Source organism: Manis pentadactyla, chromosome 15 (assembly GCF_030020395.1).
Source record: "Manis pentadactyla isolate mManPen7 chromosome 15, mManPen7.hap1, whole genome shotgun sequence".
In the NCBI taxonomy this organism is placed as follows: Eukaryota; Metazoa; Chordata; class Mammalia; order Pholidota; family Manidae; genus Manis; species Manis pentadactyla.
This window is the reverse complement of record NC_080033.1, coordinates 14,010,690-14,065,165: the sequence shown is the minus strand read 5'-3', so window position 1 is coordinate 14,065,165 and position 54,476 is coordinate 14,010,690. Positions and strand designations below refer to the sequence as shown.

General features: G+C 38.5%; 2 protein-coding genes across 2 annotated transcripts; one reads left to right on the top strand and one right to left on the bottom strand.

The window, feature by feature from the left end:
* The first annotated feature begins 682 nt into the window (after positions 1 to 682).
* On the top strand, positions 683 to 36,102 carry LOC118907896 (zinc finger protein 607-like). The gene is given in 5 exon segments (XM_057493475.1): positions 683 to 1,486; positions 2,543 to 2,641; positions 10,149 to 12,117; positions 14,000 to 14,068; positions 35,696 to 36,102. Coding segments are annotated over 3 exon segments (1,653 nt in total). The 5' UTR covers positions 683 to 1,341; the 3' UTR covers positions 11,558 to 12,117; positions 14,000 to 14,068; positions 35,696 to 36,102.
* Positions 36,103 to 45,457: 9,355 nt separating this feature from the next.
* Positions 45,458 to 53,268, bottom strand: WDR87 (WD repeat domain 87). The gene is made up of 5 exons (XM_036877017.2): positions 53,194 to 53,268; positions 52,141 to 52,311; positions 48,871 to 51,749; positions 48,146 to 48,417; positions 45,458 to 47,778 (listed from the first exon to the last, which is right to left on the bottom strand). Exons 1-5 carry the CDS (start codon positions 53,266 to 53,268, stop codon positions 45,458 to 45,460), a joined length of 5,718 nt encoding a protein of 1,905 aa, XP_036732912.2.
* Between the last annotated feature and the right edge of the window lie 1,208 nt (positions 53,269 to 54,476).

The window sequence follows — 54,476 nt, the reverse complement described above, 5'->3', positions numbered from 1 at the left end:
GTATATGACTCAGGTTTGCAAACTTGGAGTTTGTGGATCTTGGCAAAATATCAAGACTTCTATTGTTGAATGGGGCCTATTCAATTTGGGTGACATCTACATAATTCATCATTCTTCCTCAGGATTCTTTAACTCATTGTATTAGTTATCTACTGCTGTGTAACAGATTACCCCTACACTTAATAGCTTAAAAGAAGTAAACATTTATCTCACAGTTTCAGCGTCCCAGAAATCTGGACATGGCTGAGCTTGGCTCTCTTGCCCTCTTACAAAGCAGGGAGGGGTCTTTTACAAGGTTATCAAAATGGTGGTCAAGGTTGCTGTCATCTTAAGGCCAACATTGGGTATATCTTCTTCCAATCTCCCTCAGATGATTTTTTGACTGAATCCAGTTACCTATGGGCTGTGGACTGGAGGCCATTCATGGTTGAGCAAGTGAGACATCAAAAGAGGGCAAGAAGTGTGGAAATCATGGTCTTTTGATGTCTGCTATCAGAAGTAACATTTCATCATGTTGGCAATAATCTATATTCAAAACAAGTTACTCAGTTCAGCCCACATACATGTGAAGGAGAATGTGCAAGGGCATAAATACCAGAAGATGATCATTGGCAATCTAAGTAGAAGCTGCCTCCCACATTCAGCATGAGTCAAGTGCTCAGTGACAGATGGTAAATGGCAACAAAAAAACTACGTCATCATGAATAGGTGAACACAGATTCACAGAATTGAGGAAGTTACAAATGTGCATTCTTCTTATATAAATGATTAAGTCTAATATGTACATAAAATATAATGCCATGTGCTAAAAAGAACATGGATTTGTCAAAACTAGAAAAAATACTTATTGTTAACATCTGGTATAATGAACTATTTAATGCTGAGGGAATTCTTAATTTTATATAACCCTATTGTCCAAAACTGAGACTTTGTACTATACTATATTATATGTATATAATATATATATAACATGTATGTTACACACTACTAAAGTCCAAAAATACTTGATTAAATTTTCTGTTTAAAAAGCAAAATTTTTCCTCAACAGTTCATCTTTTCTGAAAAATACCAATCAGGCATTATGCTTGAATTCACTGTTTAATTTAGTAGTTAAATGTTATTTAATCTATTCTCAAACAGTTCAGATATTTAAGTGATGCCAGAAAATTTTGACTGTTCTAGAAGGCTTCTTCAAAAATATGTATATGTTCTGCTGCAGTCCCCTCCCATATTACAGATTTTTAGCCTACGTACTTGCTTTGTTGCATTCTTCCTGCAGTGCAGTTCTTTTCTCCTCTCCTTCCATCTTCAAAATATTCCTTCAATTTTTCCCAGTAATCCATGGGTTTGCCGTTTCAGAGATCCATAACATTCGGGGATGTGGCCATAGACTTCTCTCAGCAGGAGTGGGAGTATCTCGACCCTGTTCAGAAGACTTTGTACTAGGATGTGATGATGGAGAACTATGGTAACTTGGTTTCATTGGGTATGTTTATCAGCCTCAAATGATTTAGAATAATTTAGAATTTGCTCTTTAAAAAATATTTTTTTCCCACCATGATTTTCAAGGCTGCTTTTAGGAAACTAGTGTTCTGTGTTCTTATCCCAAATAAATGGTTTGAGCTTTGTCAGGTTGGAAACCGTAACTTCATTAAACATCTTCATCTTCCCTGTCCTCAGTGACATTCATAACTCTAAGGTCTTACATTATGGTTACCTTTCTTCCTTTATGAAATAGGGTGTAGTTTAGAATTCTCTGATATTTATTATATAATCATTGTCAAGGATCTAGGCTTTCTTTCTATTTATGCTCAGAATTTCTATAAATATTTCATTTTATTATCCACTTGCAGGCTGATCAGCTTGACATAGGGTCCTGAATTGTTCTAATTGCTCTAAAAGAGCTTCTACAATTTATTGGTGGATTAGATAAATGGAATTCATTGAAAACTGAGGCATACACATTCTATTTTGTAAGAAATTTTTTCTATTTTTGTGGTTGAAGGTTGTAATCTGTGAACATCACATTTAAAATGGAATGACTATCCTATAGAAAGCTCTTCTTGTATGCACTTTTCATGAAACAGTAGTATCAGTAATATTGTTAATAGCTGACATTGTGTTTAGTATGTATTAGGCAGTGCTCTAAGCACTTTACATATATATATATATATATATTAACATCCCTATTCCCATTTTACAAGTGAGAATACTGAGGCACTGCAAGTTTAAGTGAATTTTCCAAGTTCAAATGCAACTGCAAGGTGGCAAAGGCAGGAATTGAACCAAGGTTTCAGATTTGTATTTGCAACTATGGTATTACACTTACTGTCAAGAAAAAAAAGGATATATGAGTGGTATATTAAAAACAAAACAAAACAAAACACCTTACCCTACTTGATTTCTTCTTCTTTAGTTCCCTTACCCTCTCTTCTAAGAAATCTTATTCAATTTCATTTTGACTTTTAGTTTATTATTATTATTACAATTTTAACTAAGCAGTAGTTTGTTCTACAGCAGGTGCCATTTTTTTCTTTGTAAGCAGACCAGTCCATTTCTAAGCCAGATGTAATTACATTATTGGAGCAAGGAAAAGACCCCTGCATGGTTGTGAGGGAAGAAACAAGAAGATGGTATACAGGTAAGTATGAACAAGTCCAGCTAGGAAAGCACATCTGTGTAGATTAAAGCTCAGTGGTTAAGGAGGGGACACACACTTGAAATGTTGTTTGGAAGGCTCCATTCACATTGAAGAAAATACTTATGATCTAGAGGGGGAGTCAGTACTCTCTGTATGTGCTACCCAGTGAGTTTCATCTTCACTTCATTAACCACCTTCTCTCTTCTCATATTTCCCTCCCTCTTCAGTGATGGGCAATGTCCTTCTTTCTTGTGCACCATTTTATTTGTATTTTAGATTTAAATGCTTGCCAGCCCTCTTGTGCACTTAGATCTATATATATGGCTTCATTGACTGAAAATATATTCATTCCTATATCTGGCTAATAAAATGGAGTTTATAGAATATTAGGGAAGACATAAAATAAACATAATAAACAGATAAGTAGATCAATAACATCACATAGTGAAATGGAGTATGAAGGAAACTAACCAAGCTCAGGGCAAATTTAGGTAAATTAAGATGGTTAGGAACTCTTTTCCGAGGAGATATTGGAACTGAGGGTAAGGGCCCAGGCCATTTGAGTATGTGAGGGAGAGAATTCCAAAAAGAGTAAACAACAGATCTAAAGGCCTGAAAGGGAATGAGTGCTATGTGTTTGGGAGCAGCAAGTAGGTAAGAGTTATTGAGGGGTTACTAACAAAACATGAAGTCAGTATGTTATGGGAGATCCAATTATACAAGGTGCTGTGTGATTCATTAAGAATTATAGTTGTTTTCTAGGAACATGATCTGATTAAATTTTTTGTGTCTTTAATTTTTAAAAATTAAACCTTTTTCTTAATTAAGAGACTTATACAAAAGTCTAGATAAAATAAGTATTTTACCTAGATTGATTGATTATTGGTTATTCACATTCTCTCATGTACTTTACATGTATTTCTTAATCTTTGTTAAAAAAAATTTGTCCTAGTATTAATCTATTGGATTTTTTTAGGTCTTTCTAGGTTAATCTTATGAAATTATTTTTTCTTTTATCTCTACTATATTCCTGAGCTCTACCACTTTGTCTCTGAGTTTTTCTAATTCTGATTTATGTTTCTCATTTCTTATAGCATTTTCTTTCTTTTTTTTTAAATTATAAAATGTATGTAACAGTGGTTCAACAGCCCTCTCCCCCTCCCCCCTGCCCCTGCCTACTCCCCTCCCCCTTGGTAACCACCAGTCAATTCCCAGTGTCTGAGTCTAATGCTGTTTTGTTCCTTCTATTTGCTTTGTTTTTATATTCCAAAAATAAGTGAAATCATATGGTATTTGTCTTTCTCTGCCTCCTTACAGCATTTTCTTAAAATCACTTATAAGAAAGAATACCTAGTGTAGGTAAAAAAAAAAAAAATACTTACTATTTTAAGATGGCAATACTACCCCAGATTCCATCAGTTTATTTGCAGAAATTGACATCCTGATCATGAAATTCATGTGGAGATGCAAGGGATCCAGGCTATACAAAAATCCTGAAAAAGGAGAAAGTGAGGTTCACACTTTCCAATTTCACTGTTACATACCAAAACTTATGGGGTTCATTGAAATCAGTGCTAAGAAGGAATTTTATAGCTGTAAATGCTTACATTAGAAAGAAATTTCAAATCAACAATCTAACTTAATACCTCAAAGAACTAGAAGACTGAACTAAACCCAAAGATAGCAAGAGGAAGAAAGTAATTTAAAGAATAGAGCAGAAAGAAACAAAATAGTGAATAGAAAAACAATAGAGAAAACCAATGAAACCAAGAGTTGGTTCTTCAGAAAGATCAACCATAGTGAGAAAAGTTTAGCTAGATTGACTAAGAAAAAAGAAGACTCAACTAAAATCAGAAATGAAAGGGGGTACTATGAATACATATATTCAAACAAACTGGGTAATCTAGATGAAATTTTGAAAACACAACCTACCAATTCTGAATCATGAAGAAATAGAAAATCTAAACAGACTTAAAACTAGTAAAGAGATTTAATCAATAATCAAAACTTGGCAAAAAAATAGCCTTGGATCTAGTGGTTTCACTGGTGAATTCTACTTAAACATTTAAGGAATAACACCAATAATTCCCCTCAAACTCTTCCAGAAAACCGAAGAGGAAGGAACACTCCCAAACTTACTCTGTTAGGCCAGCATTACCGAAGGCAGACATAGTACAAGACAGAACTATAGATCAGTATTCCTGATGCAAATTGAGGCAAAAATCCTCAAGAAAATACTAGCAAATTCAACAGCGCATGAAAGGTATTATACAACATGACCAACTGGAATTTGTTTCTGGAATGAAAGGATGGTGTAATGTATAAAAACTAAGCAATGTAATATGCGACATTAACAGAACAAAGGGAAAAATAAACATAGCAATCTCAACTGATGCAGGAAAGCATTTGACAAAATTCAATATCTTTTCATAATAAAAGCACTGAAGAAACTAGGAATAGAAGGAAACTATCTCACCGTAACAAGATCATACATGAAAGTCCACAGCCAGCATACTTAGAGGTGAAAGACTGAAAGCACTGGTTTTGCCATATCCCATAAGTTTTGGCATGTTGTGTTTTTGTCTTCATTTGTCATAAGATTTATTATCTAATTTCCATTGTAATTTCTTTTTGACCCACTGGTTATTTAAGTGTGTTGTTTAATTTCCACTTATTTGTGTATTTTCTAGTTTTCCTTCTGTTGATTTCTAATTTCATTCTTGTGTGATTGGAGGGGATGCTCTGCATGATTTCAGTCTTTTAAAATTTATTAATTCTTGTTTTGTGGTCTAGTCTATGTGGAGAATGTTCCATGTGCTTTTGAGAAAAATGTATATTGTGTGAAGTGTTCCCTGTATGGCTCTTAGGCCTGGTTTGTCTAGCGTAGTGTTCAAGTCCCTTTGTTTCCTTATTTATCTTGCCAGGTTGGTCTATCCACTATAGAAAGTAGTTTAGTGAAGTCTCCCATTTTTATTGTATTGCTCTCTATTTCTCCCTGTAAATCTGTCAGTGTTTCCATTGATTTTTTTCATATCATGCTTTGATTCCCTTCTCATCTCTTCTTGTGTATATCCTATAATTATTTTCTTGTAGTTACCATTGTTATTACATAAAACATCTTAAAATTATAACAGTATTTTAAATTGATAGAAACTTAACTTTAATAACATACACTCTATTAATTTACAACTCTACCATCCCCCTTTATATTATTGATCACATAAATTACATTTTCATATATTGTGTAACCATTAACATTGATAGTGGTGTTTCCTTTTAGGATTTTGTCTTTTAGATTCTATATTAGAATTTAAAATGGATTTAAACACCAGAATTACAAAAATAGAGGATTCTGTATTTGGTCATGTATTTACCTTTATTGGAGAGCTTTATACTTTTGTAGGGTTTATGTGGCTTCTAATGTCCTTTCATTTTTAACTCAAAGGACTCCCTTTAGTATTTCCTGTTGGATAGGTCTGATGGTAATGAATTCCTTCATTTTGTTTACCTAGGAAGGTATTGATTTCTCCTTCATTTTTGAAGGATACTTTTTTCTGGATACAGTATTCTTGGTTGACAGGAATTTTTATTTTCTTTCAGCACTTTGACTATATTATCCCACTCCCTGCTGGTCTGCAAAGATTTTTGCTGAGAAATACACTGATATTATGGATGTCCACTTGTATGTGACAAGTTTGTTTTCTCTTTCTACTTTCAAGATTTTCTATGAGTTTTGACAGTTTCATTATAATGTGTCTTGATGTGGGTCTCTTGAATTTTCCTAGTCAGAGTTCGCTGAGCTTCTTGAATTTGTATATCCATTTCTTTCCTCAGATTTGGGAAATTTTCAGCCATTATTTCTTTAAATAAACTCTCTGCCTCACTCTCTCTTCTTCTGGAATTCCCACAATGTGTATATTTGTCATCTTGATATTCTCACAGGGTCCCCTTAGGCCTTCTTTACTTCATTCTTTTCTCTTTTTTTGCTCCTCTGACTTCATAATTTCAAATGACTTTCTTCAAGTTCGCTTATTTTTTGTTCTGCCTGATCACGTCTGCTATTGAACACCTTTATCTTGAAACGTCTGTCAAGTTTAGTAACTTTCCTCTGTCATTTCCATTGTACTATAAACTCATCGAGCAATAGTGCATTTTTCAAGTCTGTTATTGTATTTTTCAGCTCTACAATCTGTTTGGATGTTTCTTATCATTTCTCTCTCTGTTGATATTCTCATTTTCTTCATGCATTGTCTTCCTGATTTCACTTAGTTGTCTGTCTGTGATCTCGTTTAGCTCACTTAGCATCTTTAAGACAGTTGTTTTAAATTCTTTTTCAGGAACTTCATAGATCTGCTTTTCTTTAGAGTCAGTTTCTGGAGCTTCATTTTAATACTTTACTGGGCTTTGTCTCCCTGGAGAATATTGTTATATTTACATATTGTTATTTTTATTTTTAACAAGTAATCAAATCAGTAAAATTTAGACTATATGTTCTGTCCTGCTGTTTGTGGGCAGTGGTTTAGTTTTCAGTTGGTACACTGGTTTGTGTCCTCACGTGTGATTCATGTTTAGGCTGCGATTTGTACTGTTTTGTACCCTGTATTATGGATATCTCCTTTTCCAAATATTTTCCCTCTAGGGTTCCTCCCTCACTTTCAAGTTTGGTAGTGTTCATTGCCACAATTCTTATAGCAAGAAATATATTGGGACTTTTGCAGCCCATTTTTGCCCCGGTATAACTGGGGCCCACCCATGTGGCAAGGCTGTGAATAATAGAGAAAATAGCAAGAAACTTTACATAGTATAGGTCATTTTTTAAAGTTTTCACTCTCCTCCATAATATTCCTCTTTGTTAAATTTACTCACCTTAGATGTTTTATTTTTTATTTTGTATTAGCCATGTTTAATTGCTATCAGAGAAGGAGATGGACTATAAGGGTTGCCATATTTCTAACACGAAATGGAATGGTATATTTTTTCCCTACATATATGTATAACAGAAACAGTATTATGCACAGCAGTAATAGTAGTGTATCTTTATTGGAGAACTCAGACCCGATTCCAGTGTGTGTAAATATGTGGGAGAGGGTCTTCGCACACATACTTACACCAAGCAATTCTCAAACACTAACCAGGTGTCCAAGAACTTACCTCAGTTCTGAAGCTATTTGCTCAGAGATGGCACCAGATTCCCCATGTTAGGATTTCTGTCCTGCATGACTGCCCTCCATCCCCAACTCCAGATTCCGGTCCCAAGCTCCAGGCAGGTAACCTGTGCTTCTGACCTACTGACTGCAGATTGGAGGTTCTCACAACCTCCTCCTTAGGTTCAATTAATTTGTGAGAGCGGCTCACAGAACTCAAGAAAGCACTTACCAGTTTAATAAAGGATACAAGTTAGCAGCCAGATGAAGAGAGACATAGGGCAAGGTCTCAAATAAGGGAGCTTCTATCCTCGTGGAGCTTGGGGCCTGGTTCAGTGGTATGTGGAGGCATTCTGGTTCCCCAAGTGTAGAAACTCTCTCCAAGAAGCAGGAACCAACCGACCAGAGCAGGCAGAGCAGAGAGAGAATGAGCTCTTCTCACATGTTTTGTGAGAGCTTCATTGCATAATCATGATTGACTAAATTATTGGCCATTGGCTGATCTAACCTCCAACCCCTGCCCTTGGGTAGGAGTCTAAAAGTCTCTCATTAACATGACAAAACACCTGTTTTACCTTTAAGGTCATATGAATGACCAAGTATGTATTTCTTATAACTTGTTATATCACAAGGGGTTTACACCACTGTGATGGAATTAGAACTTCCATTAAGGAGTTCATTAGTGGTGAAAATGGTTTTTCATTTCGTTTCTCATATCATTCTGGACTCATTGCTTGTTTTTTTGTTTCCTTTTATTGTTTGCATCTATCATTTTTATGCTACTATTTGTACAGATTTGGCCAGTCACACCTCTAAGTCTTTGATGTCTTCATTTCTTTTTGGGATAAGATTTCTATTCTTACCTTTCTTTCCCCTTCTGAGTTGTTTCTTTATTCAACTATCCTGCATCCATATAGTGGACATGATATTTAGAAAATATAATTTAGGAGTTAAAGAGTGCTCATAGCTTCTCTGACATCTTTTTCTATTTTTTCTATGGCAATCAGTTTGTTTAAGCTTCCTTGTTATCTTTTTCGATGAATTTTTCTAGAAAATTATTCCATTTAAATTGTAAAAAAATAATGATGTATTCAAAATTATATCAATTCAACCCATTTTTCTTTTGCATTTCCCCTTAATCATTTATTTTTGTTTTTATTCCTTTTCTATTGGGTTAGCTAATGTTTTACTCTTGATTTTTAAAGCACCAGCTCTTTAACACCACTCTTTTCTAACTTATTACATTTTGCTGTTACCTTCAGTTGTTTTTTGCTTTTATTTTCTAAGTTTTGGAATTGGTTCCTTGATTTGTTTACTTCTTCCATTTTTATTGAAATAATTACTTAAGTCTTTGAGTTCTCTGAATGCTGAAACTGAACTCCCAGGGTTTGGATATATACTTATTTTCTCTATTGTGATTTACTAGAGATCTTCACTTTTAGTTTTTAATTTTCATTTTTACCCAGCATTTATTCTGGAGAGAGCATTTCCATTTTCTGATATTTTTTTGGTTTTCTGATACTGATACTAATTTCTGTTGTTACTTATTTTGGGAGAAAGAGTATTTGTATTATCTCAGAGTTTGACATATAGCACACTCTACTCACAAGATATTTCTTCTCCCCCAGTCTCACTCCACTCGTTAAACACTTTCAAATTTCATTAAGATATTCCTTCATATTGGCTGGTTATGCTACAGGTCACATCCATCAATACTTTTTCACATACTTCCTTCAGACTCTTCCTCAAACTCTTTTACTGTATAGTTCAGTTTCCCTTGTGTTTCTCAGAGTCCCCAAATGCTCAGAATTTTATAAGACTTTCAGTAGGGTGTATACCTAGTACCTGTTTGAAAATTCATTGACAGACTTAAAGGAATTAACCAAAGTAGTTGACCTTCATTAAAAGGGAAAGAGGACCTAAGAAAAGATATGGAGGAAAAAAACAGATGAAATATCTGTAGAATGGGTAATTAATAGAAAAGCTCAGTGAAGTTAAGTAAATAAGAACACATTTTATTTGATCTGGGAGCAAATAAATATACATGTAGCTGTGCATTGGAGGGAATAAACCACAGTATCTGTATTTTTAAGGGGAAATGTAAATGGAGAATGATCAAATATAAATAGGTGCATTTAATATATTTATATTTTATAAGGAACCTGATACAGAAATGAGTACATTGAATCATAGTGAAGTGTGATAAATGAGTTATGGAGACAGTGTCAGTAACTTGTAAACTGTGTGCTGATTTTAGAGTTCTCTATTAATCTCTAATGGGTGATATTTTTAATTTAAAAAAATCTATAAAGCATTCACATTTTTTGTCCAGTAAAATAAAATGTTTTTCTCATTTCTTTTAGATTTGAAGTCAAGATATGAAATAATCAGCTATGAAAAAGTACATACTTATAAAAAACATTCATCTCTTACTCTTGATCAGAAAATTCCTAACAGAGAGAAGCCCTATGAATGTGATGAATGTGAAAAGGCCTTTAGTCGACATACAGACCTTACAGTACATCAGAGAATTCATACTGGTGAGAAACCTTATGAATGTAAACAATGTGGAAAGGCCTTTAATCGTGCATCCAACCTTTTGCAACATCAGAGAATTCATACTGGTGAAAAACCCTATAAATGTGAGGAATGTGGAAAGACCTATAGTCGTAGGATAGACTTAATTGTTCATCAGAGGAATCATACAGGTGAGAAACCCTATGAATGTGAAGAATGTGGGAAGGCTTTTAGTCGTGCCTCACTTCTTACTCAACATGGAAGAGTTCATTCTGGTGAGAAATCCTATGTATGTAATGAATGCGGGAAGGCCTTTAGTCAAAGCGGAAAACTTAGAATACATCGTAGAATTCACACTGGTGAGAAACCATATAAATGTAAGGAGTGTGGGAAGGCCTTTAGTCAAGCCTCTCACCTTACGCAACATGACAGAATTCATACTGGTGAAAAACCCTATGAATGCCATGAATGTGGAATGGCCTTTGTTCGTGGTATAGATCTTAGAGTACATCATAGAATTCATACTGGGGAAAAACCCTACAAATGTAAGGAATGTGGGAAGGCCTTTACTTGTGCCTCAAATCTTGTTCAACATGAGAGAGTTCATACTGGGGAGAAGCCATATGAATGTAAGGAATGTGGGGTGACATTTAGTCATGGCCATCAACTCATTTCACATCAGAATATGCATATTGGTGTGAAACCTTATGAATGTAACAAATGTGGGAAGGCCTTTAGTCATACTTCAGCACTTATTCAACATGAGAGAATTCATACTGGTGAGAAACCCTATAAATGTAAAGAATGTGGAAAAGCCTTCAGTCGCACCTCAAACCTTGTTAGGCATGAGAGAATTCATACTGGTGAGAAACCATATGAGTGTAAGGAATGTTGGAAGGCCTTTAGTCATGTTGAAAGCCTTAGATTGCATTATAGAATTCACACTGGTGAGAAACCCCATGAATGTAAAGAGTGTGGGAAGGCTTTTGGTAGTGGCCGTCAACTAATTGTACATCATAGATTTCATACTGGTGAGAAACCTTACGAATGTAAGGAATGTGGGAAGGCCTTTAGTGTGTGTGGACGACTTACTCGACATCAGAGTATTCACAGTGGTGAGAAACCTTTTAAATGTAACAAATGCAGGAAATCCTTTAGGCTCCATTCAAGTCTTAAAGTACATAAGAGAATTCATACTCGAGAGAAGCCTTATGAATGTAAGGACTATGAAAAGCCATATATATGCAGTGGGTAACGTACAGTACATCAGTGGATTTATAACACTGAGAAACAATTTGAATGAAAGGAATATAGGAATGCTTTTACATATCGTTCAGCGCTTATAAAGTATTAAATAATTTATACTGGTGAGAACCCCTGAGAATGTAAATAATGTCCCAGATTTTTTAGTTATGATCCAAATGTTCAGATTCAGAAATTTGTAATGTATTTTAATAAAAAAAGGAAAGCCTTTACTAGTATTTACTAATGGATTATCAGAATATTCATAATGGAGAAAAATTCAGAGAATGTGGAAATGCCACCCCCCGCTTTTTTTTTGCTTTGTTTATAAAAGCTCTCCAGCCCTAGTAAATTATCGTTAAATTTGAGAAGACTTATACCACAGAAAAACCCTGTTGACCTAACATGTACAAAAACCATCATGGTGGCCATTCAATTCTTTATAGCCAGTATGACATTGAGCAAGATATCCTGTGGAAGTCATTTGTGTATGGGGACAATAGTACCTATATTATAGTGCTGTTATTGGAATGTAGAATATTTGGAAGCTATCTTAAACATAGTCTCTGTTCAGTAAGTATTAGGTAATACTTTACTATTGTTATTTGTACTACTATTAGTAAATTATTAAGAGATCAAGTCCATATGCATGTAATGAAGTTAGAAAAGCTTCATGTAGTTACTGGTGACTTTGAGTTTTAAAATTTTTTTTCTGGATAAAATCCAGTAGAATGTAAAAATCACAAGAGGATTTAAAAATGGTTGCAACAGAGGCTCTGTGGCTCACAAAACCTAAAAATATTTACTTGCTGGTTCTTTATGTAAAAACAGCAATTCTAGTTTTAAGAACTATATCCCCATAATTTTTTCATTACTTTGGATTTTTGAAGAGTACAGGAAAATTGTCTCACCAACTGTCCCACATTCTGGATTTTTGAAATTGTTTCCTTGTGGGTCATTTATCCTGTTCTTCTACCCCTCGTAGTTCCAGTAGATAAGAAGTTACATGAAGAGGTTTCATCAAGTTGATGTTGTGTAAGTTAAAAAGCATATAATGTTGAGTTTTTTACTATTAGTGATGCTAAATGTTATCACTGGTTTACAGTGTTGACTGCTAAATCTCTCCATCATAGAGATCCATTTTACAGTTAATAATCTGCATGGTAATACCTTGTCATCTCCTTTTTCCAATTGGTAATCTCATGGATAAGTCCAGAATTAAACAGAAAATTAAAATTGGAATTAGGACCTATTGAGAAAGGAATCATAATGAAATACAGCACATTCCAGAGCCTTTGGTGGTTGCCATTCTTCTACTCGTTGGAAAATTTAATACTCTTGGAGTGCATGTAGGAAACTAAAAATGAGAACCAAAACTTTATTTCTGCTCACTCCTTTATCCCCAGAATCTGTTCAATGCTTGTCACTTAGTGAGTATTGACAAAATTGATAAAATAATAAGAATTTGACATACAAAGCTAGAAATATATAACAGTGTAAGGCCTAGCCAATGTAAGGAAACAATACAACTAAAATTATTAGAGCTTATTGGTTATTAATCAAAATATTACTCTAAAAGTTTCAGGTTGTTTCTGTGAAAAGCAATGAATACTTCTAGAAGTAGAGTTTAGTGATTAAGAAATAAAACAGTAATCCTGAAGCAATGCTTTTTTAACTTAAAATTTTTTCTTTTAAAAGTATATTAACATCAAATAGATTGCAAATCTGGTCAAGAAAAAAAAATAATTACACTGCAGCATCATTAATATCATATCAACCAAAGGAATAGATACGTTATGCTAAAGAACATTTTAGAATGTTATCATGGAACCCCATTCTTACTGCCTATTAACATCTCAGAAATGTTGCCAAATCCAAAAGTGACTCTAAGGTTGGAATTACCAGTCATTATTTCATTTTGTTAATGAAGATTGGGTGGCAGACGGCTCATATCATCATCTGCAATTAGCTTCCTTTTTGTGAGTGTAAGCCTGCTATTTTTCTACAAAATGAAGTATCTTTTAGCCCAGTCTTTATGTAAATACACCTCAATGAATTTAAATCTTGACTTTGACCATTGTATAATTATTGGCAGTTTATCATGGTTACAAAAACAGTGAATACCTTAGCTCCTGTATGTGAGCCACAAACCCTATAATCACTCAGGTATAGGTTGTATACATTTTCAGCTTTGGTACATATTGCTAACTTGTATATTTTTGTAACATCTAACAACTCAGAGGTGAAGTAAGTGTCCTATATTTCTCCTTCAAGTATGTGGTTTAGTTTTTAATTTTCTAATTACTAGTGAGTTGAATATTTTTCACATTTTTATTGGCCAGCCATGTTACTTTAGATTTTCCTAGCTCTGTTATTTGCCCATTTATTCATTTTTTTCCTTGTTATTTATAGGTGCTTTAAAAAAATACTCCGTATCGAAATCGTTTTTTTACAGATTGATGCCGATTTATGCTGTTTTACTGTTTCACTACCTCCCCATGTATAAACATAAAATTCCAATACAGTAACTTTTCAGTCTTACCAAATATTCTTATTTCTATTCACAATTTTATTAGACTATTTAGTTTTTTAAATAATCTGTCAAATTATCTGCACGTCAATGAAAATTCTTTTTTAAATATTTATATAGATTATTTCTTTACTTTTATTGAAATAGTTTTGGTTATGTTATATATTGGTAGTTATGATATCATTATGATTGTCCTTAATAAGCTATACTTCTATGTCCATTTGTTGTAGATGGGGAACCCAGTATCATTCAGTCATTTATCATCTGATAGTTAGCACCATTGTCCCATACAAGCTTAAATTTTAGAATTAAATATAACACAAGGCAGAATAACTTGAGTCTCTGTCTTTCAGGCTTTCAGGCTTTTTCTTTAACCTAATGGAAGTTATATGAACTTTTCATGGTTAAGCTATTGTTTGCCTTTGGTTATGGGTAAATATTCTGTGTTGTATTTAAGTAGTTTCCTACATTAGAGATGCTTCATCTTTTCCAAATGCCATTCCATTATATTTTGCTTTTGTATAGTGCATTTGAGAATATACTATTCCCCTTAATTTATTGATATATCTATTAATACAGATAGATTTATTAGTTTTTAACCATCCCTGGAATAAATCCTGGTTAGCCACATGGTATATTACTCATCATGTCTGCTTAATTCTGCTTAGTATTTGATTTAGAATGTTTGCATCTATATATGTGACATTTTGTTATAATTTCCTTTTGTATTATATTTTTCATGTTTGATATTGCACTTACCAGTTTTTTAAAAGTTCAAAAGCTCAAAAAGTTCAAAAAGGAAGATAGAACTTGCCTTTGGAAATTTATGAAACTTTTTACATCTGTTGATTTGATTTGTTTGAAATACTACATCTTTCATCACCTTAAAAGAAGCATCTTTTTACATGAGACCTTCAGTAAAAGTGAAGTTATCATTTGTCTTTGGCAATACTAGTTGGGACCCCAGAGCTCCTCTGGAAACGCAGTTTGGCTCCTTACAAAGGTTTGGGTACTTCTCAGCGACCACACTGGCCCTAATAGATTTTTACATATCTGAGATTTTATAGAGTTAATATATAGAAATATTCACTGATTAAAAATTTAGAAATGCTGCTTTATAGTCACTAATTAGAAAATCTCACTTATTTAGAGATATGTAGTATTTAGAAATACTATTTGCCTTTGTTTAAAGCCAATTTCTAATCTTTTAATCTATCAGTTAGCATTCCATTAGCATTAATAAGCATTTGTCTAAATACTTCCTCTATTTAGATAATAAACCAAATCTTAAAGATATAATAAATGAAATGTCTCCAATTATTTATTGATCTATAGCAAGTATAAGCTTTTTGAACATCTGCTTATAATCAGAAATTTAATCTTTTGAAATCACCTGAAGTCTGTAAATGTAGAGACAGTCACAGAAGATTGAGGTGTCCATAAAATGTATCATTGAACTTATCATAATTTGTTTTTCAAACCTATTACTATAGACTTAATTCTTTTTTTCTTTATCCTTATACTCTTTTACATCTATATTTTAATTCTTTTCCAATTTTTCTTCCTTGGTCTTTTTTCCCCTTGAGACAAGTTTTATTGTTTATAGTTTCAGTATTCTTACCTGATAGGGCGGCAGAATCTGAGTGATCAGTTGTTCCTTGGCCAGTTAGTTATGGGGCTGGTCAGAGTCAGTGTGATCCTGAATTGCTTAGGTCTTTCTTTTTTAAATAACATATTTTAAAAGTGTGATAAAATACACATCATAGTCAATTTACTGTCTTAATTATTTTTAAGTGCACAGTTCAGTGGTGTCAAGTCCATTCATATTGTTGTGTAACCATCTCCATCTTCATTTCTAGAACCCTTCATCTTGCAAAACTTAAGCTATAGCCATTAAACAGTAGTTCCCATTCCCCCTTCCCCCAGCCCCTAGCTACCACCATTCTACTTTTTCTAGGATTTTTAACTATTCTAGGTACCTCATATAAACAAGAATCATAGACTGTCTCCTTGTAACAAGCTTATTTCTAGCACCCCTGCTTTTCTTTTGGCTACTATTTATATGAAATATTTTTTTTCCCTCCCTTTACTTTCAACTTATTTGTGTCTTTCTTATTTCCTTTTCTTTATATTCTATGGCTGTTTTCTTTATGGTTACCAAGGGGATTACATTTAAAATTCTAACATAACACTCCAATTTGATTTTTTTTTTAATTTTATTGAGGTATTGATATACAATCTTATTTTGGTTTCAGATTTATAACACAGTGGTTCAACAGTTACCCATATAATTAAATCCTCACCCCATCTAGTGTCAACACAGAGGTTACAGAATTGACTATATTCTCCATGTTGTACGATCATCCCCATGACCAAATTATATTACAACTGAGAATTTTTGTGCCCCTTTTGCCCCCCTCAACCCACCCATCCAGCCCATCCCCCATGGTAACCACTAGTCACTTCTCAGTTTCTATGAGTCTACTTCTGTTTTGTTTTAATTTTGTATTCCACAAATAAGTACAATCATATGGTATTTGTCTTTCCCCACCTGGATAATATCACTGAGCATAATACCCTCTAGATCCATCCATGTTACAAGTGACAGGACTTCTTTTTTTTAATTGCTGAATAATATTCCATTGTGTATAGGTATCACATCTTTATCCATTCATCTACTGATAGATACTTAGGTTGCTTCTGTATCTTGGCTATTGTGAATAATGTGGCAATAAACATAGGAGTGTATGTATCTTTTTTTTATTAAGGTATAATTGATATACATTCCTATGAAGGTTTCACAAGAAAAACAGTGTGGTTGCAACATTCACCCATATAATCGAGCTTCCCCATACTCCATTGCAGTCATTGTCCATCAGTGTAGTAAGATGCCACAGTCACTACTTGTCTTCTCTGTGCTACACTATATTCCCCATGACCCCACACACACTCCATGTGAACTAATCATAATACTCCTCAATCCCTTTCTCCCTCCCTCCCCACCCACCCTCTCCCACCCCTCCCCTTTGGTAACCGCTAGACCCTTCTTGGAGTCTGTGAGTCTGCTGCTATTTTGTTCCTTCAGTTTGACTTCGTTGTTATACTCCACAAATGAGATAAATCATTTGGTATTTGTCTTTCTCCACCTGGCTAATTTCAATGAACATAATACCCTCTAGATCCATCCATGTCACAAATGGCAGGACTTCTTCTTTCTTAATTGGTGAAATTGTGTATATGCACTACATCTTCTTTATCCATTCATCTACTGACAGACACTTAGGTTGCTTCCATATCTTGGCTATTGTAAGTAGTGCTGCAATAAACACAGGGGTGCGTATGTCTCTTTGAATCTGAGAACTTCTTTTCTTTGGGTAAATTCCTAGAAGTGGAATAAACTGGGTCAAATGGTATTTCTATTTTTTATTTTTTTTGAGGTACCTCCATACTGCTTTTCCATGGTGGCTGCACCAATTTACATTTCCACCAAAAGTGTAAGAGCATTCCCATTTCTCCACATCCTCGTCAACACTTGCTATTTGTTGTCTTTTGGATAGTGGCCATTCCAACTGGTGTAAGGTGATATGTCATTGTGGTTGTGATTTGCATTTCCCTGATGATTAGTGATGTACAGCATCTTTTCATGTGCCTGTTGGCCATCTATATTTCCTCTTTGGAGAAAGTCTGTTCAGGTCTTCCACCTATTTTCTATTTTTTAGTATTGAGGTGTATGAGTTCTTTATATATTTGGATGTTAATACCTGATTGGGTAAATCATTTACAAATACATTCTCCCATGCTGTAGGTTGCCTTTTTGTTCTGCTGATGGTATCCTTTGTGGTGCAGAAGCTTTTTAGTTTGATGTAGTCCCACTTGTTCATTTTTTATTTTGTTTCCCTTGCCTGAGGAGATGTGTTCAGGAGAAAGTTGCTCGTGTTATATTCAAGCAATTTTTCCTATGTTTTCTTCTAAGAGTTTTATGGTTTCATGACTTACATTCAGGTCTTTGATCCATCTTGAGTTTACTTTTGTGTGTGGAGTTAGACAATAATCCAGTTTCATTCTCTTGCATGTAGCTGCCCAGTTTTGCCAACACCAGTTGTTGAGGAGGCTGTCTTTCCCCATTGTATATTCATGACTCCTTTATCATATATATATATATATATATATATTTTAAGTTTTAACTCTTTGTTTTTTTAATACATAACTTAAATTCATAAATGCATATACTTAGATTAATTTTAATTTTTAAGTTAGAAAAGTAATGCATATTTATTTAAGAAAACCTAGGAAATGAAGAAGAGTAACAAGAAAAATCCCCACCCTGGCTCCCACACATAGATTTTTTTTTTTTTTTTTTTTTTAGATAATTATTTTTTTTATTGAAGGGTAGTTGACACACAGTATTACATTACATTAGTTTCAGGTGTACAACACAGTGATTCAACATTTATATACATGATAATTCTAGGTACCAGCTATCACCATACCAAGTTGTTACAATATTTTGACTATATTCCTTATGCTATACATTACATCCCGGTTACTTATTTATTTTACAATTGGAAGTGTGTACTTTTTTTTGGTTGTTGTTGTTAGGGCATCTCTCATATTTATTGATCAAATGGTTGTTAACAACAATAAAATTCTGTATAGGGGAGTCAATGCTCAATGCACAATCATTAATCCACCCCAAGCCTAATTTTCGTCAGTCTCCAATCTTCTGAAGCATAACGAACAAGTTCTTACATGGAGAACAAATTCTTACATAGTGAATAAGTTACATGGTGAACAGTACAAGGGCAGTCATCACAGAAACTTTTGGTTTTGCTCATGCATTATGAACTATAAACAGTCAGTTCAAATATGAATACACATTTGATTTTTATACTTGATTTATATGTGGATACCACATTTCTCTCTTTATTATTTTTAATAAAATGCTGAAGTGGTAGGTAGATACAACATAAAGGTAGAAAACATAGTTTAGTGTTGTAAGAGAGCAAATGTAGATGATCAGGTGTGTGCCTGTAGACTATGTGTTAATCCAAGCTAGACAAGGGCAATAAAACATCCACATATGCAGAAGATTTCTCTCAGAACAGGGAGGGTGAGGTTCTAAGCCTCACCTCTGTTGATCCCCAATTTCTCACCTGATGACCCCCCTGCGACTGTGCCTGTCTTAGGTTGTTCCTCCCTTGAGGAATCTTACCCGTCTCTGGCTAACCAGTCATCTTCCGGGGCCATACAGGGAAATGTTAAGTTGGTAAGTGAGAGAGAAGCCTTATTGTTTGAAATGGTTAGCTTTTTATTTCTTTGCATATTTATTCCCTGTGGCTTCTATGCCCAGCATTTGTCTTGAGGTATCTTTACCACTTGGAGGAGTTATGATACTCGGTAAATTTGATATGAGGCACGAATTCTATTTAAGAATTCGTTGTAATTAGGAAGGAAGAAGAAAAGCTATAGAAGTAGCAGGCGGGAGAAAACATGGGAAGATTGATTATTTCTTTGACATATCTTCTTGTAGAGTAACTTCAGCATGTATAGATTTTAAGCTACTACTTAAATTGCGCACACACATTAACATAATAGGAGTATAGTTACATAACCAAAGCATACCTGTAATTACCAGCCATCTCCAGTGAAACCAAGAAAACCAGTTAGGCACCCTAGGCATTTGTGAAAACTTATCAATGATATGATGGTTATTATCTAACTGAATTTGAATAGTTTGAGAAAAATCAGACAAATTAAAACAACCCATTCCTGGGCACTGTTCACATCCCATATGTTCTTTTAACAGTAAATAGTCTGTAGTTGTAAGATTTTGGAGCGCTACAATTTGCACTTCTCCTAATTCTTGGTTGAGTTCCAACAGTATAGATCCAGTCAAATTTGTTGTTTTACTGTATGCACAGGCCAGCTTAGATATCTCCTTCCTCATTCCCATGGCAAGTCCAGGAGCTGGTGGGATGAGTGCATCTACAGCTGTAGCAGTGCGTGGATCTTTGTTGGGGTTTTTTGATGATCATCTTCTGGCATGAGTCTTCCAGAGAGTGCTGATGTTGGAAGTTCTCTTTCATATCGTATCTTAGTTCATTTTCGGGGTAGCCCAATTAGGCTTTGATCTTCTGTATAAACGCAAACAGACCCTTTGCCTACACTTTTATATGCCCTTTATACCCTTGTGTAGAACTCATTGGAGGTTACCACACAGGAACTGCCCTTTTTTGTTTTGTTTTGTTTTGTTTTGTTTTTGGTATCACTAATCTACACTTACATGATGAATATTATATTTACTAGGCTCTCCCCTATACCAGGTCTCCCCTATAAACCCCTTTACAGTCACTGTCCATCAGCATAGCAAAATGTTGTAGAATCACTACTTGCCTTCTCTGTGTTGTACAGCCCTCCCTTTTCTCCTACCCCCCCATGCATGTTAATCTTAATACCCCCCTACTTCACCCGCCCCCTTATCCCTCCCTACCCACCCATCCTCCCCAGTCCCTTTCCCTTTGGTACCTGTTAGTCCATTGTTGAGTTCTGTGATTCTGGTGCTGTTTTGTTCCTTCAGTTTTTCCTTTGTTCTTATATTCCACAGATAAGTGAAATCATTTGGTATTTCTCTTTCTCCGCTTGGCTTGTTTCACTGAGCATAATACCCTCCAGCTCCATCCATGTTGCTGCAAATGATTGCATTTGCCCTTTTCTTATGGCTGAGTAATATTCCATTGTGTATATGTACCACATCTTCTTTATCCATTCATCTATCGATGGACATTTAGGTTGCTTCCAATTCTTGGCTATTGTAAATAGTGCTGCGATAAACATAGGGGTGCACTGATCTTTCTCATACTTGATTGCTGCATTCTTAGGGTAAATTCCTAGGAGTGCAATTCCTGGGTCAAATGGTAAGTCTGTTTTGAGCATTTTGATGTACCTCCATACTGCTTTCCACAATGGTTGAACTAACTTACATTCCCACCAGCAGTGTAGGAGGGTTCCCCTTTCTCCACAGCCTCGCCAACATTTGTTGTTGTTTGTCTTTTGGATGGCAGCCATCCTTACTGGTGTGAGGTGATACCTCATTGTAGTTTTAATTTGCATTTCTCTGATAATTAGCGATGTGGAGCATCTTTTCATGTGTCTGTTGGCCATCTGTATTTCTTTTTTGGAGAACCGTCTGTTCAGTTCCTCTGCCCATTTTTTAATTGGGTTATTTGTTTTTTGTTTGTTGAGGCGTGTGAGCTCTTTATGTATTCTGGACGTCAAGCCTTTATCGGATGTGTCATTTTCAAATATATTCTCCCATACTGTAGGGATCCTTCTTGTTCTATTGATGGTGTCTTTTGCTGTACAGAAGCTTTTCAGCTTAATATAGTCCCACTTACTCATTTTTGCTGTTGTTTTCCTTGCCCGGGGAGATATTTCAAGAAGAGGTCACTCATGTTTATGTCTAAGAGGTTTTTGCCTATGTTTTCTTCCAAGAGTTTAATGGTTTCATGACTTACATTCAGGTCTTTGATCCATTTTGAGTTTACTTTTGTATATGGGGTTAGACAATGGTCCAGTTTCATTCTCCTACATGTAGCTGTCCAGTTTTGCCAGCACCACCTGTTGAAGAGACTGTCATTTCGCCATTGTATGTCCATGGCTCCTTTATCAAATATTAATTGACCATATATGTCTGGGTTAATGTCTGGATTCTCTAGTCTGTTCCATTGGTCTGTAGCTCTGCTCTTGTGCCAGTACCAAATTGTCTTGATTACTATGGCTTTATAGTAGAGTTTGAAGTTGGGGAGTGAGATCCCCCCTACTTTATTCTTCTTTCTCAGGATTGCTTTGGCTATTCGGGGTCTTTGGTGTTTCCATATGAATTTTTGAATAATTTGTTCCAGTTCATTGAAGAATGTTGCTGGTAGTTTCATAGGGATTGCATCAAATCTGTAGATTGCTTTGGGCAGGATGGCCATTTTGACGATATTAATTCTTCCTATCCATGAGCATGGGATGAGTTTCCATCTGTTAGTGTCCCCTTTAATTTCTCTTAAGAGTGACTTGTAGTTTTCAGAGTATAAGTCTTTCACTTCTTTGGTTAGGTTTATTCCTAGGTATTTTATTTTTTTTGATGCAATTGTGAATGGAGTTGTTTTCCTGATTTCTCTTTCTGTTGGTTCATTGTTAGTATATAGGAAAGCCACAGATTTCTGTGTGTTGATTTTGTATCCTGCAACTTTGCTGTATTCTGATATCAGTTCTAGTAGTTTTGGGGTGGAGTCTTTAGGGTTTTTTATGTACAGTATCATGTCATCTGCAAATAGTGACAGTTTAACTTCTTCTTTACCAATCTGGATTCCTTGTATTTCTTTGTTTTGTCCGATTGCCGTGGCTAGGACCTCCAGTACTATGTTAAATAACAGTGGAGAGAGTGGGCATCCCTGTCTAGTTCCCGATCTCAGAGGAAATGCTTTCAGCTTCTCGCTGTTCAATATAATGTTGGCTGTGGGTTTATCATAGATGGCCTTTATTATGTTGAGGTACTTGCCCTCTATTCCCATTTTGCTGAGAGTTTTTATGATGAATGGATGTTGAACTTTGTCAAATGCTTTTTCAGCATCTATGGAGATGATCATGTGGTTTTTGTCTTTCTTTTTGTTGATGTGGTGGATGATGTTGATGGACTTTCGAAAGTTGTACCATCCTTGCATCCCTGGGATGAATCCCACTTGGTCATGGTGTATGATCCTTTTGATGTATTTTTGAATTCGGTTTGCTAATATTTTGTTGAGTATTTTTGCATCTACGTTCATCAGGGATATTGGTCTGCAGTTTTCTTTTTTGGTGGGGTCTTTGCCTGGTTTTGGTATTAGGGTGATGTTAGCTTCATAGAATGAGTTTGGGAGTATCCCCTCCTCCTCTATTTTTTGGAAAACTTTAAGGAGAATGGGTATTATGTCTTCCCTGTATGTCTGATAAAATTCCGAGGTAAATCCATCTGGCCCGGGGGTTTTGTTCTTTGGTAGTTTTTTGATTACCGCTTCAATTTCGTTGCTGGTAATTGGTCTGTTTAGATTTTCTGTTTCTTTCTGGGTCAATCTTGGAAGGTTGTATTTTTCTAGGAAGTTGTCCATTTCTCCTAGGTTTCCCAGCTTGTTAGCATATAGGTTTTCATAGTATTCTCTAATAATTCTTTGTATTTCTGTGGGGTCCGTCATGATTTTTCCTTTCTCGTTTCTGATACTGTTGATTTGTGTTGACTCTCTTTTCTTCTTAATAAGTCTGGCTAGAGGCTTATCTATTTTGTTTATTTTCTCAAAGAACCAGCTCTTGGTTTCATTGATTTTTGCTATTGTTTTATTCTTCTCAATTTTATTTATTTCTTCTCTGATCTTTATTATGTCCCTCCTTCTGCTGACCTTAGGCCTCATCTGTTGTTCTTTTTCCAATTTCGATAATTGTGACATTAGACCATTCATTTGCGATTGCTCTTCCTTTTTTAAATATGCTTGGATTGCTATATACTTTCCTCTTAAAACTGCTTTTGCTGTGTCCCACAGAAGTTGGGGCTTAGTGTTGTTGTTGTCATTTGTTTCCATATATTGCTGGATCTCCATTTTGATTTGGTCATTATCCATTGATTATTTAGGAGCGTGTTGTTAAGCCTCCATGTGTTTGTGAGCCTCTTTGCTTTCTTTGTACAGTTTATTTCTAGTTTTATGCCTTTGTGGTCTGAAAAGTTGATTGGTAGGATTTCAATCTTTTGGAATTTTCTGAGGCTCTTTTTGTGGCCTAGTATGTGGTCTATTCTGGAGAATGTTCCATGTGCACTTGAGAAGAATGTATATCCTGTTGCTTTTGGATGTAGAGTTCTATAGATGTCTATTAGGTCCATCTGTTCTACTGTGTTGTTCAGTGCTTCCGTGTCCTCACTTATTTTCTGCCCAGTGGATCTATCCTTTGGGGTGAGTGGTGTGTTGAAGTCTCCTAGAATGAATGCATTGCAGTCTATATCCCCCTTTAGTTCTGTTAGTATTTGTTTCACATATGCTGGGGCTCCTGTGTTGGGTGCATATATATTTAGAATGGTTATATCCTCTTGTTTGACTGAGTCCTTTATCATTATGTAGTGTCCTTCTTTATCTCTTGTTACTTTCTTTGTTTTGAAGTCTATTTTGTCTGATATTAGTACTGCAACCCCTGCTTTCTTCTCACTGTGGTTTGCTTGAAATATGTTTTTCCATCCCTTGACTTTTAGTCTGTACATGTCTTTGGGTTTGAGGTGAGTTTCTTGTAAGCAACATATAGATGGGTCTTGCTTTTTTATCCATTCTGTTACTCTGTGTCTTTTGATTGGTGCATTCAACCCATTAACATTTAGGGTGACTATTGAAAGATATGTACTTATTGCCATCGCATGCTTTAAATTCGTGGTTACCAAAGGTTCAAGGTTAGCCTCTTTAGTACCTTACTGCCTAACTTAGCTCGCTTATTGAGCTGTTATATACAGTGTCTGGAGATTCTTTTCTTCTCTCCCTTCTTGTTCCTCCTCCTCGATTCTTCATATGTTGGGTGTTTTGTGCTGTGCTCTTTCTAGGAGTGCTCCCATCTAGAGCAGTCCCTGTAAGATGTTCTGTAGAGGTGGTTTGTGGAAAGCAAATTCCCTCAGCTTTTGTTTGTCTGGGAATTGTTTAATCCCACCGTCATATTTGAATGATAGTCGTGCTGGATACAGTATCCTTGGTTCAAGGCCCTTCTGTTTCATTGTATTAAATATATCATGCCATTCTCTTCTGGCCTGTAGGGTTTCTGTTGAGAAATCTGATGTTAGCCTGATGGGTTTCCCTTTATAGGTGACCTTTTTCTCTCTAGCTGCCTTTAACACTCTTTCCTTGTCCTTGATCTTTGCCATTTTAATTATTATGTGTCTTGGTGTTGTCCTTCTTGGATCCTTTCTGTTGGGGGTTCTATGTATTTCTGTGGTCTGTTCGATTGTTTCCTCCCCCAGTTTGGGGAAGTTTTCAGCAATTATTTCTTCTAAGATACTTTCCATCTCTTTTCCTCTCTCTTCTTCTGGGACCCCTATAATATGGATATTGTTCCTTTTGGATTGGTCACACAGTTCTCTTAATATTGTTTCATTCCTGGAGATCCTTTTGTCTCTCTCTATGTCAGCTTCTATGCATTCCTGTTCTCTGGTTTCAATTCCATCAATGGCCTCTTGCATTCTATCCATTCTGCTTATAAACCCTTCTAGAGTTTGTTTCATTTCTGCGATCTCCTTTCTGGCATCTGTGATCTCCCTCTGGACTTCATCCCATTTCTCTTGCATATTTCTCTGCATCTCTGTCAGCATGTTTATGATTCTTATTTTGAATTCTTTGTCAGGAAGACTGGTTAGGTCTGTCTCCTTCTCTGGTGTTGTCTCTGTGATCTTTGTCTGCCTGTAGCTTTGCCTTTTCATGGTGATAGGAATAGTTTGCAGAGCTGGGACGAGTGACGGCTGGAAGGACTTCCTTTCTTGTTGGTTTGTGGCCCTCCTCTCCTGGGAGAACAGCGCCCTCTAGTGGCTTGTGCTGTGCAGCTGCGCGCCGACAGGGCTTCTGCTTCCTGCCCGGCTGCTATGGAGTTAATCTCCGCTGTTGCTGTGGGCGTGGCCTGGCTCGGGCAGCTACTCCAAAATGGTGGAGTCGCGTTGGAGCAGGAACGGCTGGGAGGCTATTTATCTCCATAAGGGGCCTCCCTGCTCCCTGCAGCCCAGGGGTTAGGGTGCCCAGAGATCCCCGAATTCCCTACCTCTGGATTAAGTGTCCCGCCCTGCCCCTTTAAGACTTCCAAAAAGCACCTGCCGAAACAAAACAACGACCACCAAAAAAAAGAAAAAATTTTTAAATTAAAAAAAAAAAAAATTTTTTTTTTAATTAAAAAAAAAAGGTGGTCGCTCGTTTTTCTTTATTCTCCAGTGCCAGCCTCAGGCCTCTGCTCACCGGTCGTGCTGCCCTGTTTCCCTAGTATTAGGGTCCCTATCCCTTTAAGACTTCCAAAAAGCGCTCGCCAAAACAAAACAGCAAAAAAGCAAAAAAAAAAAAATGGTCGCGCGCTTTTCTTATGTCCTCCGGCACCTGGCCTCCAGTGCCCGCTCACTGTTCTTGCTGCCCTGTTTTCCTAGTATCCAGGCCCCTGCACTCTGGCCCGGATGGCTGGGGCTGGGTGTTCGGCAGCCCTGTGCTCCGTCTCCCTCCCGCTCTGCCTATTCTTCTCCCGCCGGGCTGGGGCTTGTATCTTACCCCCTTCGCGAGGCGCTGGGTTCTCTCAGGTGTGTATGTGGTCTGGATATTGTCCTGTGTCCTCTGGTCTTTATTCTAGGAAGGGTTGTCTTTGTTATATTTTCATAGATATATGTTGTTTTGGGAGGAGATTTCCGCTGCTCTACTCACGCCGCCATCTTCCGCCCCTCCAGGAGTTAAATATTCTTACACCACAAAGTTCAAGAGTATGTAGGAGAAAAATGACTACCTAGCTGGGATTCAATATTAAGTACCATACTAATAAGGAGTTCAGTTTTTGTCTTGAGTGGGTATTAGAGAAACACTGAAACAATTTTAGCAGGAGAGTGATGTTATCAGATTAACCTTTTAGAACGTTCACTCCTCCAGCCTGGATCTGGACTGGGGATCAAGGCAAGACAACCAGCAAGATGGCTACTGAAGTAGTAGAGATGGGAAATAATTATATATTCTGATGAGGAGCAGTGGGAAAGGAAAAGCAAATGATGAGAGCAATATAAACTATTCAGGAGGTGTAATCTATGAGTTTTGAAGATTAATTGGCTATAGAGAGTCAGGAAAAGAGAAATCTAGAATGGTTCCTGGGTTTTTGAACTAGGCTCTGAATGAAATTTGATGTATCCAAATAGACTAAAGAAGAGTAAGAGCAGGTATGTAGGAGAGAGCACTTTTGGTCTGGGTTTATTGAGGTGGTTATGGAATATCTGAATGAAGACAATTGGATATGTGGGTTTGGAGACTAAGAAAAAGGTCTAAGTTGGAAACAAATCTATGAAAATGATGAATATTCAGGGACAGCTGAAGCCAGGTGTTGGAGGAGTGTGCCCACAGGAGAGTATGCACCATGAGGAGACTGGACACCAGGTGATGATGGGGAAGCACACAGAGAAGGAGCAACTACAGAGAGGATGTTCTCCCAGAAATCAGAAGAGAGTCCCATGACAGTAGGTCAGTTGTGACAGAGGTCAAGTAAGACAAGCCAGAGCGGGTTTGGCACGAGGTGCTGGTGTCCTTAGTAAGAACAGTACCGAAAGAGTAGTGATTCCTGAAGTCAGACCAGAAGAAGCAGAGGAGTAAATGAAAAGTAAGAAATTCAAGACCATTTAAGTGCAGCTTTTCAGAAGCTTGGGGGTGAAGGGGAGAGAAAGTGAGAGAGGAAGAGAGAAAGAACAGTATATACAGTAAAGGAAAGCTTTTTTCCTTTACAATTTTTCCTTAAATAGTAATTTTTTATAATTTTTATAAAATATAATTCTAAAATTTAATAATTTTAAAGTGATTTTTCATTAAGCTCAACAGACATAAGATTACTCTGTCAAATTGCTATTGAAATTCCTAAATGCATACCGGAATTTCTGTACTTATCTTACTGAGGACCATGGAAGACCCCTGGGCCAGCGCCAGAGTGTATGGAGGATCACCCTGGGATTCCAATACCTAGCTGAACATTTTCAAGTACATCTCTTCCACCTAGCACGTTACTCTCTCACTTGAATTTCCACCATGGGTAAAGCTTAAACGCTAAAATCCTGCATGTTTCAAGGGCATGTGTGGGAAGACCAAATTGGCTCCTGGAGAGATGGATTTTTTTTTAATGAGATAATCAAACATGTTTAAATGTCAGGAGGAAGAAGCCATTAAGGACGGTGTGTGAAAATACAGAAAAAAGAGAGCAGGCTGCCCCATCAAACTGATGTGAAGAGAAATGAGGGTTAGATCCCACAGTCTCAAAGACTCCCTAAAGTTTCCTGTTTTAGTTTAAGACTAGTTGCTCTGGCTGGGAAAATGCAAAATGCCTGACACTTCTGTCTAGATCCTGGGTTAACACTCCATTCCACCAGGTTTGCAGTGAGTGTCAGGCATTTCACTTTAACCTACCTTGGCCTCAGAGAGGAATACTCTTTTTTCCCCTACAAAAGCCTTTAAAAAAAAAAGTGAGATAATGAATTTCAAAAGGCTTTATAATGAAAAAACACCATATAAATTTAGGGTGCTATCATTGTGAGAAGTGAAGAGACACACTGAGATTGAAGAAGAACAGGAGAGACGAAAAGAGAAATTCTAGAATCAAATAGACTTAACATTTATCATTCTAGGTTCTGCAACTTCAATGTTTGCTTTTTTCCTTTAGACTTCTCACACTGAATAAAGTTTTATCTCACATATGGCAGATGTCTTAATGAGCCCAGTGGGGCCAATGCCACTCAATATACATTCTCCAAGTTGGAAAAACCTGTTACTAACATCCTATATCACATTCCCTCTCCATTCTCTCCAAGCTCACACAAGTTTATCCTTCACAGAAGATAACATGCCCCTAATTCCAGAAGAAACAGACTAGTCACAGCTTCCTATAGAAAGAGTGTCACTGGCTCCAGCAGCATAATGGTACTGCCTCACCCAACCCCGCCCCTGCCACACACACTTGTGTCCAGTGAAAAACCTCAGCCCTGGTTAAATCCAATTCTCTGCCTACTACATACATGCTTGCATCCATATAGATAAACATAGCTGGAGATATATCCGCCATGCTGACTAATTTCGTTGAAATGCATGACCACGAACCTCAAATAGGAACATCCTGCTGCCTGGCAGTCTTACTGCATGTTCCAGGTCTATTCATTCTATCACTCTCCTGGATCTCTACATTATTTCTCTCCTCAAACTTCCAACATGTCCTCCCTCCTTCACTCATTTGATGACCTTGCTTTCTATTTCAATGTGAATGTTAGAAATAACCATAAGAAAACTTCTTCATGCTCCCACCATGGCATTTATACTCATCTACCTCCCCCTTCTCTCAATTACTCTAGATGAATAGTCCATGTTCCTAAGACCCATCCCTGCAGTTTCCACTGGATCTCATTACTCACCTACTCAAAGTAACGCTCTAGGAATTTCCCCCTCTCTCCTGGATCATTCCCATCATTACACATACATACATACAGTGATATCCCTCATCTTAAAAAAAAAAAAAAAAAGCCCTCCTTTGGCCATGTATTCTCCAGCTAGCACCCTATTTCTCTGCCTTTTTTTCAACTTTTTTTGATTGCTGTAAAATACACAAAATTTACCATTTAACCATTTTTAGGGTACAGTTCAATGGTATTAGATACATTCATAATGTGCAGTCATCACCACCATCCATCTCCCATAATTTTCATCTTGTCAAACTGAAACTCTATATACCTATTAAAACAATAACTCCCCATTCTGCCCCCCCCTCAGCCCTTCACAACCCCCATTCTGCTGTCTGTCTTTATGATTTTGACTACTCTAAGTACCTCCTTTAAGTGGAATCCTACAGTATTTTTCTTTTGTAACTGGCTTATTTTACTTAGCATCATGTCCTCACAGTTCATCCATGTTATGGCATATTGCAGAATTTCTTTCCTTTTTAAGACTTAATAATATTCCATTGTATGTATGTAATACATTTTGCTTATCCATTCGTCCATCACTGGACGCTTAGATTGCCCCAACATTTTAGCTATTGTGAATAATGCTGCTATTAACATGAGTTTACAAATAGCTCTTCAAGATCCCATTTTCAATCTTTTGTATATATCCAGAACTGGAATTGCTGGATCATATGGTAATTTTATTTTTAATCTTTTGAGAAACTGCTATACTGTTTCCACGGTGGCTGTACCATTTTACATTCCCACCAACAATGCACAGATGTGCTCAGCTTCATATATTCTCACCAATACTTGCTTTCTGGATTTTTTCTTTTGTACTAGCCATCCTAATAGATATGAGGTAGTATCTCATTGTAGTTTTGATTTTTATTTCCTTAATGACTAGCAATGCTGAGCATCTTTTCATGTGCTTATTGGCCATTTGTATATCATCTTTGGAGAAATGTCTGTTCAAGTCCATTGCCCAGTTTTAATTGGGTTGATTTATTTTTGAGTTTTAGGAGTTCTCTCTATATTCTGGATATTAATCCCTTATCATATATATGATTTGTAAATATCTTTGCCCATTTTGTAGGTTGCCTTTTTACTTTGTTGATAGTGTCTTTTGATGTACACAATTAAACATTTTTCATAAAGTTCAATTTTAAAATCTTTTTGTTTTGTAACCTGTACCTTTGGCTTCATATCCAAGAAATCATTGCTAAATCCAGTGTTACAAAGTTTTATCCTATGTTTTCTTCTAATAGTTTTATTGTTTTGGGGGCTTACATTTAGGTCTTTGATACATTCTGAGTTAATTTTGTGTATAATATTAGATAAGGATCTAATTTCATTCTTTTACATGTAGATATCCACTTTTCTCAGCATTATTTGTTAAAAAGCCTATCCTTTCCCCCATTGAATGGTCTTGGCAGCCTTGTCAAAAGTCATTTATGCAAGCATTCATTTCTGGCCTCTATTCTAGTCCATTGGTTTACATTTGTATCTTTAGGCCAACATCACATAGTTTTGATTACTGTAGCTTTGTGGTAAGTTTTGAAATCAGGAATTGTGAGTCCTCTAGTTCTGTTCTTTTTTTCAAGATTGTTTTGGCTAGTCAGGGTACCTTAAAATTCCATACACATTTAGGATAGGTTTTCTATTTCTGCATAAATCATCACTGTGTGTTTGAAGAGAATTGCATTGACTCTGTAGATCACTTTGAGCAGTATTGACATTTAATAATATTAAATCTTCCAATCCACAAACATGGGATGTGTTATTTATTTATCTTTAATTTCTTTCAGCAATTTTTGTAGTTTTCATTATACAAGACTTTTGCCCCCTTGGTTAGGTTAATTTGTAAGTATTTCACTCTTTTGATGCTGTTATAAACTGAGTTATTTTTGTAATTTACTTTTCAGATTGTTCATCGTGTGTAGAAATGCAACTGATTTTTGTGTTTTAACTTTGTATTCTGCTACTTTGGTGAATTCTTTTAGTAGGTTTAACATTTTCAGCTTTTTTTGTGGTCTTCAGAATTTCCTACATATAAGATCATATCTGCAAACAGATCATTTTACTTTTTCCTTTTCAATTTGGACCCCTTTTATTTCATTTTCTTGACTGATTGATCTGGCAATAATTTACAGTATTATGTTGAAGAGAAGTAGTAAAAGTAGGCATCCTTGCCTTGTTCCTAATTTTAGAGGAAAAGCTTTTAGCTTTTCAGCATTGGGTATGATGTATGCTGTGGGTTTTCATATATGACCTTTGTTACATTGAGATAGTTTCCTTCTATTCCTAGTTTTATGAGTTTCTCATTATGAAAAGGTGCTGAATTTTGTCAAATGCTTTTTTTTGTATCAACTAAGATGGCTGTTGTTTTTTTCCCCTTCATTCTGTTAATGTGGTGTCCATTGATCAAGTTTTGAATGTTGAATTATCCTTGCATTCTAAGAATACATCCCACTTGGTCACAGTGTACCATCCTTTTAATATGCTGCTGATTTCAGTTTGCTAGAATTTTGTTGAGGATTTTTGTATCAGTGTTCATAAAGGATATTGATCTGTAGTGCATGTGCACTTGAGAAGAATGTGTAAACTGTTGTTGGGTAGATTATTCTGTGTGTCTGTTAGATCTAGTTGGTTTATTGTGTTAAGTCCTCTATTTCCTTATCTTCTGTCTGGTTGTTTATCCATTAATGTGAGTGAGGTATCGAAGTCTTCAACTATTACTGTAGAACTATCAATTTCTTCCTTCAGTTCTGTCAGTTTTTGCTTTATATATTTTGATGGGCTATCTTTAGGTGCATGAATGTTTACAATAGTATCTTCTTGCTGTACTGAAACTTTATACATATATATTATCCTTTATCTCTTGTAAGCTTTTTTATTTAAAGGCTTTTTTGTCTGATATAAGTGTAGCCACCTCTGCTTTCTTATGGTTAGTATTTGCATGGAATATCTTTTCCCACCCTTTCACTTTCAATCTATTTGTATCTTTGGATCTAAAGCAAGCCTCTTGTAGAAAGCATATAGCTGGATCATGTTTTTTTTTAATCCATTCTGCCAATCTCTGTCTTTTGACTGAACACTTTAATCTATTTACATTCAAAGAAACTACTGGTAAGGATGGACTTCTGTCATTTGGCTATTTGTTTTTTTTGTTTTTTCGTTTTGTTTTGTTTTGTTTTTTTGTAGATAATTATTTTTTATTGAAGGGTAGTTGACACACAGTATTACATTACATTAGTTTCAGGTGTACAACATAGTGACTCAACATTTATATACATGACAATTCTAGGTACCAGCTATCACCTTACCAAGCTGTTACAATATCTTGACTATTTTCATTACATCCCGGTTACTTATTATTTTACCATTGGAAGTGTATACTTTTTTTTGTGTGTGTGTGTGTGTGTGTGAGGGCATCTCTCATATTTATTGATCAAATGGTTGTTAACAACAATAAAATTCTGTATAGGGGAGTCAATGCTCAATGCACAATCATTAATCCACCCCAAGCCTAATTTTCATCAGTCTCCAATCTTCTGAGGCATATTTGTTTTTTATATGCCTTAATTTTTTGTCCCTCGTGTCCTGCATTACTGGCTTCTTTTGTGTTTATCAGTTTTTTTGGACTGAAATGTTTAGATTAATTTCCTTATGTATATATTCTATAGCTATTTTATTTGTGGTTACCATGGGGATTACATTTAACATGCTAAAGTTATAACACTCTTAATTTGAATTTTTGAAAATATCTACTCCTTTGCAGCTCTTTCCCCACCCCTTTTAGTTGTTGATGTCACAGAATCACATCTTTATACATTGTGAGCCCCAAAACATCAACTAATAATTCTTTAAATGTATTAGTCTCTTAAATTACATAGAAGTCAAAACTTGTGGCCTATAAAACAAAGTTACAATAATACTATCTTTTAGACTAACAAATTTTTTCTTTAAATGTAGTAATCTCTTAAATCATGTAGAAAACAAAAACTGCAGTTACAAACCATTTTTACAATGAATACTAGCTTTTATAATTGCCTATGTAATTACCTCTATTGATATCTTTAGTTCTTCATACAGATTTGAGTTACTGTCTAGTGCCCTTTCATATCACCTTGCAGGACTCCCTTAAACATTTCATTCAGAACAGTATAGTAGTAATAACCTCTCTCAGGTTTTGTTTATCTGGGAATATCTTAATTTCTCCCTCACTTTTGGAGGGCAGTTTTGCTGGGTATATGATTCCTAGTTGACATTTTTTTTCTTTCAGCACTTTTAATATAGTTTTCTGACGTGATCTTCAAAGTTTCTGATGAGAAATCTGCTGATAGTCTTATTAAGGAGCCCTTATATATGATAATTTGCTTTTTCTCTTGCTGCTTTCAAGATTTTCTTTGTCTTTCGAAAGTTTGATTATAATGTGTCTTGATGTAAGTCTCTTTGATTCATCCTACCTTGAATTTGAATTTCTTGAATGTTTATATTCATGTCTTTCATTAAATTTGGAATGTTTTCAACCATTATTTCTTCAAACATTTTTTCTGTTTTGAGAGTTCTTTTCTCTTTTGCTCCTCCTCTAGGACTCCCGCAATGTGTATGTTGGTCCATTTGAAGGTGTCCCAAAGTCCCACAGGTTTGATTTTCTTCAATCTTCTTTATTTCTGTTCCTCAGACTTGATAATTCCATTATCCTATCTTCAAGTTCACTGATTCTTTCTTCTGTCTGTTCAAATCTGCCTTTGAGTCCCTCTAGTAAATTGATCATCTCAGTTATTGTACTCTTCAGCACTTGTCTTTAGGTTTTTTATCTCTTCACTCATAACTTCCATTTTGGTCATACATCATTTTTAAGTTTCTCCACATCATCCTTTAGGTCTTTGAGCTTCTTAAGACAGTTGTTTTTAAGTCTTTGTCTAGTATAACTGTAAACAGGTCTTTTTCAGGGACAGTTTCTGTTGATTGATTTATTTCCTTTGAATGGGTCATACTTTCCTGTTTCTTTGTATGCCTTATGATTTTTTTGTTGACCATTGGACATCTGAATATAATGAATGTGAAAATCTGTAAATAAGATTCTCCCTTTTCCTCTGGGTTTGCTGGGTTTTGTTACTATTATTATTATTATTATTATTATTATTATTATTATTATTATTATTATTATTTTGTCAGTGGCTGCTTTTGTGCTGAGGGCCAGCCTGATGACTTCTTGGGTCTTTTTTTGGGCATTTCCCTTGTATGTATGGTCACTTTCTAATTTTCCCTGTGTATACAACTGATTTTGAATGTCCTATACTGTTTAATGCCTGGCCCCAGAGGGGAAAAATTGAAAAATGAATAGGGGAAATAAAAGTACTGGCCCTTTAAATCCCCTCCCTGGAAGTCATTTCAGCCTGGTGGGGGAGGAGCTTGCAACAATAAAGGAGATAGATTGTTGGGTGGCTGCCCACCTCCTTGAACCTCCATGATCAGAAGCAGCAATCAGTGATATGACCATAGATCTCTGGTGTTTGGAGGACATTGTCATTTTTGTTTATCCTTGCTGCTGTAAGCTGTGTGTGCAAGCTTCTCTAGGAACACATGCACAGCTGCCTGCCATTGGGCTGGGAATAGGAGATGAGTAGCTTAAATTGACCAAAACTAACTGCAGTTTACCATTCAAGTATTTCTCTGCAGGCTGCAAGCTTTCAATAGACTCTAGAGTCCCAACATAGCTTATAGCAGACAGATTCAGACAGTGCAGTTGTTGTTGAGGTGCAGAAACAGATTCCTGATGCTTCCTACATTGCCACTGTCCCAGTATCCTCTCCTTTATTTTATAGGAACTGATTAATTTTATTTAAATCCCCTGGAAGTCATTTCAGGAATAAGGGGGAAGAGTTTGCAACAGTAGAAAAGGTACATTGTTATATGGTCTGCTTTATTTTATAGAAACACCTACTGAATCCATTACAAAAGTAACACAGGTAAGAACCCAGAAAACATTGTGTTGCTTACCTATGAGATGCATGTAGGGCAAAATGGGGTAGATAGGATATGGGAGAGAATGACACTTCTCTGAGTATACTTTTTGTATACTCTTGACTTTTGAAAGCATGCTACCATTATACATACTGAAGCAAAAATAAAATTTAGGAGGGAAATAATCCTATAACTGAAAGCACACTGAGAGAAATGAGCTAAATTGTATTTCAAATGAATAACATAACCCTAAAGGAAAAAGGAAGGAAGGACTATACAAATATCTTATGTGCACAGTATTTGACAAATGCTCTGTCTTGGACAAGGTAGGGTGTGTATGAGAAAAGAATTGCAAATAAAGCCGGAGCCCTTTTTAATGGGTTTATTTATTATAGTGGTGTGATATAATGAGTTAAAAGAAATACATATTTGGTCATTCATATGATGAAATATATTTCCAGGTATATTTGATCTTCATCCACAGTTCCTGAAAACACTGAAGAGTCTTAAAGGTGAAACAGGTGTTTTGTCATGCTAATGAGAGACTTTTGGACCCTACCTGAGGGCAGGGGCTGGAGGCTGAATCAACCAATAGCCAATAATTTAGTCGATCAGGATTATGCAATGAAGCCCTCACAAAACAAATGAGAAGAGCTCACTCGCTCTCTGCTCTGCCTGCTCTGCTCAGTTGTTTCCTGCTTCTCGGCCAGAGAGAGCCTCTACTCTTGGGGACCCAAAACACTTCCACATTCCACCAAGCCAGGCCCCAAGTTCCACAAGGATAGAAACTCCTTTATTTGGGACCTTGCCCTATGTATCTCTTCATCTGGTTGTTAACTTGTATCCTTCATTAAACTGGTAAATGTAAGTGTTTTCCTGAGTTCTGTGAGCCACTCTAGCAAGTTAATTGAACCTAAGGGGGAGACCGTGGAAATGATCTGTAGCTGGTAGGTCAGAAGTACAGGTAACTGCCTGGGGCTTGCAACTGGCATCTGGAGTTGGGGATAGAGGGCAGTCTTGTAGGACAGAGCTCTGAACCTGGGGAATCTGGTGCTGTCTCTGGGCAGATGGCACCAGGTTTGAGTTCTCAGACACCCTGCTGGTGTTTGAGAACTGCTTGGTGTTAGTACGTATGGGAAGACCTCCCTCCCACATACTTACACACATTGGAATCAGGTCTGGAAACCTGAATGGAGTTATACTACTATTACTGCTGTGTATAATATTGTTTTTGTTATACATATATGGAAGAAGAAAATACACCATTTCATTTGGTGTCAGATGAGTGATAATCACAAGTGGTATGGGCAAAGCAATTCTGAAACTATTTTAAATGCATCAGAGAGACTTAAGTCAATGTATTTTTTGGTGTTGGGAGTCAAGGGTACTCACTGTGGAAGAGAGGACATACAAATATAAAATAGGGACTGGCAACAGTGACCCCCTTGGAAGATGGATTGAAATTGGAGGTATTGGTAGGAACTCATAATCTCTAAAATATGTATATATATATATATATATATAAAAGCATGTTTATGTACACATGCATATATATATGCATGTATATATATATACACATACATATATGCATATATACATACATATATTTCCTAGCTGTATCTGCTGAAAGGCCCAAGAGGAAGTCACCCCAGTAGCAATTAGCACACTTAGTGCCCAGTCTTAATTGCTTCCATAACAAACTACCACAAACTGGGTGGCTTAAAACAACAGAAATTTATTCTGTCACAATCCAGGAAGCCAGAAATCCAAAATCAAGGTGTTACAAGGTTCTTTCTGGAAGCAATGAGGGAGACTCTCTTCCAATCCTCTCTCCTAGCTTCTAGTTGTTGCTAACAATTTTTGGTGTTCCTTGGCTTGTAAGTGCTTCACTCTAATCTCTGCCTCTGTCATCACAGGACCTTCTTCCCTATATATGTGTATCACAAATCACTCTCTCATTATAAGGACACAAGTCATTGGATTTAGGTTCTACTTTAAGCCAATATGACCTCATATTAAAACTTGATTACATCTACAAAAACAGCATATTTCCAAATAAGGTCACATTCACAGGTACCACAGGTTAGAACTTTTTTTGGAGACACAATTCAAATCACAACAGCCTTCATTCCATTCCCCATTAAGGTAAACCAGTTGTCCCAGAGAATTAGCTAATGCCAGAGCCGGAGAAGGGTGGGTACAAGATGAGCCTGGAAATTCATATCTTAACACTTTATCTCAAAAGCTGACCACTCTAAAAACCAGCTAGTAAATGTAAGAGTTTTTCTATCACCAGACTGTGCTTTATTATAATCATTTATTCATTAACTAAGCATTTATTACATAACAACTACAACCTAGTCTGTGTCTTCAAGTCTGGGAATACAAATAAGACTCTCTGGGGAGGATTAAATATAGCAGCATGAGAGGAGAGACAGAGGCTTCCTTCTAAAACTGGATACAATTAGAAAATATAGTTGGTGCAACTAATCCTGAGAGAGCAACAGGAAAGAGGATGGCAGCAGACTGCATATACCTGGAGAAAAGAGCAGACCTCATGGAACAGGGTAATGTACCAAAGCTGTGGCCCAGCAGGACCCAAGCCCTTCCCCCACCCCAGCTCACCAGTGGGAGGAAGAGAAGTGGAGCAGGGAGGGAGTGGAAGGCCTGGGACTGCTGAATACCTAGCTCTGGAGATCTGCACTGAGAGCACAAACCTACGTTTCATGGTGCTTTCATGATACTCTTGTGATTACTGGGTTGGAAAGCTAATACAGGCAGAATTCCTGGAGAGACTAAGATTCCAGCCACTTGTGGAAAGCAGGGATCCATATCCAGCTGCTCTGGGACAAAAACTTATACCACCTGTGTGCTTGGCCCACTGGTTCGCGCAGTAGAGACAGGCACAGCAGCCGGGAAGCAGGAAACAGCTCTTTCCTCCCCCCAGGCACCAATACCATTGGGCTGTGACCCCTGACATTGCTTCAGGGGCTGAACAGCTCCAGGGAGTAGAGCTTCTGGACACTAGAGGGCGCCATATACAAATATGAAATGCCAAAGGACCCTGGTCCAGAGTAAAACTAATATAACTCTGGAGAAATATTTAAATGACATGGACCTTATGACTTTTCCTGAAAGGGAGTTCAAAATAAAAATCATCAATGTGCTAATAGAGGTACGGAAAGATATCCAAGAACTCAGGAATGAATTCTGGTCGGAGATCCAATCATTGAAGAGCACGATGGCGTGTATTAAAAGCAGGTTGGATATGGTGGAGGAGACAATAAATGAAATAGAAACTAGAGAAGAGGAATACGAAGAAGCTGAGGCAAAGAGAGAAAAAAGGATCTCTAAGAATGAAAGAATATTGGGAGAAATGTGTGACCAATCCAAACAGAACAATATTTGCATTATAGGGATACCAGAAGAAGAAGAGAGAGAAAGGGATAGAAAGTGTCTTTAAAGAGGTAGTTGCTGAAAACTTCCCCAATCTGGGGAAGGACATAGTCTCTCAGGCCATGGAGATCCACAGATCTCCCAACACAAGGGACCCAAGGAAGACAACACCAAGACATATAGTAATAAAATTGGCAAAGATCAAGGATAAGGACAGACTATTAAAAGCAGCCAGAGACAGAAATAAGATCACATACACAGGAAAGCCCATCAGGCTAACATCAGACTTCTCGGCAGAAACCTCACAGGCCAGAAGGGAGTGGCATGATGTATTAAATGCAATGAAGCAGAAGGGCCTGGAACCAAGATTATTTTATCTGGCAAGATTATCATTTAAATTTGAAGGAGGGATTAAACAATTTCCAGATAAGCAAAAGCTGAGAGAATTTACCTCCCACAAACCATCTCTACAGTCTATTTTGGAGGGACTGCTATAGATGGAAGTGTTCCTAAGGTTGAATAGCTGTCACCAGAGGTAATAAAACCACACAGTAAAGAAAGTAGAACAGTCAATTACTAACCAAATGCAAAATTAAATTAACTATCCCCAAAGTCAATCAAGGGATAGACTAATGTGATACCTAATATATAAAGAATGGAGGAGGAAGAAAAAGGAGGAGAAAAAGAAAAGAACCTTTAGGTTTCATTTGTAACAGCATATTAAGTGAGTTAAGTTAGACTCTTAGATAGTAAGGAAATTAACCTTGAACCTTTGGTAACCACGAATCTAAAGCCTGCAATGGTATTAAGTACATACCTATCGATAATCACCCTAAATGTAAATGGACTGAATGCATCAATCAAATGACATAGAGTCACTGAATGGATAAAAAAACAAGACCATCTATATGCTGCCTGCAAGACACTCACTTTAAACCCAAAGACATACACAGACTACAAGTGAAGGTATGGAAAAAGATATTTCATGCATACAATAGGGAGAAAAAAGCAGGAGTTGCAGTACTTGCATCAGCAAAATAGACTTCAAAACACAGAAAGTAACAAGAGACAAGGATAGTACATAATGATAAAGGGGTCAATCCAACAAGAAGATATAACCATTATAAATATTTATGCTCCCAACACAGGAGCACCCACATATGTGAAACAAATACTAACAGAATTGAAAGGAGAAATAGAATGCAATTCATTCATTCTAGGAGACTTCAACACTCCACTCACTCTGAAGGACAGATCAACCTGATAGAAAATAAGTAAGGACACAGAGGCACTGAACAACACAATAGAACAGATGGACCTAACAGACATCTACAGAACTCTACACCCAAAAGCAACAGAATACACATTCTTCTCAAGTGCACAAGGAACATTTTCAAGAATAGATCATATACTAGGCCACAAAAAGAGCCTCAGTAAATTCAAAAAGATTGAAATTGTACCAACCAGTTTCTCAGATCACAAAGATATAAAACTAGAAATAAATTACACAAAGAAAATGAAAAATCCCACAAACACATGGAGGCTTCAGAACATGCTCCTAAATAACCAGTGCATCAGTGACCAAATAAAAACAGAGATCAAGCAATATATGGAGACAAATGACAATAATAATTCAACACTGCAAAATCTGTGGGACGCAGTCAAGGCTGTGCTAAGAGGAAAGTATATTGCAATATAGGCCTACCTCAATAAAGAAAAACAATCCCATATAAGCAGTCTAAACTCACAATTAATGAAACTAGAAAAAGAAGAACAAAAGAGGCCCAAAGTCAGTAAAAGGAGGGACATAATAAATATTAGGGCATAAATAAATAAAATTGAGAAGAAAAAAACAATACAAAGAATCAATGAAAGCAAGAGCTGGTTCTTTGAGAAAATAAATAAAATAGATAAACACATAGCCAGACTTATCAAGAAAAAAAGAGAGTCTACTAAAATAAACAGAATCAGAAATGAGAAAGGAAAAATCACAATGGACACCACAGAAATACAAAGAATTATTAAAGAATACTATGAAAAATTATATGCTAACAAACTGGATAACCTAGAAGAAATGGACAACTTTCTAGAAAAATACAACCTTCCAAGGCTGACCAAGGAAGAAACAGAAAATCTGAACAGATCAATTACCAGCAACAAAATTGAACTGGTAATCAAATACCTACCTAAGAACAAAACTCCTGGACCAGATGGCTTCACCACTGAATTTTATCAGACATTTAGAGAATACCTAATACCCATCTTCCTTAAAGTTTTCCAAAAAGTAGAGAAGAAGGGAATACTTCCAAACTCATTCTATGAGGCCAGCATCACTCTAATACCAAAACCAGGCAAAGACACCACAAAAAAATAAAATTACAGACCAATATCCCTGATGAAGATAGATGCAAAAATACTCAACAAAATATTAGCAAACCGAATTCAAAAATACATCAAAAAGATTATCCATCATGATCAAGTAGGATTTATTCCAGGAATGCAAGGATGGTACAATATTCAAAAGTCCATCAACAGCATCCATTATATTAACAAAAAGAAGGACAAAAACCACATAATCATCACCATAGATGCTGAAAAATCATTTGACAAAATTCAACATCCATTCATGATAAAAACTCTCAACAAAGTGGGTATAGAGGACAAGTACCTCAACATATATGACAAACCCACAGCCAACATCATACCTAACAGCAAAAGGCTGAAAGATTTTCCTGTAAGATTAGGAACAAGACAAGGATGCCCACTCTCCTCACTTTTATTCAGCATAGTACTGGGGGTCCTAGGCATGGCAATCAGACAACACAAAGAAATAAAGGCATTCCGATTGGTAAGGAAGAAGTTAAACTGTCACTGTTTGCAGATGTTATGATACTGTACATAAAAGCCCTAAAGAATCCACCCCAAAAGTATTAGAAATAATAACTGAGTTCAGTAGTTGCCAGATAAAAAATTAATACACAGAAATCTGTTGCATTCCTATATACTAATGATGAGCTAGCAGAAAGAGAAATCAGGAAAACAACTCCATCTGCAATTGCATCAAAAGAGTAAAATACATAGGAATAAACCTAACCAAGGAGGTGAAAGACCTATACCCTGAAAACTACAAGACACTCATGAGAGAAATTAAAGAAGATACTAATAAACAGAAATACATCCCATTCTCAGGGATAAGAAGAATTAATATTGTCAAAATGGCCATCCTGCCTAAAGCAATCTATAGATTCAATGCAATCCCTATGAAACACTAACAGTATTCTTCAACAAACTTGAAAAAATAGTTGTAAAATTCATATGGACCCACAAAAGACCCTGAATAGCCAAAGCAATCCTGAGAAGGAAGAATAAAGTGGGGGGATTACACTCCCTGACTTCAAGCTCTACTACAAAGCCACAGTAATCACAACAATTTGGTACTTGCACAAGAACAGACTCATAGACCAATGGAACAGACTAGAGAGCCCAGATATAAACCCAAGCATATATGGTCAATTAATATATGATAAAGGAGCCATGGACATACAATGGGGAAATGACAGCCTCCTCAACAGCTGGTATTGGCAAAACTGGACAGTTACATGTAAGAGAATGAAACTGAATTATTGTCTAATCCCATATACAAAAGTAAACTCAAAATGGATCAAAGACTTGAATGTAAGTAATGAAACCATAAAACTCTTAGGAAAAAACATAGGCAAAAATCTCTTGGACATAAACATAAGCAACTTCTTCATGAACATATCTCCCCGGGCAAGGGAAACGAAAGCAAAAATGAACAAGTGGGACTATATCAAACTAGAAAGCTTCTGTACAGCAAAGGACACCATCAATAGAACAAAAAGACATCCTACAGTATGGAAGAATATATTCATAAATGACATATCCGATAAGGGGTTGACATCCAAATTATATGAAGAGCTCATGCACCTCAACAAGCAAAAAGCAAATAAGCCAATTAAAAAATGGACAGAGTTGCTGAACAGACACTTCTCCAAAGAAGAAATTCTGATGGCCTACAGGTACATGAAAAGATGCTCCACATCCCTAATCATCAGAGAAATGCAAATTAAAACCACAATGAGATATCACCTTACACCAGTTAGGATGGCCAACATCCAAAAGATAACAACAAATGTTGGCGAGGATGTGGAGAAAGGGGAACCCTCCTACGCTGCTGGTGGGAATGTAAAATAGTTCAACCATTGTGGAAAGCAGTATGGAGGTTTCTCAAAAAAACAAAATAGAAATACTATTTGATCCAGGAATTCCACTCCTAGGAATTTACCCTAAGAATGCAGGAGCCCAGTTTGAAAAAGACATATGCACCCCTATGTTTATCACAGCACTATTTACAATAGCCAAGAAATGGAAGCAACCTAAGTGTCCATCAGTAGATGAATGGATAAAGAAGATGTAGTACATATACAGAATGGAATGCTATTCAGCCATAAGCAGAAAACAAATCCTACCATTTGCAACAACAAGAATGGAGCTGGAGGGTATTACGCTCAGTGAAATAAGCTAGGTCGAGAAAGCAAGTATCAAATGATTTCCCTCATTTGTGGAGTGTAACAACGAAGTAAAACTGAAGAAACCAAACAGCAGACTCGTAGACACCAAGAAGGGACTAGCAGTTACGAAGGGGAAGGGTGTGGGAAGGGTGAGTGGGGAGGGAGGGAGAAGGGTATTAACGGGCAGTATAATTAGCACACATAATGTAGTGGGGGTCAAGGGGAAGGCAGTATAGCACAGAGAAGACAAGTAGTAACTCTGTGGCATCATACTATGCTTATGGACAGTGACTGCAGTGGGGTGTGTGGGGGGGGACTGGATAATATGGGTGAATGTAGTAACCACAATGTTGCTTGTGTGAAACCTTCATAAGATTGTATATCAATGATACCTTAATAAAAAAGAAAGAAAAAAAAGTCCAATAAGTCTTGCTCTCTGTCATTCTGCCAAAAACAAGAGGATATCTAGATTGTCCCAGGCAGTACCAAGGCTTTAAGGTGACCTAAAGAAAGCCATCTGGAGACATCTTGACTTTAGGACCACAACAGTTAGACTTTTTTTTTTTTATATCGTTAATGTACAATTACTTGAACAACATTATGGTTACTAGACTCCCCCTATTATCAAGTCCCCCCCCACATACCCCATTACTGTCACTGAACAGTTAGACTTTTTATCATTGTGTTTTGTTTGTTTTGACCAGGGGACCCACTTATACCATGCAAAATGTATTAAGATAGGTATTGCTCTTCCATTTTTGGGTCTTTCAAGGAATTTGTCCATTTCATCTATGTTGTTAAATTTGGGGCATAGAGTTATTCATAGTAATCTTTATCCTTTTAATTTCTGTAGTTTCTGTAGTCATGTCCCCTCTTTCATGGCTGATATTTGTAATTCATGCACTATTGTCTTTTTGACACAGACAAGTAACGAGAAGCCAAAAAGAGAAATGACTCAGGTTAAGGCTGCAGTCATCTGGGCCATTATTACTTCTGCTGCCTTGCCCTCCTGTTTGGGTCAATCACCCCTTTTGAGGCTACGTGTCCCCAGACCACAGCCTGTGTCCAGCCCACAGCCCCACAGGCCATTCCATATAGCCTGATATGTAGTCTGTCACAGAAGAACCCAGCAACACAGCTGCTTACCCTTGGCTTGAATCCAACTTCTCAGAATGTTCTCTTGCCCTCTATTCCTGGATTCCCCAAAAAGCAAAAAAGGAGAGGTTGGGATGGGGATAGCAAATGGCATACATGGGCTATTTGCTAGAAACTGTGGGAAGTCTCAAACTACCCATAGGTAGTTCTGAAGTCTCCATGGTGTGGAGAAGAGATCAGAGAAAGAACATGATTACTGGCAGGGACATCTTCCTCTACTTTACTTTCCCTTTCATTTAACTCTTGTTTCCTTAATTGCTAGAGGGAAGGCTCATAAGTCCCTAGACAGTTCGGGGCCTATTTAAGCTTATACCTAGTCTTCCAAATTCTCATTCTGTCATCCTCATCAAACCCCATGTCCAAGTGTTGGCAAAGGAAGTGAAAAACATAGGCTTCCCTCCTTTTCTTTCTGCTTTAACTCAAATGGCCTCACCCCTTAGTGCCATCCAGTAATGAGGTCACCAGGTGACTAGAACTTATTGAAGCTTTTCCTTTACTCTGTCTTCTCAACACCTACCACACCTGCTATTTGGAACTCAAGTCATCAGCATGTAAAGCTATGGTCAGGGGAATACAGTCTCCCTCCACTATGGACCCCCAAAAACCAAGGGGCAAAGTGCTGCATCTTTTGATTCTAAAATCCACTTTCTTTCCACCATATCAACGCCTCTTATATTAATGCCAAATATACATTCATTTTTGTGCCAGTTGCTTTCCTTTCTATAGTCTTTAGGGGAGGCAAGAAGGAAGAGGACAAGGACAGACTCTTTGGCTTCAAGGTCTCCAGAACTGAGCACCACTGGTTTTTGGGAAGTTTTCCCACTTGCAGAGGTACGTGTCTGAGCTACCCAGACACCTTTCTGGAGAAGCAACATAAGAGGAAAAGGGACACATTACAGAGGCCAAAAAGAGAAATGATTCAGGTCAAGGCTGCAGAGTCATCTGGGCCATTCTTAACTTCTTGCTGCAAATGAGAATCTCCTCTTTATTCCACATATAGAAGGTGATTTCTGGAGCTGGGTAGGAAAAGGGCTTTGGCCTGGTCTTACCTCTGTGTGGGCCCTAGGGATAAAGGTCTAGATTCTGGTGATAATGCCTTCCTCCATGTAGGAATAGTCAGTCCCTCCAGTAAGTCCCCAGTTAGAGGGTTGGGGCAATGATGTGGGGCAGTTCTTTGGTGAGGTGAATATCAGCTTCGGGCAAGCTCTTCCAGGCAAGTTCTAAAATCCCATAACGGGCAATGCCTATAGGAAGTATGGTACGCACATTGTTCTGCCCTGGGATGGGCACCACCTCCTGGAATGCCAGAGGACCTCTAGGGATGTAAGAGCTACCACAGAGCAAGTGGTAGGACAACCGTTCCCCAGGAGCCAGCTCCATGGTCTTTAGGGCCTCTCTGTAGGTGATCTCATGGGATTGGGGTTCCTCTCTCACTAGCAGCTCCTGTAGCAGTTTCTGGATTCGGGGTGACTGAAGTTGGTACAGGTCCATGAGCTGGTAGAACTGTTCCATCCAAGCAGCACTGTCTTTTGCATGTTGCTCCCGCAACATCCGCAGAACATGGTACACTGCTACAAACGTCTCCCATGGAAGCACCTCCTTCTTAGAGATGGGCTGTGCCTTCTTCACCAACTTGGGCAACTTGGGAAACCTGCCCTTACCTGTAAAAGCCCCGTGATCTTTCTGAAACACTGGAGCTAGGGTTTGTTTTTCTACAGAGTCATGGGCATCTGTGAAAATGTCTCCTGTGGCAGGATAAAAGTACTGTCTATCCATCTCCTTGAGAGCAGTGGACACCTGCTCTGCCCGTGCACTCCTGTAAGGCCCTCCTAGAAGATGCCAGTTTAGAGCCTTTGAGTCTGGAATCCCTTTGGTAGATAATGGGGACTTTGGTATGGGGACAGCCCAAGGTCTGAGCCAGCTTTCCTTTTCCTTTCCTTTTATAGGAGGGATCGCTTTCACATAATTTAGACCCATGGGCTCCTTACTGGGTCTTGAGACACGTGTGCTTCGTGACTCCAGGATCTGCCTGTGATGGTGCACAACAGCTTCAAGTTGGGCCAGACGTAGCCACTCTATGTTTCCCTTTGAGGCGAAGTCTTTGAGAAGCTGGCACAATCTGTGGAAACTATCCCTGGAAAGCTGTTCTCCTGCTTCCATCCGTTCTAGGACATGGTGGGTCCAGTCTACATCTGAGAGGCTTACTTCTGCGTATATTTCCTTAGCCAAGGTTTCGGGCACAGGTGATTTTACCTTGGTCTGGCCCTTCAGAGATGTATGATGCTGCAAAAGCTGCTGCCACTTGGCCCCTCGTGGTTTGCCTTGGAGTTTCAGAGCTTCCACGGTCTTCCTCAACATTTGGGATAAATACGGGGTCTCTATGTCCAGCTCTTGGGACTCCAAAATTGTATCCCAAACTTGTGGAGATATGGGCTTATGGCCCTTCGGCAGTTCTTGTTCATCCATAAACCTTGTCCCTGGGACTATACTGGGCGTCTCAAGCACTGTGGCCTTATCTTTCCCAGATACTTGTTTCATAGACACTGGCATCTTCCCTTCCTTCTTCAGAGCTATTGAGATCAGTCTCTTGGAAGGGATTTTTGGAACTCCCGATTTCGTAGCACTGCCTCTGACCTCAGGGATTCTTTTTCCAATAGAAGGGACAGTTTCTCTTCCTCCTAGGTCCTTTATTCTCTCTTCTTGAAACTCGGGTGTTTCTTTTTTCGAGAGTGTTTTTTTCTTGGCCGCCTCTTCTTCCAGTGACCTTCTCCCCTCGGCCTCCTCCTCATTCTCACCCAGATGTTCCCGCCCTCCCTCACTCATGCCTTCCTCCTTCCCCTCAAATCCTTCCTCCTCGCCCCCCTCCCCTCCCTGCGCCTTCTTCTTCTCCTGAAAGAGCTCCCAGCTGGGATGCCGATCTGCCAGCACCTCCTGAGCCATGGTCACTAGCTCAGTGTTTAGATCTTCTGACAATTTTGTTTGGGAACCAGATATCCTCAGGGCCACGAGACGACACAGATCATCCCGCCATGAGGAGCCATCTCCAGGGGTGGTCCTGAGGCCAGGCACCCCATGGGCACCCGGCCCTCCGACTTTCACCTTCCTCACAACTAGTTCTTCCTTTACAGGAGGCAGATGTTCCTCAATAACTTCAGCTTTTTTGGTCTTCTTGTGCCTCTTTATGGGTTTCCGAACTGTTGTCTTCTTGCCTTTTTTCTCACTTATTTCCTGTAGCATCTTCAAGGCCATTGCAACATGATCCTTTGAGGCATCTTTCTCTGGAGATTGTTCAGCATCTTTTGAAATCTTCAGTATACTGGCGACCGAAGACCTTCTGGAATAGATGTCTGTATCCTCCACCTCAACTGGTTCAGCTGCACCCTGGTCACGTTCACCCTCTAAAAGGCCTGGCTCTATGCCAGTCTCTTTTATCTTCTTGAAGCCCTGCAACCATTTTCGGGCTGCTGAGAAAATCAGGAGATAAGGAAAATCAGTATAAGGAAGGCAGGGGAGGCTTAAATGAAATCCTTTCCAATATCTGGTATGAGCAGCTAACAGAAACAGCCATAAAAGTAGCAACTGAGGAGGCTTTTAAGGATTCTCCCTGCTTTATTCCAGTGCCCTCCTCCACCCTCCCATACCAAACCCTATAGAGAGAGGCCTTAGAGTCTCCCTAAGTTTGGGTGGATTCTTTCTAGGAAGGTTCTTTTCAGTGAAAAGATCTTTCCACTTATTTGCAGTCCTACATGATATTTTTGCCCCACTTTGGCTCTAACCACCCTGCCTCTTGGGGACCCTGAAGCACAAACCCGATCACCCCATACATACTAGGCTTTTTGCCTGCTATTCGGCCCCGTCTTTGGCCTTTGCTGGGCTTGATGGCAACTTTGGGTTTTTCAAGAACTGTATCAGATTGCACAGGAAAAGACCTATGTTGAGAAGCCCTTGAGACATCCAAAGAAAAAGCAGGCTTTTCATATTCATGTGACAAAGTCAGGGTTTCACTCAATCGCTGCTCCACTTGAGTAGAAAGGATCTGGAGATCTGTGGCCCGCATCCCCAGCAGATGGTCCAGGGGTTCATCCCCAACCATTTCCTGCCTATGAAAATCAAAGGAGAGGAAGAACCGGGCTGAATCAGGGACAAGAAGGATGATGAAAAGGAAAGAATTGCTGTAGCACAGGTAGGAGGCTTGGCAAAGTGGCCAAAAAGCGACAGTGTATGTAGAGGTAAAGGATGGCCAAGAAAAAAGAAAAAGCCTAGAAAGCCAGGATGGCAGTGCCTCTTGTATGGAGGCTGCAGGGGTAGGAGAAAAACATGAAAAGGGGAACTTAAAAAGGTAAGAAACAGGAACAGAAGAAATGGAGAAGGAGTAAGCTGTAGGGGACTGTCAAGATAGCCTAGGGATGGAAAGACTATGAAAGAAGGAAACAGATAGGAAGACCTAATGAACAAGGATGAAGAGATAGTGAAGGGAGGGAAGAGGGAAGTGGGGGAGGAGGAGAAGAAAATTAGAAGCTAGTAAAGAATTGAGGAAGACGCCGAGGACTTACCGCATCTCTCGGAAAGTCTCTCGGTTCTGGATCAAACTTAAGAGTGAGGTCTTAGTGTGAATCCCAGTGTCAGGCATGAGGCTCCAGGCCTTCTCTCTCACTCTCTGGTCCTTGTCCATCAGTCCTTGGGACAGAGGTATGGCAAAGAGATGAGTAACCATTCCTAGACGCTTCAGCCCATCCCAGGCTAGCTCTCGGATCTGTGGATTGGAATTGGTTGTACCATCCAGCAGACGATGGGCTGTTTCAGAGTGCAGAGACGGAGACACCTGGTAAGAGGCAAAGATTTGCCCTAGCGCACCAATACAGCACTGGTACTTCAGTGGAGAGGCATGGATCATAATGTTGAGGACTATCTCAATCAGGCTACTGATAGCTATTTCACTCATCTTTCTTCCCAGCCAGCTGTGGTTTGTTGGGTCTGTAAGGACACTGTAGGTTACATCCTTGCTCATTCTCATTTCTATGAAGTCTTCATCCTCCTTTTCTGGTGGATATTCTCCCACATTACTTATTGCTTTTACCCTACCACTCCAGAAGAAGAATTGCTGAGACTTGTCCCATTCCAGTTCCCGCATAGATGAGTGCAGGTTGCATTGCAGGTATATCGGGCTGCCCTCTGGCCAAAGACGGGCACGGATCACTGAGTTGGGGATGTAGCAATCAGGCGCTAACAGCCATTTCTGCCCATGACCAAAGTAGCCTTGCAGTATTTTACAGGGGTTGAGTCCATCCCATGTAGTCAGCTGTAGTTGGGGAGGAACCACATAATGGGTATGATGAGGTCTGCTCTCCTGCATGCTATCAGTTTCCTCCTTATACAAGGACTCCTGTCTGTAGGTCGACAGTAACACAGGGCTTCCTTCCTCATCTTCTTCTATGACATGTGGCACAGTACGGTCAAAGGCGATGGCCCGCCTATTGACAAGGCTTTCCAAGTGCACTAATTCCTTCTTGTGTCCAAGATAGACATACTTGGGCACAAACATGGTCTCAAAGGAGAAGAAGAAGCTTGGTATGAAAGGCTTAGGGATTTCCAGCATGTCATCCATCATGCTCATAAAGGAAAGGTGAACCAGCAGGGTGTGGGGAAGCAGTTTTAGACAGGACACCAGATAAAGACTCTGGTTGAAAGTCACAAGCAGGTCACCCCGGTCATTTGCAAAGCAGAGTGGGCCAAAGTGCAATGGTGAGTCCAGCATGGCTACAAGTCTACCATGGAAGTTCCAGATCCGCACAGAGCCATCAATACCACCTGTGACAAAAAGACTCAAGGACAGGCAGACATCAAAGGATGTGATGGTGCACTGGTGCAGAGGCAGTGTCTCTATGAGCTTGGAGCCTTGCTGTGACTCAGAGGACAGAAAATCATGGAACTTCCAGAGACGCAGGCAGTTAGTGTCCGTGATGGCACCCACAGACTTGGGCAAGAGTATCAGGTGTTTTAGTTGACAGCTACTGAGAATGCTGGCAAGGGGCTGCAGATATACTCTGATCCCCTCAAGCACAGCTTCTGATAGGTGTATGTAGTCATCCATTCCATAGGAACAGAGCAAAGAGTTTTCTCGGCCACCAAAAATCTCTGGAGGCAATGTAGAGAGTGCCAGTACAGCCCCAAAGTGCATGACTCTCTCTATTTGGGCACAGCTATGCTGGGAGAGCACTCTTATCACACCAGTCTGGTGTCCAGAGAACACTAGTCCTTGCAGACCCCGACCCAGACGGAAATGCCCATAAGCCAGGCATTGTACCCAGTCATGAGAATTCAGTGAGGTGCATAAAAGATACTTGGCTGGGCAAGGGGAGCGCGTTGTGTCAAATACCAGCACTTCTGTGCTGCCTGTTGCTACAAAGAGCTCTTCTTTATCTGGGTCATAGGCCCAATCCACAGCCTGGTCCAGGATTGAGAAGGGCCAGGTGAGAACCAGAAGATTCCCTGTTACTGGGGACACAAAGCGTGACAAGCCATCTTCAGTTGTACACAGGATCCGGAACCAGTTATAACCACAGCAGACCCTTCGCACCTGTTGGGGAGCAGAGCCACAGACATTGAAGAGGCTATAGAAGCAGGGCAGAGAGCTCAAGGAGAAAGTATGGGTAGTCTGGCAGAAGAAAGTACTGCTATCGATAAACTGGAGTCGATATAGTTCCTCACCAAGTTCTAGCTGCCGCAGCAGGTTCCCTGAAGCAAGGCTCCACTCCTTGATTACACCTTCCTTGCCAGCTGTTAGCAGGGTGTGGGCTTCTGGCCGGCTGCGGATACACACCACTGAGGAGGAATGGGCCTTGAAACTGTGGAGAGAGTGGCCCTGGGTAAGGCTCCATACTTGGACTTCCCCAGTCTTGTTTCCAGCATAGAGAAAGCCCTGATCAAAACAGGTGAAGCAGGAGCTGATAGAGGAGCCACTGGTGGTAGAAGTGAACTTCTTCACCTCTCCCAGCTGGCCTGGGCCCTGACGCTCCAGGACCCTCACCACAGTCTCACAAAGGGCCAGGAGGGTGCCACCGGAGCCATTCAACACGATATCCTGGACAAGCTCATCACCAGGCATGGGAATCACGTAGGCTATTTGGAGGCCCTTGCCACTCAGCTCAATGATCCAAGTGACCACTGCCCCCAGGATGCCCGAAAGAAGCATCTTCGTTTCCGGGTCGTAGCACAGGCAGTTGATGTTAAAGCGGCAGGGCACTATACCCAAGGGTTTGAATGACTGAAAGTGGTCCCCAAAGAGCCGCAGGAGCAGGTCACCACAGTAAGCCACAAGGATATGAAAGGAACCTGTGTGAACCATGGACTGGATGGGTGGCAGTTGTTCCATCATGGAGAATGTTTTCTTCTCGACCACATCCTCAGTTTTGCTTTTCATCCATACTACAGCCTGGAAGAGAGTAAGATGGAGACCGCCTAGAGCAGAGAGTAAAAGAGGAAAGGGCAGAATATTCAGCTCTTCTCTCTTGATATTGTGCAAAGGAGGAATTGGAAGACTCTAGAGTGATTTCACTCCCTGCTTACAGGAGTTGCAAATATTGTAGAAGCAGGGAGCCTAGGACTCTTTCCCTAATCTTGGCCTACTTTAGGGGAAACATAAAATCCATTCAGCATGGAGACTATAATAGGAAAGGATCGAATATAATAGGAGGCGGATATCCTGGGTCCAGGTCACTTTCATTTAAGGGCTATGTATCCTTTGTCAGTCTAGGATGGAGGCTTATATGGGCATGGCCCTGCAGAATGGGCTGAGAAGGAGAAGAAAGGCTAGGCGGTCGTACCTGTATATCTTTTGTGCTTGGCGTCACCCATGAGAGGGAGGCAAAGAAGTTGGCATCACTGAAGTAATAGCATACAAACGGCATATTTTGAGGATGGCAAGACTCTTTGAACAGTGTCTGGGACCGATCACTCAGCACAACTACGTCACTCTTTGGGCCATCTAAGGTTTGCTGGGGAGAGGCATGGCATAAACCAAGAGACCAGGACACACATGCACTAAACATACTCTACACAAGCCACAACTGAAGCAGTTCCCAAAGTCATGCCTCAACCCCAAGGACCACTCCTGCTACACCCATGTGTGCGCAACTTACCACCTGCAGGACACCCACCCTCCAAGAGCATGCAAACAAATTCCCCACACAAGACAGAACCACACCCCTAGAGGGTCTGTATGGGCAAATTTTATAGTGTGAGCACAGGGGAAAAGCGATGTTCTTCCCAACATGAATTAGCTATACTTATCCTCTAACATCCTCCCTCCATCTAAAAGGTACTTATGTCATAAAAGACTTAGGTAACAGAATACGCAGGCAAGTGCACCACCATACACCCATGTGTAATGTAACAGGGCGTCCCAAAAGTCAGTGCAGCTTTGAGTTATTAAGCTTAAAATAGCACTAAGATTTTTGTCACACCCTACCCGGCCTTTAAATTTGACAAAGAGGACAATATATATACAATCTGTATTCTCCCACAGTGAAAGAGCATGTGCTGTGAAACATGCAGCTGGAATCTTTTCCCACAGAGCAAACCAAAGCAAAACTGGAGCTGGCCAATGTTCTCTAGTGCCTTCTCCCTTCTCTTTTACAAAAATCCCTCTTCCCAGAGCGTTGGTTCCTCTGACATTTCCACTATCAAATGTCCTTGCAAGAGGTCCCTAGACTCATTTGGAAATTGATGGCCTGCTTCCTACTAAGGTGACATTTGTCCTTACGATCTGCCCTGCCTGCTTCCTGCTTCCATGGAAAATCCATGCTCCTCTTGAAGTGCTCATGACTATTGAGATGGATAGAGGCCGATAATAAGTTTACATCCTATGTATATATTACCTTGCTTTTCTGTAGGATGTCATTTATGAGGTATTTAAAATCCTTCCACAAGGGAATGAGTCTGGGGGATGACATCACCTTGATTATCTCCTGATCCTCTTGGTTGCTTAAAAACCTGTAGGAATCCAAAAGAGGTCAGCTTAGCAACTACTACTTTTTGTGGATCTAGGAATCAGAAGGCAACATCCATGAACTCTTGTTTATTGGACACATTTTGAATGTGAAAAACTATGCATAAGACACACCTTCTCACTTAATTCTCACTACAGCCCAGTGAGGTAGGCATTCCCCCATTTCATAGATGAGAAACCTGAGGCTTGAAGGGGGTAAATAAAAGAGTTGGGGATTGAATCTTAGCACTAGCTATCATAACCTAGCAGGCTATTATGGGTGTGGGAAGCAGAGAAACCTTAGAGGGGGGCTAGAAGGAAACACCATCACAGACAAGAAATAGCGCCTCGCTGGTGGTGGTGTGTCAAGAGAGCATTTTGTGAGGACTAGGAGTTCCCAAGATTTGGTCTCTGGACCTCCCGCACCAGGATTCCTGAGGGAGGGAGTATGTCTTAAACTGCAGATCCCTAGGTCCTACCCCAGACCTACTGAAGCAGAACTGTGGAGGTGGGAGCCAGCGACCTTCCCTTGTGACAGGCTCCCAAGGTGATTATTTTTTTTTCTTTTTGCCCATGGATATCCAGATATCCTAAAACCATTTATTGAAAAGACTATTCTTTTCCCCACTGAGTTGACATGCTTGTTGAAAATCAGCTGACTGTAAATAAGAGTTTATCTCTGGACTTTCAATTATCTCCTATTTATCTATATGTCCTTATTCCAGTATCATATGATCTTGATTACGGTAGCTTTTTAGTAAGCTTTGAAATTGAAAAAAAAAAGGTAGTCTTCCAACTTGTCTTTTTTCAAGAGAGTTTTGGTTATTCTAACCCTTCCATATGAATGTCAGGAACAGCTTGTCAATTTCTGCAAAATAGAAGCTGGAATTTTGATAAGGGTTGCACTGAATGCAAGATGCATTTGAAGAGTATAGCCATCTTAGTAATATTAACTTTAGGATCCATGAACATGGGAAGTTTCCCCATTTACTTATGTCTTCTTTGATTTCTTTCAACGTCTTGAAATTTTCAGTGTCCCTAGGTGATTTTATGGACATTCAATCTTACTACTGAAAGAGGAAACTGAGGTAAGGAGCTCCCAGGACTCAGAGGCAGCCCCACCTGGCATGGCTGGGGAAAGGTCTTCTGGCTCCGCAGGCTTTCCCAGGCTGG

Excerpts from the sequence above, each read along its gene's own strand:
- WDR87 (XM_036877017.2), bottom strand. The coding sequence starts at position 53,268 with ATGTCATCCCCCAGACTCATTCCCTTGTGGAAGGATTTTAAATACCTC. Across the intron at positions 52,312-53,193 it reads ACATCCTACAGAAAAGCAAG|CAAACCTTAGATGGCCCAAA; the intron begins GTAATATATACA and ends GCCTCTCCCCAG. Across the intron at positions 48,418-48,870 it reads GAGACTTTCCGAGAGATGCG|GCAGGAAATGGTTGGGGATG; the intron begins GTAAGTCCTCGG and ends TGATTTTCATAG.